Source organism: Temnothorax longispinosus, chromosome 7 (assembly GCF_030848805.1).
Source record: "Temnothorax longispinosus isolate EJ_2023e chromosome 7, Tlon_JGU_v1, whole genome shotgun sequence".
Classification (NCBI taxonomy): domain Eukaryota; kingdom Metazoa; phylum Arthropoda; class Insecta; order Hymenoptera; family Formicidae; genus Temnothorax; species Temnothorax longispinosus.
The window spans coordinates 21,198,898-21,264,580 of record NC_092364.1 but is presented as its reverse complement, the minus strand read 5'-3'; the positions used below and the strand labels follow the sequence as shown (position 1 = coordinate 21,264,580).

The 65,683-nt window shown below is 36.9% G+C and overlaps 6 protein-coding genes across 12 annotated transcripts; 3 read left to right on the top strand and 3 right to left on the bottom strand.

Annotated features, from left to right (window-relative positions):
* Positions 1–7,214: 7,214 nt before the first annotated feature.
* Positions 7,215–16,130, top strand: Spab (space blanket). Of its 2 annotated transcripts, none has more exons than XM_071782667.1 (6): positions 7,215–7,375; positions 9,070–9,261; positions 11,052–11,172; positions 11,332–11,481; positions 11,584–11,672; positions 11,899–16,130. In XM_071782667.1, the coding sequence occupies exons 2-6, from the start codon at positions 9,100–9,102 to the stop codon at positions 12,040–12,042; spliced, it is 666 nt and encodes a 221-aa protein (XP_071638768.1). In that variant the 5' UTR covers positions 7,215–7,375; positions 9,070–9,099; the 3' UTR covers positions 12,043–16,130. The 2 variants fall into 2 exon arrangements, with proteins under 2 accessions (XP_071638768.1, XP_071638767.1); XM_071782666.1 differs by having other exon boundaries at positions 11,043–11,172.
* A 2,482-nt stretch (positions 16,131–18,612) lies between these two features.
* LOC139815899 (uncharacterized) lies at positions 18,613–21,587 on the top strand. Its single transcript, XM_071783156.1, has 4 exons — positions 18,613–18,878; positions 18,992–20,129; positions 20,211–20,776; positions 20,853–21,587. Exons 1-4 carry the CDS (start codon positions 18,849–18,851, stop codon positions 21,441–21,443), a joined length of 2,325 nt encoding a protein of 774 aa, XP_071639257.1. The 5' UTR covers positions 18,613–18,848; the 3' UTR covers positions 21,444–21,587.
* Positions 21,588–21,703: 116 nt separating this feature from the next.
* LOC139815900 (peptidyl-prolyl cis-trans isomerase FKBP8) lies at positions 21,704–24,746 on the bottom strand. Its single transcript, XM_071783157.1, has 6 exons — positions 24,518–24,746; positions 23,713–24,054; positions 23,430–23,626; positions 22,994–23,295; positions 22,499–22,849; positions 21,704–22,070 (listed from the first exon to the last, which is right to left on the bottom strand). The coding sequence occupies exons 1-5, from the start codon at positions 24,539–24,541 to the stop codon at positions 22,542–22,544; spliced, it is 1,173 nt and encodes a 390-aa protein (XP_071639258.1). The 5' UTR covers positions 24,542–24,746; the 3' UTR covers positions 21,704–22,070; positions 22,499–22,541.
* A 1,310-nt stretch (positions 24,747–26,056) lies between these two features.
* Pep (Protein on ecdysone puffs) lies at positions 26,057–32,868 on the top strand. 2 transcript variants are annotated; one of them, XM_071784212.1, is made up of 10 exons: positions 26,057–26,203; positions 26,905–27,229; positions 27,316–27,459; positions 28,436–28,665; positions 29,286–29,589; positions 29,669–29,827; positions 29,912–30,152; positions 30,241–30,435; positions 30,560–30,744; positions 30,829–32,868. In XM_071784212.1, the coding sequence occupies exons 2-10, from the start codon at positions 26,918–26,920 to the stop codon at positions 31,345–31,347; spliced, it is 2,289 nt and encodes a 762-aa protein (XP_071640313.1). In that variant the 5' UTR covers positions 26,057–26,203; positions 26,905–26,917; the 3' UTR covers positions 31,348–32,868. The 2 variants fall into 2 exon arrangements, with proteins under 2 accessions (XP_071640313.1, XP_071640312.1); XM_071784211.1 differs by having other exon boundaries at positions 29,268–29,589.
* LOC139816610 (selenoprotein F) lies at positions 32,809–34,195 on the bottom strand. Of its 2 annotated transcripts, none has more exons than XM_071784222.1 (5): positions 34,048–34,195; positions 33,688–33,867; positions 33,377–33,495; positions 33,169–33,290; positions 32,809–33,067 (listed from the first exon to the last, which is right to left on the bottom strand). In XM_071784222.1, exons 2-5 carry the CDS (start codon positions 33,727–33,729, stop codon positions 32,886–32,888), a joined length of 465 nt encoding a protein of 154 aa, XP_071640323.1. In that variant the 5' UTR covers positions 33,730–33,867; positions 34,048–34,195; the 3' UTR covers positions 32,809–32,885. The 2 variants fall into 2 exon arrangements, with proteins under 2 accessions (XP_071640323.1, XP_071640324.1); XM_071784223.1 differs by having other exon boundaries at positions 33,377–33,476.
* Positions 34,196–35,418: 1,223 nt separating this feature from the next.
* On the bottom strand, positions 35,419–60,747 carry LOC139816603 (sphingomyelin phosphodiesterase). Of its 4 annotated transcripts, XM_071784215.1 has the most exons (12): positions 60,259–60,747; positions 46,172–46,278; positions 44,782–44,990; positions 42,628–42,924; positions 42,151–42,543; positions 41,586–41,758; positions 40,654–41,016; positions 40,376–40,568; positions 40,056–40,240; positions 39,606–39,791; positions 37,310–37,382; positions 35,419–36,757 (listed from the first exon to the last, which is right to left on the bottom strand). In XM_071784215.1, the coding sequence occupies exons 2-11, from the start codon at positions 46,248–46,250 to the stop codon at positions 37,349–37,351; spliced, it is 2,112 nt and encodes a 703-aa protein (XP_071640316.1). In that variant the 5' UTR covers positions 46,251–46,278; positions 60,259–60,747; the 3' UTR covers positions 35,419–36,757; positions 37,310–37,348. The 4 variants fall into 4 exon arrangements, with proteins under 4 accessions (XP_071640316.1, XP_071640315.1, XP_071640317.1 ...); XM_071784214.1 differs by lacking the exon at positions 37,310–37,382; XM_071784216.1 differs by lacking the exons at positions 35,419–36,757; positions 37,310–37,382 and adding an exon at positions 37,602–37,836.
* Between the last annotated feature and the right edge of the window lie 4,936 nt (positions 60,748–65,683).

Here is a 65,683-nt window from a genome sequence, read left to right as displayed (position 1 = left end):
TGTCGATCCGCAGACACACGCACCCCGCGCGACGACCTAATCGCCTAAACACTCTCAGGGTGGTGGATGTCGATCCGCAGACACACTCACCCCGCGCGACGCGACGACCTAATCGCCTAAACACTCTCAGGGTGGTGGATGTCGATCCGCAGACACACGCACCCCGCGCGACGCGACGACCTAATCGCCTAAACACTCTCAGGGTGGTGGATGTCGATCCGCAGACACACGCACCCCGCGCGACGCGACGACCTAATCGCCTAAACACTCTCAGGGTGGTGGATGTCGATCCGCAGACACACTCACCCCGCGCGACGCGACGACCTAATCGCCTAAACACTCTCAGGGTGGTGGATGTCGATCCGCAGACACACGCACCCCGCGCGACGCGACGACCTAATCGCCTAAACACTCTCAGGGTGGTGGATGTCGATCCGCAGACACACTCACCCCGCGCGACGCGACGACCTAATCGCCTAAACACTCTCAGGGTGGTGGATGTCGATCCGCAGACACACTCACCCCGCGCGACGCGACGACCTAATCGCCTAAACACTCTCAGGGTGGTGGATGTCGATCCGCAGACACACGCACCCCGCGCGACGCGACGACCTAATCGCCTAAACACTCTCAGGGTGGTGGATGTCGATCCGCAGACACACTCACCCCGCGCGACGCGACGACCTAATCGCCTAAACACTCTCAGGGTGGTGGATGTCGATCCGCAGACACACGCACCCCGCGCGACGCGACGACCTAATCGCCTAAACACTCTCAGGGTGGTGGATGTCGATCCGCAGACACACGCACCCCGCGCGACGCGACGACCTAATCGCCTAAACACTCTCAGGGTGGTGGATGTCGATCCGCAGACACACGCACCCCGCGCGACGCGACCTAATCGCCTAAACACTCTCAGGGTGGTGGATGTCGATCCGCAGACACACGCACCCCGCGCGACGACCTAACCGCCTAAACACTCTCAGGGTGGTGGATGTCGATCCGCAGACACACTCACCCCGCGCGACGCGACGACCTAATCGCCTAAACACTCTCAGGGTGGTGGATGTCGATCCGCAGACACACTCACCCCGCGCGACGCGACGACCTAATCGCCTAAACACTCTCAGGGTGGTGGATGTCGATCCGCAGACACACGCACCCCGCGCGACGCGACGACCTAATCGCCTAAACACTCTCAGGGTGGTGGATGTCGATCCGCAGACACACTCACCCCGCGCGACGCGACGACCTAATCGCCTAAACACTCTCAGGGTGGTGGATGTCGATCCGCAGACACACGCACCCCGCGCGACGCGACGACCTAATCGCCTAAACACTCTCAGGGTGGTGGATGTCGATCCGCAGACACACGCACCCCGCGCGACGACCTAACCGCCTAAACACTCTCAGGGTGGTGGATGTCGATCCGCAGACACACTCACCCCGCGCGACGCGACGACCTAATCGCCTAAACACTCTCAGGGTGGTGGATGTCGATCCGCAGACACACGCACCCCGCGCGACGCGACGACCTAATCGCCTAAACACTCTCAGGGTGGTGGATGTCGATCCGCAGACACACGCACCCCGCGCGACGCGACGACCTAATCGCCTAAACACTCTCAGGGTGGTGGATGTCGATCCGCAGACACACGCACCCCGCGCGACGACCCTACCGCCTAAACACTCTCAGGGTGGTGGATGTCGATCCGCAGACACACTCACCCCGCGCGGCGCGACGACCTAATCGCCTAAACACTCTCAGGGTGGTGGATGTCGATCCGCAGACACACTCACCCCGCGCGACGCGACGACCTAATCGCCTAAACACTCTCAGGGTGGTGGATGTCGATCCGCAGACACACGCACCCCGCGCGACGCGACGACCTAATCGCCTAAACACTCTCAGGGTGGTGGATGTCGATCCGCAGACACACTCACCCCGCGCGACGCGACGACCTAATCGCCTAAACACTCTCAGGGTGGTGGATGTCGATCCGCAGACACACGCACCCCGCGCGACGCGACGACCTAATCGCCTAAACACTCTCAGGGTGGTGGATGTCGATCCGCAGACACACGCACCCCGCGCGACGCGACGACCTAATCGCCTAAACACTCTCAGGGTGGTGGATGTCGATCCGCAGACACACTCACCCCGCGCGACGCGACGACCTAATCGCCTAAACACTCTCAGGGTGGTGGATGTCGATCCGCAGACACACGCACCCCGCGCGACGCGACGACCTAATCGCCTAAACACTCTCAGGGTGGTGGATGTCGATCCGCAGACACACGCACCCCGCGCGACGCGACGACCTAATCGCCTAAACACTCTCAGGGTGGTGGATGTCGATCCGCAGACACACTCACCCCGCGCGACGCGACGACCTAATCGCCTAAACACTCTCAGGGTGGTGGATGTCGATCCGCAGACACACGCACCCCGCGCGACGCGACCCTAATCGCCTAAACACTCTCAGGGTGGTGGATGTCGATCCGCAGACACACTCACCCCGCGCGACGCGACGACCTAATCGCCTAAACACTCTCAGGGTGGTGGATGTCGATCCGCAGACACACTCACCCCGCGCGACGCGACGACCTAATCGCCTAAACACTCTCAGGGTGGTGGATGTCGATCCGCAGACACACGCACCCCGCGCGACGCGACGACCTAATCGCCTAAACACTCTCAGGGTGGTGGATGTCGATCCGCAGACACACTCACCCCGCGCGACGCGACGACCTAATCGCCTAAACACTCTCAGGGTGGTGGATGTCGATCCGCAGACACACGCACCCCGCGCGACGCGACGACCTAATCGCCTAAACACTCTCAGGGTGGTGGATGTCGATCCGCAGACACACGCACCCCGCGCGACGCGACGACCTAACCGCCTAAACACTCTCAGGGTGGTGGATGTCGATCCGCAGACACACGCACCCCGCGCGACGCGACGACCTAATCGCCTAAACACTCTCAGGGTGGTGGATGTCGATCCGCAGACACACGCACCCCGCGCGACGCGACGACCTAATCGCCTAAACACTCTCAGGGTGGTGGATGTCGATCCGCAGACACACTCACCCCGCGCGACGCGACGACCTAATCGCCTAAACACTCTCAGGGTGGTGGATGTCGATCCGCAGACACACGCACCCCGCGCGACGCGACGACCTAATCGCCTAAACACTCTCAGGGTGGTGGATGTCGATCCGCAGACACACTCACCCCGCGCGACGCGACGACCTAATCGCCTAAACACTCTCAGGGTGGTGGATGTCGATCCGCAGACACACTCACCCCGCGCGACGCGACGACCTAATCGCCTAAACACTCTCAGGGTGGTGGATGTCGATCCGCAGACACACGCACCCCGCGCGACGCGACGACCTAATCGCCTAAACACTCTCAGGGTGGTGGATGTCGATCCGCAGACACACGCACCCCGCGCGACGACCTAACGCCTAAACACTCTCAGGGTGGTGGATGTCGATCCGCAGACACACTCACCCCGCGCGACGCGACGACCTAATCGCCTAAACACTCTCAGGGTGGTGGATGTCGATCCGCAGACACACGCACCCCGCGCGACGCGACGACCTAATCGCCTAAACACTCTCAGGGTGGTGGATGTCGATCCGCAGACACACGCACCCCGCGCGACGACGACCTAATCGCCTAAACACTCTCAGGGTGGTGGATGTCGATCCGCAGACACACGCACCCCCGCGCGACGACCTAACCGCCTAAACACTCTCAGGGTGGTGGATGTCGATCCGCAGACACACTCACCCCGCGCGACGCGACGACCTAATCGCCTAAACACTCTCAGGGTGGTGGATGTCGATCCGCAGACACACGCACCCCGCGCGACGCGACGACCTAATCGCCTAAACACTCTCAGGGTGGTGGATGTCGATCCGCAGACACACGCACCCCGCGCGACGACCTAATCGCCTAAACACTCTCAGGGTGGTGGATGTCGATCCGCAGACACACGCACCCCGCGCGACGACCTAACCGCCTAAACACTCTCAGGGTGGTGGATGTCGATCCGCAGACACACTCACCCCGCGCGACGCGACGACCTAATCGCCTAAACACTCTCAGGGTGGTGGATGTCGATCCGCAGACACACTCACCCCGCGCGACGCGACGACCTAATCGCCTAAACACTCTCAGGGTATACGAGGTGATACTCCCACTAAAAATAACGACAAATGTTCGCCAAATCGATCGAGAACTTTTAATATACTTATCATCATTACATATGAGCAACGTCATCGCGGTGATAACGTCGCTTGCTTCCGGTGCATCCTATCTTTCTGTCGCTCATTTGGCACGTGTTTGAACTGATGAAAGGTCGTGGCACCGATAAAAATCTTCAAATGTTATCGTATAAATCGCGAGACACCTGCCTACGGCACTAATTCTATAATGTTCGCATTCTACTGTCGGAGGTTACTTCAAAATTAAAATATCACTATATCACTATACGCCACCAGCGAGAGATTCTCTACAATTTCCTGAAAGAATAATTCTTACGCTCTACAAAACTTTGGTCGCGTATTATTATATGTATAAATAAGACTTTATATATAATATCTGTAGCTTTTTATTTCGAAAGATAAAATATATCTATCTTTAGGTTAATCTTGGAGCAACCCCTTGTCATCTCGTTACACTGATTATTAATTCTGTGCTTAATGTAATAAATGGGGAAATAATAGCAAAGTACGCAGCTTATGTGATGAGGGGGAACGAAATGTCGTGCTACCGATTAGGATCTTTGTGAATACGCACTCTTTATTACGTCAGCTACGCGTAAAGTACGGTTATTCTATTCAGGATGGAAGAAGCTTCTCGTAAGTACGGTTAACGTTATTATTTCATTACAACTGATGTTAATTCTCTTTGTAAACCTCGCGAGATAAGAAATTACGATTAAATTAAGAAATAATTAGAATCATGTAGGTCAATTGCAAAAAATAAACTGCGTTTTTTAATTCCATTTGAAACATCACTGGCACGCAGAATGCAAACCGTTAATTCATAAATATTTGAACAGAACATTGATAAAATTTAAAACAAGAAATAATAAATGGGTATTACAACATAGATAAAAAATTTTCAGACAGAAATTAAAATTAAATTGATAAATTATACTAAAAAATATTATTTAATACAAAATTTCCCTAGATATAATATAAAATTATTTGACGTCTTAAATTAATTGGATTAAACAAAAATTCTGTATGTGTGTAAATTATATACGAGCGGGGCTAATGTTATATTTCCGTTTAGAGGAAAGGGCGCGGTAGCTCAAAGGATCATTGAATGGCGTGTTGGCTGACCTCGGCGGAGAACAAATTTCACGTAAGTGATTGGGATCACCAAATGAGTGTCCATCACACAAAACTATCCCGGTTTATTCATGCGCGTGCTTCTACGATGCGAGACAATGTACATTTATATTCCGTCATAGTGGACACGAAATTTCTTAGAAGTCTGGGACCTGTTATCCACGGCACGCAAGGCCAAAGTAACGTTCGAAGTTACGCCGCGAAACGTCAAAGCGGAAAGAAGTGAGGCGATTTAATGGTACGTACGTACCGTAGGTACATACACATACACGCGGCGCGACCCGGTGCACTCGCGAGGACGCGTGTATGCACCTCGAGTACGCTCGCCTGCGTACTCTGGCATTTCGTCGCACAGGTGGTTGCATCGTAGACGGACGGTCAATGTATTTGCGACCTTCTGCGTCGCTGCAAAGATTTGCGCGCGTCTACCGACTCGTTCTCCTCCTCCGCGAAAATGTTCACTGAATGCCCTTTTCAGGAAAAAGGAAGAATAACGTCGCAATTAGAATTCAAGGTCAATTGTTAGTTACAAGAAAGATTAAAGTTGAAGGAGTAAAGGATATTGTACAATTTCAAATTATTGATCGTAATTTATAATTATCTGTAAAAGACGGCTCATAAGTTAGTAAGATCTATAAGAAAACTGGTAATAAAGTAATTGCAGTTTACATTAACGGTTTGAATAACCTTTTCTTAAATTCCTCAAAATGGAAGAAAAATATTATTTATCAGTATTTTCATTAAGGATTTTAAGCAATAAAAATTACTTCAGTGTTTTAAAACTAACCCAAGAGTCTATGAATAGTTTATATAAAGACATTTCAAAATTCAGATCTCTTGATAAAATCAAACTTGAAAGGATTAAACAAAAGCAAGTCTGTTGCGATTTCTGCTTCGTAATCGTCTAACATATGTGAAAGAGTACGCGGGGGTTCATGAGCGGGTATATGGAGCAGGAGCGACCGCCCGGCGGGCACATCAGGATACCTTGGATCAATACGGTCAAAAGAGAACGAAACTAGTGGCAATGTAAGGAGTGCGAGAAGGAGTGAGCTAAAATGAACAAGGTAAGCTCGGAGAACGTGTCCTGGCGCGCAAGGCGAAGAATATACTCGGTTGCTGTAAATACATCTTGAGATAAATAAAACAGCGGGCACTAAGAACCAGACAAATTCCGCGATACATAGATAATTCCCCCACAAAATTGAGCTCGCACGACTGGAGAACGAGATTATCTCGTTATCTCTGACCTTTTCGCAGAACGAGCATTGCTCTTTTCTCCGGATGTTACGGAATGTCGCAATTTCTGTAAGTATTTGCCAACACAAGCAGTATCTCAAAGGATCGTGATATTATAATTAGCGAAAGGGATGAATCTATATGTACATGCGAGTCTGAGAAAAATTACGTTTTGTCGCGAGATTTCAAAGTAATGTAAAACTGTGGATTTTTTTTTCTCTTTAGCATAAGCAACAAAAAGGACATTGCATTAGTTGCTAGATTTTCCATCAAATACCAACAAAAACTGGTTTTTAATGAAAAGTGAGTGCATATCGGTTCATTATACCACTGCAGCATTGTCGCACTCGATCACGTCATTGCCGACGCTGCATGCGGCGCGTTATCCGTCAATACGAGTAGCTTCGAGTGGTTAATTCATTCGAGTAGCTCCTTCGGCCAACTATATCTCGCTCGATATGAAGCAGAAGATCTGAATGAACAAAATGTCACCTAGGCCGCAAACGGGTGGTATGAAAAAAAATGAGAAGAAAACGGGCCGGCAGCGGGTGGCGCATGCGTCACCGTGTATATGCGCCCGTGTGACGGTAACCGGAACGACGTAGAAGTATAGATTGCCGAAGCGAGCACAGCACGGACTCAGTCCTCCAGCAAACTCCATCGAGGACTTGTTGAGCTTGTGTGAATCGAGGGGTAGCTAATCCTGCCCGGCCGAGGTGTGAAGGCGTTCCAGGCAAGCTGAGCCAGGGCGCAAGAACATTTTGTAAGTGAATCATGGCTTAAATTCGATAACACCACGGGTGCTTCAGATGTTCAGTATGATGCTGTCAGACATTGTGGGTGTTTGGGACGAGACACCAGAGTGTCCTGCATGTTATATTTTTCGAAGCTTGTTTTTGAGACATTCTCGATGTTTTTTTTTTAGATAAAGTAGTTCCCGTTAAAGTAATGAAATACAATCAAAATAGGATTAAACTAATTGATTTACAGCTTTAAAGTTAAAATAAAACTGTGTTTAAATATCATTTTTAATTAGTTTGGTACATTAACAAATAATTTGAGCTATAGAAATCGGAAATTAAATTTAGCTTATTTTAAAATTTATGTTAAATTTACAGATTTACTGATTTTACCTACAGTCCATTTATATATAAATGTCATGCATTAAATATTGTAAATAAATTTCACCGTAGATAAAAAGAGATAAGAGGAAAATTGATGAAACAAGAATTATTGATTATATACTCGAGATTAATGTTAGTATTGACCTAATGTAATTCATATTATTCATATCATACGCTGAGCTATTGTAAATTGCTTTTAGTCCTTGACTAGAATATGAATGTAACTCGTTATGTGTATTTCTATCTTTTCTAAACAACTTAATAATGAGCGCATTTAATCTTCTGTCACGATATAATGAATGAAGCAATTTTCTCTAAACGCCTACCATATCATGATTATCATTTTAAATATTAAAGTTAAACAAATACAGTCGATTGCTTCCAAATATAGTAAAGATATTCAATATCAATTGTTTAATTAATACGGTATAGATTATGCATCTGAGTCGCAATAAAGCTTACTAAAAGCGAAACTTAGTGAACTTTACTAATAGTGCGATGTATGAAGTAAATTAAAGAAATAACATTACGAAAGAAATAAATAAGTAATAATAACATCGCTGACTTGCATGCATGAAGAATGTTTTTATCGCTTTTGCATTATGAAACTGTATCAGCAATAGCGAAAAGATCGCTTCAAGAAAAGCATTACATCACCGGCATCTGATATGATAAGCATAAGCCAACGTGCAAAACGGGTTCGATGCTAACGGCAGCTAACTGCGTCTTATGGATCGCTGCTTGCAACAAAAACAGTCGAGATAAACAACACGGAAATAAAATATACTTGCGAGAGATACGACGCGCGATGGAAAGAAAATTAAGCGAAATTCATTCCAATCGAAACGGTAACAAATTCCTCCTCGTCCTGTTTTGCAATTTAAATATTCTGTTTTTATCCTTATCTCTGTGAGCTCGATCATAAATATAATCTATTTTCACGTATAGCCTTTTAGATTTTAATTTTAGCACATTACTGCCAGTCAAATTTTTAAAATGGTAAAGAATTCATATAATAAAAAAAAACGAAATTCATCTCTCTCTGCTGAATCTTGTAGTAAATTAAGAAAGAAAGTTCAAAACGTTCTGAAATGTTCGCGAACATCGATACAATAAATTTTCCGCGCTTAGAAGATATATTTTAATAAATTCCAGGTTTAAAAATTCATTCCCTCCCGATTATTTTGAGATAAGTAATGCATTTCTAAGTATTTGCGCAATAATACGTAATAAATTAATAATCACTTTTCAATAATGTGTGGTTACGACGAACCTCTCAGATAAATCGATTTTAACGCGATATGAACACCCTTTCTTCCTCGGATGATTACAGAGCGCCGAAGATTAGTACATCTCCAACGGCATGAAGGTGTGTGCGGTGATAACGTTAGTGCTTGTAGCAAACACGGCGTATATCGGTGTCGAGGCATGGGGTGGTCTCTTCAATCGCTTTAGCCCTGAAATGCTATCTAATCTCGGCTACGGCGGTCATGGAGGCTACATGAACCGTCCTGGGCTACTACAGGTACTAGAAATTACAACCTTTTCTTTGAAAATGTATAACACTTCTATTCTTTCGCAATCATTATACTTTATAAAGACGCCGCAAGGATGTGTAAAATACATCTCAATCTATCAAATGTCCTTCACACATTTTTTTAAGCGTTAAAAATAAACGTCAAAAGTTTATTCAGATATTTCTTGAAATCTTTTTTACCGACCTGAAAATCCAGGCATCAAAGAGAAAAGTCTAAAAAAATGTCTTATGTCCATTTCTACCAATAAGAACTTTATATATATATAATCTCGGTTTAAATTACTAAATTAAGCCAAGATTAAAGTTAATCTGCATTGGTAGAAATGGACATTAATCTTTATAATTCATGTGCTTTAAATATATCTTAGATATTAAAGATAAAAGTTCAGAAGTTTTTCCTTGAGCCTTCAGAATCAGAGATCCTTCAAACTCCATGAAAAACCAAACAAAAGTTTAAAAAATGTTCTACTCTCTTAGACGCTCTTCAAACATAATATATCTCACAGACTGATAAAAATCTAAACAACCTTCTAGTTTGCCTAGATGCCCTTCCGAGTTTTTTTAGACGCCACTTGAACTTTTTATTGTTTGATTTAATTAGCAACATCGTGCTGCAGTACAGGTCACGCACGATCGATACTTCATTTTCGAGTTGCGTGCACTTGCACTTGCATAACCGCGAGAAGAATTCTCCAGCGGCTACGTTTATTTTCGCTTTCCTTCGCTTTTCTCGTAAATTAACCGCAAGATTGCGACCCGGAGATTGAATAGAATCGCGCCCGCAGCGCGATATTCAAGTACGAAATTTACTGTTACTATTATAGAAACTTTTACTACGTTTCAACTGCAGCGGGGTTATAACTTCCGGATTACTCAAACCCGATAATATCCGCGCCATTTCAATTTGCAACTCTGTTTACTTGAGATTAAGTCAGATAATTCTTTTCGTCGCGTGTATAATTCCTTTTATTATTAAATGTAGAATTATACATAGTAAATATTTTCTTACTTATGTATTCCCTATATATTCGCAAATTGTGTTGCTTATATATTCATTTCTTTGAAGAAAAGTGAACTTGCAAAATATTTTGAACAAGATTATATAAATAAATCTAATCTTACGAGAGAACATCAGATGCATTATTCAACTCATACTTAATCTCTCTGCGAAGGAAAGCATCGCGCGATACATATTGATAACACTGATTCAGCAAAATTAGGAGTAAGACAGTTAGAAATAATCGCTGAAGTAAATTAAAATCAACGGGGAAAAAATAAATTATCATTCCTTACAGAGTACAAGACAACAATGTCAACAATTCTATGTACCGATATTTTATTAGCATTAATTTAAGAGAGAACAATAATTCTTTTTACCCAACTTTTACACTGAAAAAAAAAAAAACTTAGATCCAAGAAAATATTTTTTCACATAGTACCACAATGGCTTATTTACTTAATATAATCACATATTTATTTAGAATGAGATATCTTTACTTAAATTAAGTAAAAATATCTTGTGGCCACAAGATGCCACAAGATGCCACAAGACATTGACTTAAATTAAGTAAAAATATCTAATTTTAAATAAATATGTGATTATATTAAATAAATAAACCATTGGCTTCACTATGTGAAAAAATATTTTCTTGGATCTAAGTATTGTTTTTTTCAGTGTAGTTTTTCCTGACGAATTATTTCGCGATTTCAAAATTTATTACTAAATGTATATGATCCTAAATCAAGCATTTAGATTTTAAATAAAGCAGTCGTTTCAGGAAGGATACGGTGGCGCGTACGGAGAAGGAATCGAAACAACGGAAGAACCTTGCTACGAAAGGAAATGCGCGTACAATGACCACTGTTGCCCGGGTTCCATTTGCGTGAATATCGATGGAGGTAAATCAAAAGAGAAAACATCCCGCAATTAAAAGTTTCTTCTTATTAATTAATTAAAACTTCTTGATCAGCAAAAAATAAAAGATTATATAGTAAAAAAAAAAATCTATTTCTCGTCGTATTGTCGATAAGAAGATAATCGCGAGTGTAATATTCCAGTTGTTGGAACATGCATCTACGATTTCGGCATGAAACAAGGCGAGCTTTGCAGACGGGATGGCGATTGTGAAACTGGCTTAATGTGTACCGAGATGGCTGGACGCGAAACAAAATCGTGTCAACCACCAACCACTTCGAGCAAGTTGTACAGTGCGTTGACGAGCATACATATTTTGCTCTTTCAAAAAATAGAATGTACAGTTCTATAAGATTATAAAAAGATTCTATCGTGCAAATGTGATGTACTTACAGATGAGGAGTGCACTATGTCGAACGAGTGTGACATCAGCCGTGGACTATGCTGCCAATTACAAAGGCGACACCGGCAAACTCCTAGAAAGGTAACAATATTTATCTATTATTTGAATTGTAAAGCGTTATAATTAGGTTTAAAATTCTGAACAATATATTTCAAGAAAGGTATTCAAAATTCTTTTTTTTGTTTACGCAGAATTGTGTGATAAAAGAAATGATCCACAAAATAAATTTCTTTTAATACTTTGCCAGGTAGAAAAATTTAATAATTCGTTTAATAATTCTAATAATTATGGAAATATTTCGGAACAGGTTTGCTCGTACTTCAAAGACCCCCTGGTTTGCATCGGCCCGGTGGCGACGGATCAGATAAAGTCCGTGATCCAATACACTTCCGGCGAGAAACGGATCACCGGACAGGGCAACCGCCTGTACAAACGGATGCCGTTCGCCTAAACGCTCGCTCGTCATCACGACGGATGGGAAGTATACAGTATAAGATAAGTTACGAGAAAATCAAATCCTCCTTTAGTCGTTGTGAAGATACCTAGGTCTAAGTTTGTCGATTCGACATTATCTCGATCTTCTTCCTAGTCCTTAACTTTACTCCACGCCACGATACACCGGGAAGTATGGCGATAGCGTGCGACAAAAGTGGCAAAATTAAATGTTACTCGGGGAGATGTTACTTCGAAGATGATTCTTCTTCGAATATAGCGCGACTGAAAAACCTATAAACACATATCATAGTAAGCCGTCTTATAGGTCTCTAAGGATAAGGGACACGCTAGCGTAGTCGTGATAAGGGAGAGTGCGCTGATGTTTAAGAGCGCTGTTCGACAAAGATGTTTCTTAATGATATAGAGGTAAGGTATACGAGGAGCTTGAGAGAAGGTTTGTGTATCGGTCTACCGATTGAGCTTTTTTTTCGAATTAGAGAAAAATTAATAAAGCACTTAACTGTTCGCGATAAGTCATAGAAGGTTATAGAAATAAGATAAAGTAAATGAGAGGCGTGCACAAAGAAATGAAGTCTTTGTTATCGTCGCAGTGTCAACATTGACTATATTCTTATTTTATTAATCAACGATATTTTCGCTATGATATTTCGACAAAATCTATCTTTCGAGAATTTCTGAAGCAGTAAAACAATATAGATCACGACCGCTGATGCCGTTGCATCGCAACGAGATATCTTTCAACGATGCGAGAATTTCAATGTCGATACCGCGAATGATAATGATCAAATTGCATGAAAAGCTATGCTTTCGAGCTGCATTTTCATATATGTATATTCATGTGTAATATGAAGTCGAAATTTATATAAAAATTTCGAAATTGATATAGTAACGAAAATAATCTTACATAGGCTGCGTTCGCTTTGGGCGCTGTCGAGCTGAAAGTCAGTATATCTTTATTGCTCATTATATGTTGAAAAAAGATGGAGTGATGCTTTCAGCACGAAAGCACCCAAAGCGAACGCAGCCATAAAGAGAAAATGATATGCGAGAAGAGTTTCTGAGAGTTAAAACGTATATTGAAATAAAAACCCAAGATCAAAAACACAGTCAAATAATTCTAAAAGAGACATTCTTTAAATTTGAGATGTCTTTTGGACTTCTTTTGAAATTTTTAACTTCTATATCGTTTGAAAAATGTATTTCGCGATTTTGAATAATAAAACGAAGAAAATGCAGCTAAAAGGAACAGAGCTATCATTGTAAGCGGTGTAAGTTGTAAGTTGACTTATAGTCGGGGATCGAGAGATTCCAATAAGACGGGATGCCAGCAGAACGTGACGAGAGAAATCTTCTGCAATGGCGGATTTAAGGCTCAAATAAAATAAGCGAAATAACATTTTTACCAGAGCCAAATAATATTTACGAAAATATTTTCCATTTTATTACTGAAATATGAAGGATTCAAGCACAAACGGTCATAAATCAGAACGATTTATGACCGAACGATTTGGGAGAGCTGTCAGTGATAGAGGTTTCTAATGATGCTCCGAGAAACCGGTTATCCATAAGTCCGCCATTGCACGTCCCGTTGATTATTCAAACGCACAGATCGCAGATATATTTATCTTTCTTTATCCATTTTACGAACGGTCGTCCGGCGGACGTCGTAAGAAACGCGAAGTGTCAGTCAGACGGTTTTAATGGCGGAGAAGTATTTTCTACTGGTGGAAGAGAGAGCTGAAAAAGGCGCAAGTACCTTTATAATCCGGTCGATGTTTCGAGTTTACCCTTAGAAATCGTACTTAGACGTTTAACTCGACTCTACGTCGAATACATTTATCCCTACCCTTCTCTAAAAAGAACTTGGCACACTGTCGGTGTGTATATTGTACTCGTAATAACAATAAGTCACATTGTGGAGTTGAAAAACGACATATTTTAGAATGTAGAAGGATTATTATCCACTGTAAACGATACATATCAAAGAGAGAAAAGTTTTTCTCCGGCATCTTATATTCAGAGATATAGCGTTATATATAAATATACACATATACAATGACGATGGGAAAGAAGAGACACTTTAACTCTTAGTGGCAAATATAGATGTGCGTATATTGTTCGTTTAAAGGAAAATAAAATCCTAAAGCAAGTACCAAGGAGGGGAAGTTATTAAAGTAAACACAAGTTATTAAAAAAAAAAAAAATCGCGGAAATCGCTCTGTTAAACATTAATCTCGGGAATCACTCTCCGTCGAGTAGTAATATCGCGGAAATCGCTCTATTAATTGTACTAACGTTAATGAAATCGTAATAATAAATGTACGATACACATTGTCTGTGGCTATTAAGTGAAATATTAATCTGTGAAAAACATTCATTATAATATTAATCGTTATCTGTCGTCAGAGAAAGTATAATGTTTAAGTAATAATCGTTTGAGATCGATTGCATTGATGTTTCAAGCGTAATCGAGGGAGACGCAGTGTTAAAAAGTGTTTTTCGAAATCGCGTTCGCATGCAACAACATATCAACAACAGCAAATAAGAATGGCAAAAATGCTCTAATCTCAGTAGTAACCTGTCCTGTCCTTTGTCTTATTACTGAAAAAAAAAGCTCTTAGCGAGCCGCTACTTTCCACACCATTGGTGCTATAATCGTCAAGAGAGTCCCCTGAAGACGTATATTATCAATCCTCCACTATCTCTCGATTCTCCTCCACTATTTCCGAAACGTTAATCTACCTGTGTAAGAAAACTCAAAACATATCATACGAAATGCCTAATGCATTTAAGAGAATTCTATAAAATATGAGTGTTAATTACAAGATGTATTATCTTATCGAAATTATATTTTTATCTTTGATCCGTATGTGTACCTAAACTCTATATATTTACACAATATTCATATATTTTCTCGAGAGGCGTATATATATAATATATATATATACAATATATATATTATATACTTATAAAATAATATATATATACACACACACATACAGACACACATAATACATTTGACGCACATTCACATATCCGCCCTGCTCTATCATACGTATATAATGAACTTGCAATGAAGACTTTTTACTCATTTTAAGCGTAAATTTTTCTCGTCTTAAATTGCAGATGTAACATTATTTATCAATGCGGATTGATGGCTAATCGTAATAATTTACACGTCTTATTCAATCATCGCTACAACCTGGATGATTTCCCGAAAAATGTCAACATTCGATATATGAGATATCTTAGACCTTAAAAAATTTTCAATTATAAAACTCGTCTTTATCCAATCATGTACAGTGCCATCAGATTTGCATTGTATGAAATTAATTACAAATATTATAAATATGTTAAATTAAAATTTTATTATTCGATCCGCAAGCGTGCAGAAAGAAATTTTCTTACTAGATATTGAACACGTACTATTACAATTATTTATAGCATATGTTGTAAGACATATCTCCTCCCTTATATAGATATAAAACAATATTATATAATTCATTATAATTGTCTACGAATATTTTATATATTATAATCCGTATATATAATTTCATAGATGGCATGTATTATGTGTGTATGTATATATGCGCATACATATGTGTATATATACATATATATGTATACACATTTTCTCGACAGTTTCTATTTCTGCCTGAATATCTTCTTTCTCTTAACTAATCTAATTAGTCGGGCTAAGGAACTGGACTAAGGAAGTATTTTGTGAACTGCACACAAAAAAAAGATACATATCATAGCTTGTAAGAGTCTTTGCCTTGTAAGGAAGTTCAGACGCATGTTCACAAAGCACAGAATGCGAAGTGGCGGCGAATATATGCATATACATATAATATATACATTATACGAGCTGTCGCAGATTTTAAGGGAAATTCGGCCGTCTGGCCTTGAGTCGAAAGTACCTCTGCCGAAAGAGTTAATCCCCAGCGTAAAAACTTTATGTGTTTATGACGTATATGTAAATGTATCGTTCAAAATTACAATATTTAAAAAAAAAAGTTCTAATAGCTAAATGTGAAATACACGATGGTGCATATGAAATAAACCGAACATATATTTCTGTCACTCCTTCTGGCTATCGAGTATTTTCTCCTCAAAAATATGCGCTCGCGTTCTCACGTAAACGACTTTCCATGTTTATGACTGTCTTTCTTTATTCGTTCATTGATCAGATGCTTAATGAAGGAATTGCATAACGTTTCATAAATAAATATCATCAATTTTTATATAAATGATCTAAAGAATTGTAACTTCAACATGGTAAAATATTATGTAGTTATGTAAAAAATTGAAAAAAAATTACATAAATTAATATTTAATAATTATAATATTTAATAAAACATTTCATATATCGTAAATATTTTGTTAAATATCTTTCAAGCGTCTTAAAATAATGTAAAATATTTTATACGTACACATCATATTACATAAATGATATTGCAAAGCAGTCTTCGCCGGGGAAAACAATTAAGATTTTATTCATATTACTTCATAGATATAACATTTGAAAAAAAAAATATTTCATTGCCCTCAAACATCCTTCAATAAACTCTAAATAGGAATGATCACATAATAATCGATCATGTTCAAATATCGGTACGATCCTGCTTCGACATTGATACACCACCTTGCGGGTATTGAAACAAGCTCGGATCGGATCATTGTCAATAATGTCAATATTGTCATATACAATTGGAAGACGATTCCAGCGGGACGAGATTAGACTGTTACCGCATCTACTCAGGCTAATTCTTCAAGAATAAATAAACAAATGATAAATTCACTCACCCCGTAGCTCCTCCGACGTCGCCCGACGCCTCCCCGGCCTCCTTCCCCTCCTGGCCCTTACTCCGCTCCCTGTCTCCTTTCATGGCGTTCACACGAATCACACACGGCACTCGCGAGACAAGTGAATTACGATCGCGCGCGTATACTAACCGAACATGACAGGCGCGCGGCACTTTGCACGGCACTCCCGACACGCGACGCGTACCTTATTATTTCTCGTCGAGACGGAGTATTAACGCGGAGGAAAGTACAAGCGCGCGAAACTACGGCCTACGGCTCGCTCGGCGTGCTCGCGACGAGTCTCGAGTACGGAGTACAGAAAATTCGAAAGTCGCGCGGTTAACTTCACGCGACAGGAGCAACCATCGTCGCGGCGATGGCGCGTCTACGGCGGGTGGCAGCCTGTATGCAGTGGTGCCACTGCCATTTCGCGACGCTACCCGCTACGTTGGGGAAGGGTGGAAGGGGGTATGCGTTGGGTAGCGTTTCGAAATGGCCTGATCGTTTTAGCTGAATTTCTTGCACAGTTCATCCTTTCTCTTTTTCTCTCCAACGTGAAAAGAAAAAGAGGAAAGTGCAAGAAGTTCAGGCCTAAAACGGAACAGGCCTACTGCCTTTATTTATGTATTTTTGCGTATTCTTTCGATGCTTCGCGCAAAGAACAATTAAGTTACAAACGTACTCTCGCATTTTATGGCGATTATCGTATAATATCTTGTATAATAATGCGAGTAAATAAATATGCGCGTTGGAATCAAATAAACGTCCGTGAAATGGAAAATATTCGAAAGTACGGTCGTCGCTTTGTCAGCCGGCCGCTCGCACGACTTTCGATCGGAGTCTCACGAATATATATACGCGTCTCAAAGCGTGTCACCGTCACCGATATGCAAACGCTATATTTGCATCGAGTTATTGTCAAATATTGAAATATCGACGTCAATTAGGGCTGTTACTCACTAATTAAACGCGTCGCAACGCCGACCCTGCACGACGCCGCGGCGCCGATCCGTTTCGTGTCCGCGACGCCTGCCAATTGAGAAGTTCGAAAGTTAACGCCGCGCGCTGCGCCGCGCCGCGTCGATAACTTCGCGCACCTCGGTCGATAACTACGACGTGAATCAATTAGACCACTGCGAACTATTTTTTCCAAAAATAAAATATATAATAAAAAATTTTTAATAACTTCTTCAAATAGTTATGCGTTTTATCAGCTGTTTGAAATATATCAAATTATAATATATGAGTCTAGAATATCTGCGGAATGGAATGTCCGAATAAGATATATGAAGACGAAAGTTTAAATATATTGCATTTCAAATATATAAATCCTGCAAAATGCATATATTAACAATCTAGATTCAACGATATAGCATCTTTCTAATTAATTTCTGACTAATATCTTTATTTTCAATTTTTCATCAAGAAATCTCTGCTCTATTTTATACCCGATTTGCCGAAAACTGTAAGATATCTAAATAAGCCATAATAAATAAATATATGCTTCAATATTTAATAATCGCACAAATTCAGTGTTTGCGTATCGATGACGAAAGAAATGCGTATTTCACGAAATTTATTCGATCGGGATCTGTCGCGAAAAGCGATTATTTTTGAATATCATCAATCTCGTAGATTAACTTACTTATGCAAACCGTAGCTGAACAATTTAATTAGAATTATCTATTATTTTTTTTAAATCTTCTTTTTCGTCCCGAATAAAGTATAATAGTTCGATTATCCATATTTCCAATATGCATACGCGACATGTATATCTACAGTATATGAACATTTTTAGGCTTTTTGCACAACGCTTTTTAGGTTATGCGTCATGCGATTATCCGACGAATGTTTTGAAGAATTGGCGTAATTTCACGGAGATATTCGGCATAATCCTTCTACAACCGACTAACAAGCTAAATGTAGCACATCTCCTACTACATATAAAACAATCGCATTCTCGTCCAAATATCGGTTAAATCTTCACGGTCCGAAATGATGACGCTACGTTTGTTTGACAGCCAGGTGAGGTGCCTATTGAACTATAAAGTTACTTTTATGAGATATACCGTCGCAATTGTCGCGTTGGATGTCGTCTAACAGTTTTCGTATTGTATATTTCATCCACCTTTCCCCAGGATTACTCGACCCTGGATGCTGTCCCGAACGTGGGCACGGAGAATGGCGAGATGGACAGCTATGATTATCTGAGAGAATGCATCGGCAGCCTCGAGAGTAAGAACTCTGAGGTTGGTCTGGTGGTCGCTCCCACAAGTGCCACAGACATTGGTTTACAGGGAGACGACGGTTTGGACGATGTTAATTTGAATAGCATTGATTTCATGAAAATTGAAAGCCTCCTCCTGCAAAATGCCGAAGAGTCTGCAAAGAGCAAAGAGGAAAAGACGAAAGACCGATCAACCGATGTTAGTATTTCACATTCGAGTCAACATTTCAACACGATGAGTCTGAACTTTTCGAATTTTTCAAATTGCTCGAGCAAAGAATCGAATGATGTAACAATAACTGTTAATAGTAATGAATTCTGTACATCTGATAAAGATCAACGTTTAGAAAGAAAGAAAATAGGGAACTACAATTGTTCTGTCGAACCTTACGCAGGAAATAATATGGATTCAAATTCTAACATCAACAAAGACGACGGTTGTATAAATCAAAGTATCACATCCGAATTGAAACGTGAAATAAAAATCGGTAATCTGGAGTTGTCAGATGGAAACGAACAGAAGTGTGAGCAGAAGTGTGAGCAATGCCTAATGACATTCAGATATAAAAGACATTTGGATCGTCATTTGGAGGGTCATCAGAAAAATAATTGTCCTCACTGTAACGACAAATTCGCCAGACGAAAGCATTTAGAAGTTCACTTGTTTCGCGCGCACGGAGAAAGGGTGGTCAGGCATCCTCATTTATGCGACGTGTGCCCGAAAAGTTTTCCTAAACGCGCCCTTCTGAACCGTCATCGAGCGAAGCACAGCTATCAAGGCGGTAAGGTATGTCCGGAATGCGGAGATATGATAAGCGCGGATACAGACGAAAAGGAGCACGAGGAGAAATACTGTAAGAAGAGGCGATTCAAATGCCAGCAATGTTTGCAAACGTTCAGTATCGAGCAGACGTATCTGTACCACATTCAGAATCATGACAATTACAAGTGTCCACGCTGCGATATTACTTTCGCGTCGAAGAAGAAAGCGCACGAACACTACAAGGTGGTTCACAGCCCAAAATTAAGCGAGCAAGATTCGACAAATGGTAACGAATATTAAAATTGTATTAATGAACAAGATTTCTCTTTTATTTATTTATTTATCATCTAATAATATTATTTTACAGGTCCATATTTTTGTGCCGATTGTAGACACACGTTCGCAAAGAAAGACGACTATTTTCGACACTTGGAGTCTGCGTTACATCTTAATAAAGTCAACCGGGATGTACCTGTAAGGGCTATATTTTCCTGTGCGATCTGTTCGAAAAGATTGCTCACACAGAGAGCCCTGGATCAACACATCAGACGCATTCACAAGGGCGCAAAGCGATTCGCCTGTAATATATATGGGTGCACGTTTCAGTGTGCCAGAAGGACGGATCTAGATAGGCATAAACAACTGCATGTAGAAGAGCGGAATATCGTGTGCGAGCATTGCGGCAAGACGTTTACCAGCGTTAGCATTCTCAAGGATCATGTACTTTACATTCACAGTAAGGAGCGACAATTCATCTGCGAAGAATGTGGCAAAGCGTTTAAGAGAAACAGCTTACTGAAGAGACATAAATTGTCGCACGAGCAGCATCGGCCGTTTGCCTGTATGCAATGTAGCACCGCATTCAAACGCTCGCATCACCTCACTCGTCACATGGAAACCTGTCACAGAATTACACTGGAAAAAAAGAAAAAGGTAAAAAAGAATCCTTAATAAACTCTTACTTGTTATACTTTGTACACGATATGTATTCATTTACTGTTTCAAACAGGTGGTAAAGTTCATGAAAACAAAAGATGGTCATCTTGTGCCGGTACCAGAAAAACCAAACAGATCAGAAACTAATAAAATCAAAACCGGAAAAGGATGCGAATCAATTTCAAAGAATAAAGAAAGAGATTGCTCAGTCACAAATGAAAAGAAACAGGCAGTTGATTTGCAACTGGAAGTACAACCATTATTAAATCCTGAAGAAAATCCCGAATGCCCTAACTTGTCGTTGGAACTTACAAATTCATCTACCGTCGATTCTATCCCACAAGTTCTTTCATTAGTAGATGTTAATACGGGACAAGTGCTTACTGTAGAAATCACCAATAACTTGGAATTGTTACCTACTAATGAACTCGTTGATCAGTTTGAAGCAAATTGCAATGAAATATTGAATTTACCGGATTATCAGGATATAGAATTTCAAAGTAGTCTTTTGAACACTGATCAAATGTATTGTGACAATACAAGTTATTCGGAGATATCATTGGAAAATATTGAAGGCTCGTTTCCGCTTGTGAACAATAATAGTAAAATGGAAACGATAGAAAATTATTTAACTCATGAATTTCCAGCATTCCTTAATATTTGAAGATTTATATAGCGGAATATGTATGTATATTGTTTAACTTTCATCGCAGTTGCTTAAATTTAGAATCTCATCGTATTTTATTAAAATAAATATGAATCTATTTATTTTGTTAACAACGAATATGTTATTAAATTTTATAAAATATATTTTTTATAAGATGTAATTTAACATTTTATTTTAATTTTTAAATATGAATAAATATATGTTCTTTCAAAATAGAGAATTTTTATTACCTCATACAATAAGCAAACATTTCAATATTTTCAGAGTTATATCATATAAAATTTATTTCATTAAAATACAAACATCGCAAATTTTATTAAAAAATAAAAATAAACACTAAGTTAATCTATATTAAATACAAACTTCTTTTACATAAATAAAAAATGACAAATGCGAAATTATATAATGCGTACATTAGTCTAGATTTAATTTATATTTAACTGACAAATAAAAATAATAATTATTAAGCACTTGAGATTAGTTTTTAAATTCACGTGTTACTATTTTATTTATACAGATGTAGATTTTATATACAGCTGAACTTCCGGTCAGTTAAGCCAATTAAAAGTTAAGAATTCCCCTCTTGGATTATTTTCCTATTATATTTTTTATTCAACAATGTACCTGTAAAATGAAAATAACTCGTACTTATACATATATACGATATTTTTAATTTGTATATGTATTATTTAGATACGTGTCTTAAAGACTGCAGAAGAACTCAAGAATTTGATATAATGCGTTTATATTTAATTAACACAATGTGTACTTCTTTAATAGAATATATTAAACATAATTAAAATAAAGAAAACTGCACTTTGTAATTTTTAATAATATATTATAAAATCTAATATGTAAATATGTATATATGTTTGAACTATCATAAAACAGTTATTTCATATAACTATTTGCAAGATTTTGAATTTATGTTTACCATTTATTGGTTCAAATATACTTACATATAGAAATATTGTTAAAAATATATAATTTAATATTTGTATAATTATAAAAATTCACAATAATTAACACAAAAAATACAACTTATTTTGCACCTTCTTAGCTGGTTTGCCTTTTCTATTCCTTTTTTTTTCTTTTTCACGATGCAAATCTGTGTACAAGCATGCCAACGACAACAGCAGATGCTCCAAGCAGAGTCCATAGTATTCCTTTAGCAATTTTACTTTTATCTTCTACCTTTACATCCTTTGACGGCTTATCAGATTCTTTATTTATACCCAACATTTTAGCATATAGAGACTTTTCTTTCTCATTCTGTTTTGCCATTTTTTCTTTTAAACTCGCCAATTCTAACTTTACCGACCACAATTCTGGATTTATCTTTAATGCTTCAAGAAAAGTTAGATAAGCCTTTCCATAGTGTCCTTGGATTTTGAATATTTTTCCTGTAAATAATACACATATATGTAGAAAAATATGTACTTTTATCATATGAAGTATAAATCAAGGATATTATTTAAAAAAGTTGGTTTATTAAAAAAAAACAAGACAAAATAAAAGAAAAAACTTTAGGCAAGATTTTTTACTACCTTTTCTGTACAGAGCTTTCGTATTGTTTGGTTGATACTTTAGAACTTTGTTTACATTATCTAAAGCTGAGTGGTAGGCATCAGTTTCAATTAATGCAGCTGCTAAATTGTTATACACCTTTACACAATCATCTAACAGAGCTTGCAGTTCAGTATCGCTAACCGTCTCTGTTTCTTCATTTTTATTCCATCTTGTATCATCGTCTATGAGTAGATATTGTAACGCTCTCCGATAACATAGTATCGCGTGATTAACGTCTTTTCGCATAAAAAACCAGTTTCCACGTTCCCGTTTCTTGTTGCTGTAAAGAAATAAATTACAACATGATGCAAAGAAGTTAAAAAGATAAATCACGTAAAGCCTTATCTTTGAACAGCACTTGGCTGCAGAAAATAAGTGACCTTCACATATATGGCTCATAAACAAAACTATTACCCTATTTCTCTCCTTTGCGTAATGCTTAAAGTTTCTATCTCAGGCTCCTCTTTTATTTCCTTCAATTCAACCGTGTATGTAATAGTAGCGTTAGATGGTATAGATGCTGTTCCACGTGTGCCATACGCAAATCTAGGATCGACTACAACTACAGCAATTTCACCCAGTTCCATCAATACAATCGTTAGATCTAATCCCTGCACGTTGAATCTCATTATTATATGAACAAGATACTATAACAATTGCGACATAAGTGACAAAATTCTAATGACAGTTATAATACCTGTACCACTTCCATGTCTCCTGTTTGTATCTGCTTATCTACATGTTCTTCCACCACTTTACCACTGTCAAGTACACCCATAATCGTTACTGTACATATATCGCCTCTCTGTGGCTTTACATTTTGCTCGCCCTTCTTTACAACTCTCTTCTTCAGCTGACCGTTGCCAAGTATATCTAACCACTGTTCATCCTCCAAGGTCTCATCCATTGAAAGATCCTTGGAATTGTTACTGCAATTAGATTCCTGAATAGAAACGTCCTGTGCTTCTGTCTCTGGCGACTCTGGTGTCTCTAGCGATTCTGGCGTCTCTGGCCGCTTTGGCGTCACATTTTCATCCATCTTAGACAAAAATTTGCTTTGATTACTATTAATAAAATAATAAAATAAGGCTGCAATTATTTTTCCACAAGTGTAACGGATCTTCTCGTTTTCTCGCAAAAATAAAGCAATATCTATGTCAAGGTTCTATAACGCGTAATATAATTTTATTGGACATAATTCATCGTTTTTAACCACGAAAACCTCGCGCGACAAATTTCTATAAAGCCTCCTCGAGCTGTCTCGAAATTTTAAACGTAGAATATTTTTTCCCGATTTGCTTTAAACCAGGAATAAATGCCGTGGAAAAAACGCACCTTGCGCACCTTGAAGAGTGCTTAGCGCAGCGATAACGAGAATGAATAAGTACGAAAGATACTTGTTTGTCTCGCGATAAAACCGTTAGGGAAACCAGCTCGATCATGACTTTGATCGACAAAATAAGAACTTTATTATATTTTTCCGTTCTCTTTCTTTTTTTTACCTTGTCGGTGTGCAACGTGGTCATTATTTAGAACTGTAGAAGAGCCAAACTCAGGGAAGAAACAATTTCTCGTGCTAATGCTGTTGAAAGCTTGAAAGATGCCACGACAATGTGACAGACGACGCAGATCGCAGGATCGCAATGATCGCATGTGCGTGCCAGGCGTGCCCGCGTGGCTGCGTGCGCTCGAAAGCAAAATAATTTACCGAATCGATAGTCGAATCGTTTGAATTATCTCGTAGGTTCCCGAAGATTTCGTAAATAGAAAAATTGTTTACGTAAAGTCCTGTCCAAACAAGTTAAAAAAAAAAAAGAAACTCGTGGACAATGCGCGAAATCAGCTAGTCATGTCTCTGAAGGATATGATATATGAGTGCAGACGTGTCGTTTTTTTGTAATCGTTTTTATATCATTAAGAATACAAATGAATACATAATGACATAATATAGTGATGATATCGATATTTAATTCTTCAAAGTTTTATTCATGCGAGAGACCGAGAAAATCTATCGTGCTTGTAAAGAATTGTTTATAGCGTTATCTGGCTTATTGAGTGTAATTGAAATAGTAGATTTATCTAAGATAGAAATATGTCGTATAATACGTTTATTAAACGTCTAATGTCAATTTCTAATGTAGATTCCAATGCTCAGTTTAACTTAATTACTTATTATCCTTTTCTAATTCTTAAAATTAGAAAAAGATAACAAATCAACTAAATCGAGATTAAATAAGTTAATCTACATTGGTAGAAATGGACAATAAGGGCCAGTTTCACCAACGTCGATTGATCTTCGATTAAACTCACTCTTTATCTTTTTTTAATTGTCCTTTAGAAAGAGACGAAAAGTGAGTTTAATCAAAAGTTATTAGGTTACAATTAATCGGAGATATGGTGAAACTGGCCCTAATTTAGCTCGGTTTCTACGCGCATATATTTCAGATTTACGCGGATAATTGGAGAGTTCATACGCGCGATGTTCCAATGGGAACGCGTGTTCTCTAGGGATTCTTTTATCCCTAATAGAGAGTTCTTCTCATTGGTTATCGTATATCAGACATGGCATGTGTTGTACGTTGGATATGCAGCGTGAATTCTCCGTGTGCCAAACGGGCCTTAACTTTTATTTCTCAAATTATTTAAACAGATGTTTATTTCTACAAATGTAGATTAACTTTAATCTCGATTTAACTTAATTACTTGTTAATTTTTTTCTAATTCTTAAAAATTCTTAAATAAATTAAATCGAGATTAAAGTTATATATATAATCTGCATTGCGGTAGAAATGGACATCAATTGTTGGAGTTATCGAGAATATATACTTTATTCAGGGAGTTGATTGTGTATCTTGAAACAAAATAAAAGAATTACAAAAATGAACAGATTTGTTAGTTTTCGACAAATAAAATCGTAGATACTCTAGTAAATTTTTTCACTTTTGTAATTTTCACCTCGTATCAAAAGATACACAATCGACCAATCGACCCCACATGTGGCCAATAAGCATGTTTGAAAGAATTGCGAAGACGGCACGACGATCTTCCTCAACTCCATGGTTCGCGCCGCGGTGATCGACGAGGTCCGCCATTTGCAATCGTTCGCTGCGTTCATTTGCGTTTCGTTTCGTTTGCTCCGATCTTTCCCGTCGGCTTCTCTCCACATTACGCTTAGCGTCGTCGCTTTGGTAAGGAAATTGGATACTTCTCCGTAACGCACATGTGCTAGTATCTCGCTACATCCTACATCAGAGCTCGTTTGTCGACACGTCACCGAATTATATATCGCGGAAGTCCGGCTCGCGATTGCGAGTTTCGGTGATGGACAAGCGTTTGTCATCCGCCACGTCGCTTCGCGGAGCTTTCGATACAAAATAGTATAATAGTATTACGCGTGCTTCACCTGTTATTACGTTTTCCACATTACTTGCTCCACATTGCAAGATTTCTCTACTGCAATGCTGAATTTTTAATTAGACGAGCTTCGTTTAATCGTTCGTTTTTTCACACATACATACATAGGCACACATACACACACACACACACACACACATCCATACTCATACATACACGCTCCGGTGTGTGTATTATTTTATTATCATTGCTCTTGAGACCAAGATTTTAGACTCCTAACTTCTGTTAATGCAATTTTGTGTTATATATAAACAAGATGTGCTTGCAAAGTATATTTATTTAGAATTCAAGATATGTTGAGCTCTAATATCTCGTAGATTTTGTAAATAATTATTTGAAAAAGAAGGGAAAGAAAAGAGAAAGTATGAACACAAAGAATTTAAATTTTTCAAAAACCATTGCGGAATGTTCCACATAAATTAGCTTCCTAGTGAGGATGATATCCAAGATTAATTGTTTCCAAATGTTTGTCCAGCATTAGAAGCACAATGTCATTTAATCGAGGAGTGAAGAGGGATTCCTTCGGGAATCGAGGAAATTTCAATCGTGGTAATACCGGAGGCGGTGGTGGTAACAGAGTTGGCAATAACAGCGGCATGGGAAGTAACATGGGTGGCGGAATGAGCGGGAGCGGCGGCATGGGTGGAATGAATCCTTGGGAGAGTGGCATGATGCCTGGCAGAGGCATTCTGCCTACGCCCAACAACAATCTCTCCCTGGCATCGCCGCAGGCACAGCTAGCGATCGCCAGCAACCTCCTTACAAATCTACTTCGCAGTCAGCAAGAGTCGCAGCCGCAGGTACGAGGATCGCTTGACGATTCTCCGCTTGATAATTTTGTTTTCATGCCCCGGACTCGATTTTTAATCCCATCATTTTGATGCAGGTGCCGTCTCTAATGAGTCTGGGAAATAATTATTCTGGACCAGGACCGAATTATCCTAATCAACAGAACTATTCCTCCGGACGATTTAACGATCGTGTGGCACGGCATCCCATGAAGAACCAACGTCCTCAGCCATACAATAAGGTAAGCAATTTCGATAGAATACGCGATGCTTTTTTTTTTCTCAAAGGTAATCTTTAAGCCAAGGTAATCTTTAAGGCAATTCTTTTAACACTTGCTTACGATCTTCTTCTGTATCGTAAACAGGAGTTATAAAATGACAATCTGTAGTCCACGCTTCCTCGCATGGACACAAACTGTCTTTAATTATTCGGAACGTTACAAATTCCCCTTCTTGAGCCGATCGATTAAATAGGATATTATCGCTCACTCGATTAGACACGGCCAACGAAATCACTAAGATATAAATAATTCTTGTTGATGGATCAGCATTGCCTGAAACGGCTTCGAGATATCGTCCATAAAAATATTTCATTAAAAGAGCACTGTTGAAACACGTGTGTTGATTTCAGAATGTAAATCTCAATTTACTACTGGAAGTTCACTGAAGGTTTTTGCAGGACCGAATTTGAACATTGTCTCACATTACAATCTGCGTAACCAGAGTCTTCTGTCCGCTAATGTGATACACTAAAATCAACGTGGTTGCACTTTATTCAAAACTACTTACTACCACTTATATACACGAGTTGCATATTTCACTTGATTTAACTTCTTCTTCACGTTCATTAGCGTTCGCCGAGTTTTTTACTCAAATATTTTTAGTGGCAAAAATAATTATATCTACTTTTTATAATTATGATCGTATCTTATGATCGTTGCGATCGTGCCTGTATATACACGATGCGATTTTCAACTCGAAATCGGGATGCACTCTACAGTTTTCTCCCTTTCCTTCCATACTTGGTGTGGAAATGGAAGAAAGAGCTTCGGTATCTCACCGACTCCGTCCTGCTTCCATTTATCGACTGTAGAACTGTTCTCTCCCTCAAATCCCAAAGTGGTTTCTAGAACCAGTGTCTCGATTTGAGAAGAATCACAGTTACATCAGATACTTCTCATGATGCTTTTGGTCGTTTGACCTCTACTACTTAACTAGATGGGCAATCGAGCCCGAGATGGCCCCGCTGGGCGACGTGGCCCATCCGCACAACAATCTCGTGCACCCCAGTCTGGCAGTCAACGTATGAACGGAAACCAAATACAACATCGCAACGATAAATCTTCTAAACCAATTCCTGCCTCTAAACAAAATCAGACTGCCAAAAAGGAACAGCAGGATGTTAAGACCTCTGATAGCGAAAAAGCAGAACCGCCTGTTCCGAAAAGGTAAGCTCCCGATTACCTGTGATTGGTATAGTTTCTTCAAATTTCAGTAAGTCTCAGTCTCTCCGAACTATTTGCCTAAGTACATGTATACATATACATATATTTTATATATGTTTCTTAACATTAGCTATAATATATGTTTTGTTGTACCAGTCTCAGAAATTTCTATATATCTCTTATCTGTATCTCTTTCTTTTTATATGTTTATTCTATACTGTCAATGCGATTTAACTTATATTTCACAAATATTAGCCAGAGTGCTAAAATTTTGCTGTTACTTTTCGTAATTTCTTCTCCCTGTACATTCACCAAAACGCATTTTGACGTATAGTGTTCCAATCGGCGATAATGTATTATCCTACACTCAAATATATATAAGATGTATGAGTTACATCTTTCTATACACTTCTATATAAATATTGATACAATTTTTTGATTCACAAACGAAATTTTGTATGAATCGACATGAATACTATGACTTGCCAAGTTACATAGTTAAATTTATAATTGGAAGTTAAAATTTCATAGCAAGTTTAACATGCTCAACTGTTCAAATCGATTACGAAACTTTTCTTGGAACATGAATTTTATCCTAGATTAAGATTATTTGTGATGAACAGCAATGACGTAGACGAGTCCGAGGATAAGAAGCGCGATTGGAAGGATGAGAAAAACACGGAAGAAGCAAAAGTTGAGAAAACAGAAGATGAAAAAATGGAAGATAGCGAGAAAAAGGTAGAGAAGTCCGCAGCGGAAGATTCTCCATCGAAGGAGGCGAAAGATGAGTCTGAGAAAACCGATAAAGAAAACACAAAAGTGACTGGCAAGAAATCGGAAGTTAGACACGCTGAAAGTCGTTACGCCGAAGTTCCGATGAACCATATGTTTTGTCACATCTGCAATAAGCATATGTGGGATGGATTTGTAAGCATTTCATCATGGATTAAATTAATAAATCTACATACTCGCCGAGCAGTATCTAACTTTTTATATTTTTTCACAGTCCTTTGAAAATCACCTACGTGGACGTGCGCATCAGCTGATGATGGAAAAGTTGGACGAGTCGTACAAATTGAAGGTCGATCTGATGAGACACGAGCTGCGAGTTGCCGAGGAGCAGCGTGAACTTAGCTTGAACAACTCGAAACGACGCGGGAAAAAAGTAAGAATCATGTCTCCTAGAAAAGAGTTGGACGCACATACATAGTAATAGTATTTGTATCTATTTATGATCTTTTGATTGCAGGTGTCTGTAGATTTCAACGTGAGAGAATATTGTACGATGTGCGATCTGAACTTTTACGGAACCTTGTCTACACATAGAAAGAGCGAAAAGCATCAACAATTGAAAACCTTTTTGCATCCCCGCTGCTTCCCTTGTCTAAAAGAATTCCCGTCTCGCATAGAATACGACGAGCACTGTTTAACACCCGCTCATATGAAGAATGCCGTTCAGTGCGAGGAACAACGGAAAAATAAAAAGAAAGGTAATGAAGAATGAAAGAAAATGTTTGTTTTCGAAATAATTTCGATAAATTTGAAGAGATTTTTAAATTCATTAATTGTTTTTTGTAGACAAACTGGCAAAGGGAGAAGCTGAGGTTCGCACCGCGGAAGACGAGGAGAAAGATGTTTGTCATGACGCGAAAAACGAAAAAGAGGAGGATTCAGAAGAACAAGAATACATCACGGATATTATAGAAAATATAACTGAGAAGAAATTCAAAATACCGTCTTACAAATATTGCCGTCAAAATCAGATCTTTATTGGTATGGATTATTTAAGACAAGTTAGAAGTTTTATTTATCTAAAATTAATTTATATGAAAAAAACACATTTGCGCGTTCTTTTTGTACATATATGCTATCTTTATAAGAAATTATATTTATTTAGGTAAATCTATGGTCAAAGAGGTCCAAGGGTTTTACTGCGAGCGTTGCCGAAGGTTTATGCTCTTAGCTGAAGATATGAATGCTCATTTACGCAGCATTACGCACTACCGGAACTTTGTAGCGGAGATAAAATCGTTAACATCAAGTGCGCCAGCTGCAGAATCGAAAGAAACTGAACAAGCTGAGGTAAGCGATTAAAAAAATCGCTTGTAAAGAAAGCTTATTTTCAAAATCTTGGCATCTACCAAAATTCTTGTATTGCGTTTATAGAATGAGAAAAATGTCGAAGGTAAAGACGAATCCGATGTACATTGGAAACGTCGTAAGATCAGTCATGATGAAAATGAAGATAATGATAAGCCGAAAGAGCAAGAGAATAGTGCTGATAATGCAAATGTGGCACCGAAGAGATCGGATGGAGAGGAGAAGTATGATCCATTGGAAGCCGATGCCGCCGAATCAGAGGAGGAGGAAAATCGCGAGGCGGAAGAAAATGCGAAGGAAAATGACAAGGAAACTACCGCTGACACACAAGGAAACGCCACTAACACAAAAGATGCAAAAACACCAGTCGACGAAATGTGGACGGATATAGACAATGACAACGATACTGAGATGGGTAATCTGGTCGACGAGGCGGAAGAAAAAGAACATGTGGAACCGGAAAAGCCTTTGCCGAAGATAGAACGAAATCCCTCGAGTCCTCGAAGCCCTCAAGTGAAGCAGTCTAGAGGTCGCGGATTCGTGCGCGGTCGCGGTGGTCCGCGTGCCAGGAGGTCACGGCGATAAGGTAACACCGCGATTTACGAAAATATGAAAGTAAACGCGAGAAAAGTACGCCGATCTAAGGGAAATTCAATTGCGTGTTTCATATTCAGATACATTTTAATGATAACGGATAGAACACATTTTTATCATTGAAGCGTGTAATATTAATGTTATTTATTAATATTGCACACTATATTAGCGTTTAACATTACATGTGAACATATATGATAGTAAGTTCTTAATTAAAAGTTCTTAACTATGAACGACCTATTTCATTAGCACCATGTATCAGAAGAAGGTATGTATGCACGAGGGATTTAGATTTTTTGTATAAATGATGATGGTCTTTTAGTTACAAGCATGATAATTTTTCTCTGATACTTTGCAATTGCTGACGTTATACAGTATGGTTCTGAAATAGTTGGTCAAAATCAGGGATTGGATTGGGCTCGTCATAAAGATGAAAAAAGTTCCCATAAACGTTGGTTCAAAAACGCATCCGAGATTGCATTATCAACAACAGCTGCGAAATTATAAGAAATACGCCAAGAATCTTTGAGCGTGTTAGACAGTTAATGGTTAGACGGATGGAAGCGTGTGTTTTAGTTAACGGTGGACATTTCCAACAACTTCTGTAAATAAAAATAATCCCTGATTTTGACCGACGATTTCAGGACCACTCTGTATATGTAAACGATGAAAATTATTCGATATTGCACGTAATTGCGAATATAATTAGAGGAAATTAATCATGCATATTGTATACGATATCAAGAAGCAGGATGTTTTAAATGTGAACAAGGTGAACAGATGTCTCCGTCGAAATCTAAGCACGCATCTAATATGATGATATACGCAATCGAAATACATAATGTCAAATTTATATTCATTTATATTATATTAATAGATAGCTGTGGTTTGTTCTCCATAAGAATATTCTTATATCATGTATTGATATTAACGATAAAAGGCTACAAGAGAGTTTGCGACCTCATTATGTTCCTAAACCAAGATAAACGAGTTCTCTTTATTTCTTAACATTCGAATTCTTCTTTTATAAGATCACTGGGTTCATAAACGTTACATTTTTCAATGTAATATTTATACATTGAAAGGAATGCTGAAAGTGGTGGTGTTATAGCTTTACAATTTTGTATTTTGCTTTAATCGTATGTATGAGTGTCTCGATCATTTTCATAATAAAAAAAATGTTTCTATATATAAAGACAGATCACGATTGATCTGTGCACTCTCATTGTATAAGGATAGGACATTTTAACGAAAGAAGGATTTTTTTTGTATCTATTTTAAAAATATGCTCTAAAGGAATGGGAAAAAATTAAAACACTATTATATATCGTGGTTTACAATACTGTTCTGTTACAAAGGATGTGGAAGCGGTAATTGGAATGTTAGACGATATGAACACATATGACAGTAGAAGATAAGACGTAATCACATACATGTACTGTATATGTAATATTCATATTAAATGGAATAGTTTATTAAGAATTCAATAGAAACGATCATGTATTAATGCAATATATTTCCTAATTTTATTAATCCTTAGAAAGATGAGTCGACAGAAATTCGTCTACAGAGTCTGTATCCCACTTGTGTATGTCGAGTACATCTTCAACCTTATTTTCCGCGTCGTACAACTTGATGATCGGATCTAAACCTCTTACATACTTTATGCTGAGGTTCTTATATTTTTTCGGTCGGTCGCTTTTGATGAAGGCTAAAAAGAAGCGTATTAATCATGAACTTGTGCCAAATTTTTGTGTTGCAACATTGCACCAATCAGTTCTCGAGTTTTATATCAAAAGTATTTGATCGTACCTTGTATTTGCGGATATTGCCCGAATTTGCACGTGCACACTTCGAGGACAGCCTTAGGATAGCGTTTCGATCCAGACAAATCGTAATCGTTGTCCTTTAGGCAACATTCCTTACATGTAGCACTGGAAATTAGAACACAGAGATTTATACATATGATACACTCGGGAGACTCCTAATAAAGTATTTGATAGGGTGGATTTTTACGTACTAAATCTTTTCTAGATCAGACTTGGCAAAATGTTCACAAGTCGAGCAGAGCACGTTGGCTTTATTGAATCCTAGCATCTTGCAATCGTCCGCTGAAAACTCTGCAACGGAAATGTCCATCTGTGAAATTAATCGTTGACGTTATGACGACAGATATTACAGTGATTCATTCTTTAGATGTATGTTGCGTAATTGCGTTGCTTTTAAATGCGTTAAGAAAAACGCAAGATATTTTGAAGAAAAGGAATTTGGGTATATGACAGTATATGATCAGTTTATTATGTGCAAAGTAATATTTTCTGTCTTACTTACCGCAACAATGAACAGGAGTAAAACCGTATGTAAATGATTCATTCTGTCGCCTCGTGTACCTAACTTTTTTAACAGCAATAGCTTTTTTAGCAATGAGCACCAATATTTTATACAATTTTTGTCCTCTAGGGGAGAGAGATCTGGAGAGATCCTTATTAAATGTTTCTCGCTTTTAACTACCTATTTGGAAGATGAAACACGTTTTAACAACTTCACAGTCAGTTTAATGTTCGCAAACCGTAAAATTTAATTTTTTTTCCTTAATGGCGAGTTAATATTATCCAAATCCTACGATAATAATACCGAAAGAGAGTGTGAGATCTCAGACTTTCACAGAACTTAACATTGTAAGAATCTTACAAAAATTTATTGCTATCTTCATTCAGAAAGATGTGATTTTTTCTTTTTGCATTTTTAAGCGAGCACTAGGATAACGTGAATGTTCGTCGTTTGTTGGAAATATTCGCTTGTAGGTATTGTACGTGTGTTTTTAATGTATCCAGGTAAATATAACCTGAAAGATCGTTGTGGACACCGATTCGGAGCAATTCGGAGTTTGCAGCGAAGCGCTTACACGATACGCCAACAGAGAACGCTGTAATATGTGTCGACACTACCGACGCGAAAAAGAATTAGAAAATATTTATAAAAGATGATTTTTGCAAGAAGTTTTTCAAGTTGCGTTCCGTTCAGTCGCGTACTCAGGACGAAACTAGACGATGTATCCAGTAACCGAGTAACGTATCAGATTTTTTTCGTTTATCTCTTTTATCATTATTATATAGTATTTTCTCGTTTCCATTCAAAAAAAGGTTTATAAAATACATAAGATTTTCGTTAAGAAATTATAAATATGAGCCAGATGAGGTAGTCGCATTTAGAGTAACGTCGTAAATACGATGAAAAAGATTAAAAAAGCTTACGAAAAGATCATTATTGTTTCGGATGGAACACATCTGAATTTTAGTATCAGATTTTTTCGTTTATCTCTTATTATTATATAGTATTTTCTCGTTTCCATTCAAAATTAATTTAAAATGTATATTTATAAAATACATAATATTTTCATTAAGAAATTATAAATATGAGTCAGATGAGGTAGTTATGTATTCGATGTAGAAAGAATTCAGTTCAATTAAAGATTATAATTTCGAAAAAATTATCGAGGAGGTGAAATGGAATAAAAGGCTGGGGTATATCAAAATATATTTAATACATAACAACAACGTCAGCGAAAACACAACCATTTGTGAATAAATAAAACTTTTCCTTTTATACATACAATAAAATTCGTCGTGTAATTTCTCTGCAATCCAGGATATTATCATTTATGTTTTTGTTTCATTTTGCAGAACGTCTATTAAGATGAAAATCATTTTTCTTTATTAACACTCTCTGTTTATATCTCCGTCGATGAATTGTGATTGCTCGAGTTTAAAAATGACTTAATCCAGCATCTTTTTGTTAGTCTATTTTCTCTATTTCGATAACGCACGATATTACACTATACTAACGATGAACGAAATGGTCGACGCACATTATCTGGACTAGGTCACAGATCAATCAAAATATTAGGAACACTGAGAGCATTCGCGCGTTTTGATTTGTAAATGTTCATGTTCATGTTCATTCTGAATGTTTCCGAATCGTGGATATTACAAGGTCCGCGCAATCATACCCCACGTTTAGCGATCGAATGCGGCCGCGATCCGTAAATTAATTTCTTTCGTATCGTATGAGTATCATACACAGTGTTATCTGTATAAACATGAAGTATACAGCGGTAAACGTGAGATTTGATTACTAAAAGCGTCGTCAATCGAATTCCAGTCGCGACTCATGTCCATTTTTCTACGAATGTAGATTAATTTTAATCTCGATTTAATTTACTTTTTATTTTTTTTTCTAGTTTCAAAAATTAGAAAAAGATAAAATGTTAAAGATTAAAAGTTTAATCTGCATTATGATAGAAATGCACATTAGTCGACGATCACATAACTCGTTAAGCAATACATATATAACATCTTACTAAAGTGAATAGAATTATTAATTTTTTTGTTGTATGATAAGAAGGATTAGAAACAACGAATCATGTAATTCGTAATCAACAATTTTGCTATAAGCGAAAATTAATAATTGCGCCGAACTAACTCGCCGGTTATGCTAATCGGTGTTTGTCCGAAGTCAATTTGACTGATGCGTGTAAATGGGATGATACCATGTGCGTTTGATAAACTAATTAGCCATTTGTCAACTATAACGAGTACCGAGAGAGAAAACTGATCTGCGCAATCATAAGATTTGCATATATTTACATACATATGTTACACAAAGCTCATTAGAGGATTCAGAACAGCTTGAAGACGGTGCAATTTTATTGAACCCAGATTTGTCGACGAAATCGATAATTATCTTCATTCCTGAATAGATAAAACGCGATGATTCACGTAAAATACTTTCTCGCGCATTTTGCACATTACAAATTGAAATTGTGTCGATGTATTTTAATATTTAATTTTATATTTGATTGAATCGTGTTTTTTCCAAATGAGAAAAAATTTCCGACCTTCATTACACTTAATATCTAAATATCATAAGTATCATGAAATATTATTTCCTTGGTTTGCATTTTCTTAAATCTTTTTTGCGCACCTATTTTATTAAAAGATAATAGCCAATAGGTCAATTTTTCAATTCGTTTCGTAAAATTAATCAATTCTTTTCATAAAAATGTAAAAATTTATCTTATAATATTGTTATTTGAATATACTATTTTAATTTGTTTGTTTTCTTCTGGAGTTTCTTTCGAGATTGAAGGATTAATGTGTTAGATCCTGCAAAATGATTGCGAATCGAACGCGGTATTCAATTTCGACGGATATAATTGTCAACGGCGTCGAAACTCGCGTTTTGAACGCGACGAGGACATCCTGAATATTTTTAATAATTTAACATCACAAGTTGAGTCATACATTTGCACTTGGCGTCCGTTTCCTTGTTCTAACCCAGTCCTAAGACGTACTTTGGTAAATTGTACGCGAACCTGGGGATGGCCATAACCACGGACATTCTGTAAAAGAAGTTTCGATGTCATTTATACATTTGTCACTTTATAGCTGCCAAATTTGATAAACATAAGGAATAGATCATTTCTCGCGCATTAATAAGAAACCTCGAATTATCTTTTTCGAACGAGTAAAAATTAATGACACAGCTCTTATTGCATGCAATAAAATTATCCTTGGATTTAAGTTTTCTAGAATGCAAAAATCAAACTTTAAAATTTTTTAATTTTATATTCTTATGCGGGATGAAGGTGTCTGTTATAAATGTCGATAAAATGCCAACAGAAATCTAATTCAGTCATATTTCTGCTGACCTTATCGACAAAATTTTTGGCAGACACTTTCAAAATCTGTTCTCGATAAATATCTGGCTATTCGGAGTAATTACTGAAATTAGTAAAATTCATTTACACGCAGAAGTAATTTGTTAAGTTATTTAATTCAATATTAAATACAGCATAATTTTTCATAGCTTAAACAATTACTGCCTCGGAAATTATGCGGCTGGTATTACTTATGAGTATGATTTATAATTTATATACACTTGTACTACTTACTATAATGCGCAGTGTAGAAGATAGAAATGTCATCGGTTGTTACTCTCCGCCACCAAACAAGCTTACTGTATTTCTAGATATGTACAAATTAAGTAATTGACGTTTTTGACGGGACAAAGCTAGCTTAAATGCGCCGCAGTGCGCTTATCAGATTAAGTGCTCCTAAGAAAAGCATTTTTGCATGTTGTGAAACTTGTTCATTAATATTACGCGCGATTCTGAGCGATGCTGAAATTAATTCAAATGGTTAAAAGGTATATATCTACATCTAGATCGGGTAATCCCAACACCGTTTCTATATATGTTTGTTTTATTGGCAAAATTGTCATGTTAAGGAAAAATATATTTATAACGTTTCAGTCAACAAGGCACGCGATTAAAATTACATAATATCTCATATACTATATATAATTCGTAACAGAAATTTTCTTGTTTCTTTTTATTTTTATATAGTCGACACTCGAAGGAGCTTGCATAAAAATGCAGTTATTTTGAATTACGACGCGACATGTTTCGCGAAGAAAGCTCTGAAACATATGAAAAGATATTGAATATTTTCCTTTATCGTCATGCTTCTCAGTTGAAGAAATTAATGTTTTCAATCTTTCATGCAAATGTTACACGATGATTCATATGTCTAATCAATTATCAAAAACTCTTTCAAGTGCAATACATGTACACTTATTTCACATACATGCATTTTAGGTAAAGCAATATTAGCAATCTCGGTGCTACTAAATGCAGTTGGTCGACATTTATTTGTTAGGCTCTTTAAGTTCTTTGAGCGAAACTTAAACCTATTTGCTAAATACATTATTGAGCGAATGTCTCTTTGTCATGTTAAAATCTATCGTCTCTTACTACAGATTTTTACGTGTTACATTAATTAATAAGCGGAAAAGAAGTCTTTTTTAACAAATTACACTAAAATAATATTGAAAAACGTAGCTAATGTAGATAAAAAAATTCAATCAGGTTTGCTATGTGTATAAAAAAATTGATTATATCTATAATAACAAGGAACATGTCAACTGTCTGAAACTTAATTCTTCGAATCTCTTTGATCCTTTGATTCTCTATAAAGTGAATTATACGCAAAAATCTAAGAGACATGTATTTTTTAAACATGTTTATTTTGAGTTTTACAAGATGAAATAAAATCCCCTAAAGTTAATACTTATATTTTATTATAATCAATTATCATCGAAATAGTAAGATACATGAAAAAATGTGTTACAAAATTTTTATGGTTTTTTACGTACTTTATAACTATGTATTTAGTTTTTTCAAAAATCTAATATTTTTTAAAGTGTTCCCATTTTTATTATTATTTTGCTGAAATTATATTTCTTCTACATATAAAAATTAAAAATTATTATTCATTTATTATTATTTTATTAATATTAATCCATATTTTACAAAATTGAATGTTTGAGAAATAAATAAAAAGTTAAAAAATTGAAAAACATTAGATTTTTGGAAAATATACAGTTGTAAAGTACATAAAAAGCTATAAAAATTTTATCTAAAACATTTTTTTTTATATATCTCACGATAATTGCATATATTTTACCTTTTTCCTCAAAATGGGCATGTATAAAAAATACGTGTCTGTTAGATTTATGCTTAACATTTATTTCAAGGAGAATCAAATCGATTCCAGACAGTGACATGTTCCTTGTAAGTGACACGGATATTGATACGCTTGATTGATATCAATTAATCAGTCTAGCAATTTATTATCATAATATTATTAATATGTAAATATTGTTAATATTTCTTCGCATTTCGTTAACATAACGCCGCACAATTGCAACCAAGCTAGGTTATTTGTATCAGTATTTACAACATACGACTGTTAAACGACTTCTTATTATTAATCTTTTATTAATCTATTACTAATTTTATTGTGAAATTTCAATGTCATTAGATTCAGTTAGATAAAGACCTTCACCTTACCATAAATCATTGCACAGTTTCTTCAACTTCTTAGTTATTGTTTTACAAGTCCGTTTAAAGCTATCGCAAAGTTGCACAAGTTTTACTAGTGTGAAAAATGCATGTGAAACAGAAAAAGCAGACTTTCAGCATATCGTTAAAAACCTACTACACAGTTTGAGATAAGTTCTTCTTTTATAAGTAAGAGAAAGATCAGATTTTTGAAAATTAAGAAAGAGTCAAGTGCGGATCAGTTTGCGAATTATTCGCGACATATTCATTCGGATAGTTGATTAAACCGACTTCGTTAGTCATAACGTTGCCGGAATACATTTCAAGCCAGAAATCCTTTACGTACGATAGTGCGAGCCCCTTGTAGATCCATGCACGCCAGCCTGTTCTCGTTTCATCGTCGATTCTCGCTTCCAAACTCTGGCATAATGCCTTTCGGTCGTGGCTTCTTCCGCTGCGCAGATCGCAGAGCAATCTCTTGCGACACTCGTCATTACATGCCGGTCGCACTGGAGAGTTTTTGTAATAATGTCTGCAAAGAACAAAGGCAAATATATGTTACTTTTCTCAAGAAGGATATTGAACCTCGAACCTTAGGTTTCCTTTCTAAAGTGCCCTGAAGCATCTTCGTTCATACATATTTTTATTCAGTAAAATCCGATCGATTTAAGTATTGGGCCATATATTATTATGTTACAATAAATTTTTATGTTAATATATATTACAAGAGATTTCCGATTATTTTCTTTTAAGAAATTACGGTATTATAGTCATCGTATAATGCGAGCAGGATTACTTGTAATAGAGATCAAAGAGGGCTGGCTCGTTAGTCATCTTGTCGATCAGCGAGTCCCAGTCCCTCGGCAAGAGTGACGCCATTTGGTAGGCTTGCCGCGCGCTGTACAACTTATGCCAGATCGGGTAATCATAAAGATTCGCTTCCTTGAGATTCATGACCCAGTTCTCGTGATCGACGACCATCTGGAATCCGCGCGTCAGTTAGAAAATGATAAATAACGCTTAAAGACACGAGCGTACAGAGTGTTGCTGGATCGCTAGATATATCTTGCTAATTATGCTCATGAGGAAGTATATTAATAGCGTTATTATACTTACTCTTGTAGTCTTGGCGTGATCTCCATCAATGTAATATATCCTGTAGCCGGGATTGAGATCATAATATGGCGAGACCGAAGGACCAACATAGGCGATGCTAACCGCTCTACCAAGGTCTGATGTATCATAGAATAACTGGAACTCGTCGTAATGCGTGTGCCCGAAGAATTGTGCCGTGATAGTTGATTCATAGCTAGGTAAAGACGGAAGGAGAACATTTGTCATTCAAATACCATGGAGCTCGATAGCGATTTATAAACGATCAAGTATATACGAACCGGTTGATTATGTGATAGTAATTTCTCGACCACACCTTGAGACAATCTGAATGTCCCGGAGGTATATGCCCGATTATGTGCACCTTCTCACCGTTTATCTCCGCGCCCTGCAGCTCGTAAACGAGCCACTGCAGTTCGCTGACCGGATCCGTGCTGTTGATCAGTAGCCACCAATTTTTGTTATTACAATAATTCATGTTAACAGACAGAATCCTGAAACCCGGTCGAACCAAGACCGAATAAAAAGCGCCACGACGTACAGTATGGGATACACCGGCCGGTAGCCAAAGTCGCCACTGTTTATCGAGTTCGTCGTACAACCACGAGATACTATTCTCTTCAGGCACGAAAGGAGGTGGGAAGCTAAAAAGAACGGAAATAGATACTGAGTCCCAGTAGAATCATTTCAGAAAGGATCTAAACATATGTAAAATACGTCTAAAATTCGTGATCCTCTCCTTTTCACCGAAATACATTTTATCTACATTTTATATTAAAAAAAGGATTTATTTCTGTTATTAATATAGAGATAATATGAGATAACAGAAGTCTTTATACATCGCGTTAATCCATTATCGAATGCTTTCTACTTCTTGGAGTCCTTTCAAGCAAACACTTTAAAATCTTTTAAAGTAATTTTAAATTAAAAGACTAATTAGTTTTAAAATACTAATTTAATTGCCAAGTAGGAAATATTTAACGACAGCTCAGTTATTTTCCCCATTCCTTTCTCTCGCGTCCTATTTTATGTGCGTCAACTTTCTTCTTTTAAACTAAAATCTGCTCCATATGATAGAATCTCTTAAGAGAAAACACTCTGCTATGTCTGTGAGTGAGATCTGGATATATATATCACAAATTAATCGTAACCTGAGGTGATATTTTCTAGAAAAGTGAAAGTACGCGAGTTTGTATTCATGTGGCGGATGTACCTATTGACCGGTGCGCTCTCGTGATTTCCCAAGGCCGGAAAGATCGGTATTCCTGGAAACATCTCCACCATCTGCGCGACCGTGTCACGCAAGACTTTTAAATTTTCTTCTCTCGTTTGATTCCACACATCATGTGGCGGAAGGTCTCCAGTCCACAAAATATAATCGATGTCCTGAAAAATTTTTTCAACGCTAAAGAGAAATTTTCTCCTAATTTTCTCCTAATTATCCCGTTCTCCTAATATAGAACGAATAAAAAATCAAACAATTAAAGAATCGAAAAATCTGTAAAGCAATATGTCCGGAGATGATTAAAACTAAAAAACTTCTCTTACGCGCAGGAAATAATTATATTATTGATGAATTAACTTGAAAATTAACGAAGTTAAGAGACTATGTCATAATCAGTAAATCAACTATTTCCCTATTGTTTATCGGTCATATTTGCTAAAAATGTTTTTCGAGCGGCACGAGATTTGCTCCGGAATGAGCGTCTCCCCCTCCCTCCTCATCATCGTCTTCTAAGTGTCGCGCGACGACGGGTTTAATCGTTCGTGCTGCTCACTGAATGTGTGTCGGCGATGTGCTTGAGCATATGGTCGATCGTTCTCTTGGGCGTGTCGCATTTTCTGTAGTCGCCCCATCTTCCAGCCGCGGCCGACGCGGTCAACGGAGCGCCATTCGTCAGCCGACAGCAGAGCGGCTCGTTGCACTCGGCGTTCGCACCCTCCTGATAATACGGATCGTAGTGCGTGTCAGATATATGCAGGACCTTGAACGTTGGCGCGCCTTCCTGCGGCGGGATCGGTGGCTTGATCGGCGGTTTCTTGACCGGTGGGAAGGCCACCTCCCATTCGTGCAGCGGATTGAACTCGTCTTCGCACGCATCGCCGATTACGAAGCTGCAGATCTGCGCTGGACCCATGTTCACCTGTTTCAGCACATAAATCACCTCCCCCTACGACGTAGATTTGTTAGTTTTAAATACTTCGTTAATTAATAAAAATATTTTGCCAATTGAATATATATATTCAGGCTTTACCCCAAACAGCATGGTGACTCCGTGACAAACTCGGGGGCTTTGTATGTTGAGCGACACGCAGAATTGATAAATGCTAGCCATGATCTCCTCGTCGCTCTTGCCGGTCTTTATGTAATGCTGCAGCAAACTAGCGCCGACTTTGCAAGCGGTGCAAGAAACTTTAGACATGACGGATGTCTCAACTTCCATCATCACCTGCCTCAGGTCTAGCAGCTTGAGAGCTTTGTCCACGAATCCAGATAGATGCCCGTTCGGCTGGACCGTTTCCATGTCCCACAGCATCCGCGAGTAATTTAACTGCAATCACATGTACGGAATACGAACTGAAAATTTAATCAGCAGGCATCCACCCTGTCGCATCGTTTTATAACGTGAGAGACGGATCAAAGTGAATTGGAACAGTCGCTTCCCGCGACGCCTTCGATCGCGTGACTTTCTTTCTGCGATCTCGAGATAATCGAGCATGCATCTCTTCCGAGATCGAAGGGAGCTCTGCGCGCTCTGCGGATGTGCCCACCGGCGTTTTCTTTTACGCAAGCGGTGACGAATAGTATCGATGATCGCGCACGACTTTCGCGGACGAAAGTCATTGACGCTGTATTACGCACTGTTTGCGTGTAAAACACACGAATAGGAAGGATAGAAGATACATACTTGCCATCGCCACGGTGTTTGTCCGTGATCGCCTTGGTGAAAGTATTTTGGCACTGAAAGTGAGAGTCGCGGCGACATCGTCGCGTCTCCCGTCGGATGTCAGGCGAGGAGAGAGATAAGAAAAAGGAAAAAAGAGACTAAAGAGAAGGCGAGACCAAACGCAATCGCAAGAACGCAAACGATAATCTCCGATTTTGCAGGGTGAACTGTGAGATTTTTGTATTTGTAGCAATATTTTTTTTTTTAATGAATTAGTCCATCCAATGTAGCCCATTCACTGTTTCAATCACTAATCTAAAAATTTCACGATGAAATCCTTGATGCGTTGAATTACATGATACATCCTCGACACGTTATAAATACTTTTCTACGTTAATTTCATGTATCAAGGAGAAATGCGCACGTGATCGATTAAGACGGACGCAAGAGTGAAAATATATCGATCAAACCAATTTCCCCTTTCCTTGTTATAAAAGCGGAGCGATCGTGAGAACGAACGTATAGAGATCCTTCTTTTTATAGTCTTATTTTCGTTTCACGATTGCGTTATGTCTCATCGATGTCGCATCAATTTTTCCGATTTTATTCGTGCATTTCATAATAATTTCATGAAACAATACATTTCATAAATTTTTATGTGAAATTACAACAAGCTCGAATCGACGATACGACGACACACACAGATGCTACTTTTCCTATAATATTCTAATATAATCGAGTGCGTTTATAACGGTCTGATTATTCCCGGCGTTAAATTACTGTCACGCGAAATAAAAATAGATTGAACGGTGTAAGTCGCATCGTTGATACCAATCATTAAAGCTTATGCAATGTTTGTAGCGGAGAAACAATGTGTACGGGGTGTTTAACTGCTGTCATCACTTTTTCTTGATTCTTTAAAATTTTTATGACAAAAAGAATTACAATGGAATAATATATTGATATAATGATATAAAAAAAAATTAACATATGTTATATTAGTATATTTATCTTATAAAAAAGAAACCAGGATTTTTTATATGATAAATCAATATATGGATTAGCAAAATTTTAAAATAAATCTTTATAATTTATAAATAATTTATAAAGTTGAAATAAATTTAGAAAGTTTATAAATCCATAATATTTATAAATTTTATTTTATATAAAAATTATAAAAATATTATAAGTTTATGAGCAAAGAAGATAAGTTACAAATGATTGCAACAATATCGTTAGAATTTCTTTCTTTCAAAAGTTTACGATAGAATGTCTGCGATGTTGTAACGCGAAGCCAATGAGATATTATTAACATAAATTCTTAGCGAATTTTCACCTGAAAAAAGTAAACAATTCTCGTAGCGCTTACCGTTTGCCGGAGAAAGTTTCCGATAGATTGATAACGAAGGTAGGATCTTGCGCAATCGACAGTGACAACGCAAATTTCCGGTTGAACTACACAGATGCAATCTTGTTCGCGACTCGGCTGTGTGCAAACGCGAATGAAAGAAATTCTCTTACCCGTTCCAATTGTTCCGCGCTCGTGCCGTTAACGACGAAGGTCTCCGCCGTAGGCGGTAATTCCCGGAATCTGTCGTTGAACGGTAGCAGAGCGACGTCCATTCTTTCGGCGGCCCTGGCCTTCGCCGCGATCCATTCGTCGGCGAGTGCTGTCCAGTTGGTCGACGCTATCTCCGCTTCCCGTTTCGTCCTGTACCAAATGGGATTTCCTGCGAAAGCCAGCAGAAAGAAACGTTTCTTTAATTAAAACGTGAACGACCGCTTGCGTTCGCAGTCAGACAGTCGGCGACCGGTCCTTCATTTTCAGCGGATCATTTGTACGGATTGCGTAACTTGACACTCGCAAAGTTAATTTTACAATTTCACAAAGAGTATGATCGTTGCGCAAAAACCGGCCGGAAATGTAACTACCTGTTAGCAGCTGAAACGAGCTTTGTTATACGAATAATTACAAGTTTGCTTGGATGCGACCGGAAATTGAATTCTCTTTCTTAGATAATACATGATTAATATAAGCTACAGCTATAAACTCTGTACTTATATATTGGAGAAATCTCCGAAAGCTTAATACAGTGAGTTCTGCGGCATAGACTGGCATAGAGAATAAAAATTTGGCAAATTATAAATTATGGATTTCAAGACTGAAGTGAAATTGGTGTAATGATTGATGATATAAAAAAGACGAGAGCCTTTTCTCCGTCATTCGAGCAACATTATAAACTTTCTAGCGGGCGTACATAAAAATAAATGGGCAATCACGTGGTGCGATTCATCGGACCGTTTCATGCGGAAGGAAATGTTCATTTTTCACGCTGCGATTAATCGCGATCGATCATTTGCGATCTTGCAGAATTGTTTGGATAAAGTGTGTCGATCTTTCCCATAAAGCACGAAAGGCACGACGCATCTTGCTTCGAAAACGTGCAATTTCTCCGTTACGCTCGGAATAGTCTGTAACCCGTTGTTCAAGGGAAGTCACATAATTTCCCGTAGATATAATCGATCGAATTGCATGCAAATCCTAAATACTTTCTCGGTAAAAAGAGGTTACGAGGTTGCGCTCGATGAACCGCGCTCTATTTTTCGACTTAAATCGCCAATCGTCGTATCATCCGTCATAAAATTTGCACCGCCGTAAAGTTCGGTCCATCTCATTCTAATCTTCTATATTACATAAGCGGTAATGTTAACATATTTTTTACTGTTATTATTGTCTGCTTTTGTTACGTAAGTTGTTTGACGTTTCTTATTTCGGTATTCAATGTGCATGAATAAGTTTCAATTTAATGCTTTCATGAGACAATTCTATTGTTAAAAAGATTTCATACATAAAGAAAGATAGCCAGACATACTTTTTATTCAATAAAACTTTTTTTGACGTGCCACGTACCAACAACAATCCATGTCGAACTGGTCAGGAAAACGCACAATAGAAAGATGCGACTTGATATTCTGCCTTGATTTGGCATGCTATTTTGTATTCTTTGGTATTGTTACCTGCAATCATAAAAAAGTATAAAATATAGAAATGCAATAAAAAATCAATATATTTAAATATCACATTTTAATTATTTAAGAAAATATAATTACATGCATATACGAACCAAATAGAATTAATAAAAATAAGATAATGAAATATGAAAAAAATCTATTTTTATACATTTATCAACAACATAGTAAGTACAAATTTAAGATTTAAACGCATATATAATTTTAAAATTAATAATTCGTAAATGTCACATAAAATGTATAAAAATATGATATACTGTTCTTTATCATCGCGATAATATAATTAATTTGAGAACATTTAATATTAATAAGAGTAGAAAAATTACGGGTTATAAAAATGTCGCGGAATCTCTGCTTTAATTGGTATCGGTATCAGTGTGCATCCAAATACTCAGGGAAAATAGACTCAATCATAAATTTCCAGGCAATTTTGCAGGAAAACCACACCTGTATAGTTATACTTATACGTTATGCGTCCACCGTTAGGCTACCCATTCGTTGAAAACTACAATTAATCGTCCGGCGAGGGTATATTCGCGAAAGATGCGCGCAATTACTGGGAAAAGAATTTGCATTTGGCAGAGCGTAACTTGCACTTTCCTCGGCGGTAAACGAGGCGTCGAAAATCACGTCGTTGCGCGACGCGATCGAGGAAATCTCGCGATGAAAACCCACGCGACGTTTTCACGGTCGTAGGTGCCGTCTTTAATTTCTTTTGTCGCGCTACGACGAGCAACGTGCGAGAAACACGTATATGAAGAAACAAATTATAATAATTTATTTTCGGCGCCGCACGTATCCGAGATCTATACCGTACTCTGTTGCACCATACGAAATTTTTCGGTGTGCCTCGGCGGGGCCTTGTCACGCCCGTTACTGTTACTTGTAAGTGGGTCAGCGATGCGGTACGACCGCGTCCTTCGAATGTGTGGAAAATAATAATGATTCCCGTTTGGATTGACAGAACGCGTATAGCATCGTCGCGTCGCACCGAAGTTAACGGAACCCGTTCGATTCTCCCGTAAGAATTCGTTTACAGTATTAGCGGATTCTATGTTGGTAACGGAAGTTTCTTCTGGAGATGATTGAGATATTTCGATCAGCAAAAATCCAAGTCCGTTTGATTGACCGCAAGATTTTTCATTTCACCGCTGTTACATTGATAAATGCGTGTTGTTATCATTAGAGGGAGAAAGAGAGAGATGAATATAAATATTTAACTAATTACATCTATTTTTATATTCATTTCTGTTCTATCCATTGTGATGCCCATTAAATAGAGACGGCAAGAAAAGATAACGGCAATAAAACTAATTTAATTTTAAACTTTTCCCACGAAGCCTCGATTGATAAATAGGGCCCAGGCCGTTTGATAAATGACGCGTAATTCGCCGAGAGCTTCGTCGAGCAATTTATTGTGGCGGGGTCACGCGATTTTGTGAATCACTGTTTTCATTATTCGGAACTACGATCCATTGGAAGTAGCTGAAGCGGAAATGAGTTGGAGTCGACATAGGGACGTTTATAATGAATTACGCGGGATGAGTTATATGTCGTATGTATAGACGTTGCACGTGCATGTCAAGGCTATAAAACGTGTCATTTGAGTGCGAGATACATCTTGCGGCTGGCTCAATGCCCACAGCATCTGTACTTCTCTCTATGCAATGTTTTATTATAAAGTTATTTCTCATAAAATATTTTTCCCATAAAAAAGGATGTGTTAATTTAATGACCTCAAAAATTACAGTTTTACAATCATGATTAAGGACTTTTAGAAATCTGATTATAAAGTATTGTGAAAAAGACACTCATAAAAATAACATATATTATTTTATTGTCTAAAAATAACTATATTATGTCATTATTAGCGTTCGTGTAAATAAATACTATCATATATCTTCTTTACATAATATTGTAGTAATAATTCCTAGAAAATTTTCAATTGCGTTACTTTCACGGTGAAAAAGTCAGAAATGTGGAGCCAAGATTGTCTTACTGCTTTATAATTTCAAGCTGTGTAGTTTACTTTACAGTTTCAATTAAGTTTCACGGAGCCCGCGGTAATCTCCTATTCCAATCCGCTGGATTGGCGGTTGGTTGTAGTGGGTCAGTGAGATCAGTTTCGGCGAAAGTTGCATACGCAACCGCGGAAGGCGAACGGTGCGCGCTGCATTTCCAAATATCCCTGTTTTCTGTTTTATTTATTTTGTTTATCTACCTATTTTTTTTGTTTATCATTAACCTTTCCATCTGTGTGATAAAATAGCTATGAAAGTAAAGATAAAAAATATCCAGAATAGCAGTCGCTTAGGTAGTTCAATATTTTTGAATGAATAAACCTTGACTTTCAAGTTTTTTCAAGCAGATATTATAAGACTACGTCCTTTTGATTTCGCCGACTTAACACTCTTCAAATTAAATATTATAACTGCGAATTTTATTGCAAATTTATTAAAAGGATATATCATGATAGAGAAATATAAACATCTGATCTTTGATTATCATTCAAAAAGGCTATGCAAAATTAAGAATTTTTCTCCCTTCGAGGATCTTCTTCTGAGACGAAGGGTACCTCGCGAGTATCGTTTGTGAAATTTTCGTCGACGCTGAAATTACAAGTCGGCGCAGTTAATCGAGGTGCGAGCATAGGCTAGCCAAGTGGAATACGCGGCTGACCGTTATTTGACCCACCGTGGGGCTCAACGAAAGAAGACTCACTTAAGCTCGTCGCGCACAAACTTACGTAAGTGTGTGGGTATAGCGTACAAGCTAGACTGATAAAACATCCAGTAAAAATTATATAAAATAATATAATGTTATACCGATCTTACTTAACTACACGTTTGCATTCTATGTGTCTACGTGGTGTATATCGTATTACAGTCTTCACTTATCGTACCATCGTATCACATGGCACACATCAGTCCGATGCATCGCGATATCAGACGCAAGCTTTCGATTCAATACCGGTGTCTTTTGGTACTCGGGTTTCATAAATATAAGGAAGCAGGATCGTGTCGCAGCACATCATCAATTTAAACCCTGTCCCATTGCCACATAAGCGAGATTCCATCGCTCTAATCGCGCACGCGATGACGAAGAAATCTCTCGTCGACGATCCGTCGAGGTTTAATCGTCTTCAAAGCCGTAGCTGTGTTACATCGTTCTTATTTATATATTGATGCGAGATATATACCCCCGAATACGACCCAGATAGAAAGGCCCAGATAGAAAGACCCAGTAGAATATTTTTTGACCGCCTTTCTCTGAAAATATTCAAAATACCGTACGAGCTTGTATTCAAACGAGAAGAAAAATAAATATTATTATGGCATAAATAATCAACCGTGTAAATTTTGAAATTTTTAAAAAGGCGAGTGGATCTTTAAGAATCAAGCCATACTCGGATCGGGCATTTTACATACATAACGTATACAACAGGCTTTTACGCCTTCCTTATGTAAAATTATTTTTAAAAAATATATAAATGTATGAATATATATATATTAAAGTTTGACGAAATATACAAAAAACTTTTTGAACAATTTGGAAGATTAATCGTATATTGTGTTTAACGTATGCAATTGATGTTAACAATGCGAATCGTGGGAAGATTTCATCTTAAAACTGAAAAGGAATTTCTCTTTCTTGAGAAACTATTCAAACTTCTAAGCGAGCTTCGGCTTCCTCTGTCTGCTTCCGGCGATTCGAGTGCATTATACTTTCTGAAGATAGACATGCGCGATTAGCGATTAGCGCGTTGATACGCACACGCTTCCGGCATCTTTTCCCGCATGTTAATGATCGCGGATATGCGACCTTCCCCTTTGCTCAATATTACGACAAACGAAAGTCACTGTCACCGCGCGAACGCGCTGGACACACAGTCTCATGATTTCCCCTCGTGAGCGACGCAAACTGGTGCTTGATCGGAGTTTCGGGAAGGAAGGCACATTGCCGTGGCATAAATGGCCACGCACGGATAATTTACAGCGCGTGAAACCACGCCGTTGTGCCACATATGCCGTTGAGAAGGCTCTCCTCCTCGATCGGAGGATGAAAGTTGGTGCAGGGAAATACCGAAGGAATTTGCCGGAGAGCAACGTATCCGGATCCGGAGCTGACGACTGTGATATGCTTTTGAGGATTCAGCAGCGTTTTTAACAGATTGATAGATATATAGATAGAATTATGAGATTGGATCGGTTTAATGGTTTAATTCTAGGATGTATGGCCTTGTAACAGAGACGAATTTTCGCAAAGCAGAGAATAAAAGAGAAACAATTTTGAAAAATCTAACTTGTTAGACGTAAAATAAAAGAAACTAATTGCGATCAAGCGATTGATATTTTTGCTGTCTAGCAGAAGAGAAATGAATGAAGGAAAACGGATATTGTAGAATTTCAAAAAACCTTTTCATGCACGCACGCAGTAGATGTAACATTATTAAATTTTATTTAAAAAACTCGAACTTCGCATGAAATATACTTTCAAAAAATCTAGAACGGCTCATTCATATTATTCGTCTCTTTCATTTTCCAAATCAAAATATCCGCTGTAGTCCGCTTTCGTCATTAATCGTATATAATCGATAAATTATGCGCATAAAATCGCGCACCATTTACTTTTTAACAGAGTTACGATTTCCGGCGATCGCCAATATTTGTCCCTAGGAAATGAAGATATTCCGGGTAGTGACACGAATGTGATCTACTTTCGTCATCAGCTGATTGACGACGATTGCGCGGTTGTGATTTTCCATTTACAAAGTTCCAGTTTCTTCGGCCGATTCAATGGGCGCACTGGTTTCCTTCTTCCCAGCGATCGTTCGCTTTTTCACTTTCCGAATCATTGTGATGCGATGACGTTATTAGGGATCCACTTTCGTCATTGATGGTTAAGCTCGTTGCCGGTGCATAATTTCTGTCTTTATAGAGCCGTAATTCGCCGGAGGAAGTTCAGGAAGCGTTGCGGCCGGCTTTCATCATTGTCAAGGTCGCCTTCTTTTTTTAGTTTTGTGAGACACTTCGGTGATGAGCAATTCACTTTCGTCACTGATAATGCGAATCATCAGATAATTTTTAAGTAAATTTTGAATCTTTTGTTTAAATTGTATTTTCGCGTATTTTTATTTTCTTCGGTGCTAAATATTTATGTGAGAGATATATAATATGGAAAAATAATATGAAAAAATTGATACTTTGATAATGGCAGTCTCTGCTATACCTTAAAAAATAATATTGTTCTTTAACTCATTTCTATATCAATCAGTATCATTTTTATGTTCAAAACTGTTATTTTGTATAATTGTCTGTTATACAAACAACAACGTAGTTACTTTGAACATATTTTATCAAATGTTACCCAAGTGTGTTAATTTATCAATGCCATTTAACCGAGGAGTGATAGCAATAATTGTCGAGTAGAAAATTCCTTTAAGTCGTTACATGAATAAGAACTTTTATCCAACAAGATATACGTTATGTGGAAAAAACCACGATTATCTAAAATTGTTTTTAGTTTTAAATGAAAAGACAATTTTACACTTAATTTTCATCATTTTTAATTCATCGTAATAATTTATAAAATCCTTTTACAGTGTGCGATGCGAAACTTCTCAAAAGGCGAATCAACGAAACGCTATCTTTCTTGTAAACAGAAAATTAAAAAATTAATGATAAAATTACGACACTTCTGCCGGCATTAATATATCATCCGAGAGAAGTGATGTTGCCGGTGTTTAACTTTCGTCAACGTGTTTACTTCCGCGCTCGATGTAAAGAATACAGGTAGAAGAATCTCTATCTCTTCGCACGCAAACGGGAAAGATACAGAATGTTGTTTCCTGTTTGGGAAGATACACACGCGATTTAATGAAATGTATCGCGCGAAGAATCCAACATAAAACGGATACATCTGATTTATTTATACAGAAGAAAAATAATCTATATTTTATGTAGAATCGATCGTGCATGCATATCCGAGAATCGTGAACGTAGATATAATTAAACATTCTTTAATTAAAAAATATCGTCTGATCAATATATTTTCGGTTTTCGAAACTACTTCTCATTTTAAATTGCGAATCGATCGGATAAAATTTTCTCTTGCTTAAATTCTTTTCGTTTTAAAATGTGCGAGAGCGTCGCGATGCACTAAAAAATCTCCACGGGAGAAATTTCTATGCAGAACTCGAAGAAAAGAGGTGAAACCACCGGCGCTTCGAAGAAAGAATGGCAGGGAAGATCGCGAATAGAGACATTGAGAGTCTATCGGGACGCGAGAAACTATGCTTCCGGCTAGAAAACGCGTGTAGAGACATTTAATAACATATTGCATTCGCATTGGCTCGATCATTGCTGTCGACTGCTGTCGTGGTGATTTGCACGCGCTTCTCGCTAAATTTTAATTAACAACGGATAATGTCACGTTTCTCGAGCGACTCGACGGGAAAATATCTGACAGGTACTTTTTTTTCCCTGTAGATTATGATTTATTACAATTTATTACGATGATAGCAAGGTGTTTATATACAAGTTAGCTCAAAATTTAGTCGAAGACATAAGTTTGATATTTCTTTGTCAAAACCTGATCAAACGATTTATTTGTATATCTTTAAAAAGCTCGTGAATTTCCGAATTTTTATTGATACTTTTATAGTAATAAATGAAAGTTTTATATTTGGACAGCTAGGATGTTCGTTTTTACATAATTGAAACTTATTTTTTATCATAAGTATGTAAATGCTTCGTTTGTCTGATAACAAGTCGTAGTTTTATGGCTTGGCGATTCTTGCAGAAAATGTGCAATTGCACGATATTCATTCTTGCGTTATTAATTTTTGCAATTCACGCGAACCTGAATTGATAAGACCTTGGTACAACATCGTATTGGAGAATGCTGAGAAACATAAAACAATGTTACGACTTCGGAGAGAAGCTATAATACCAAGAAGTGAATGCAGTGCATACTAGTCGGACAGACAAAGGCGCGCCAGAGCGAAATTATGCATTTCTCCTCCTTCTCGCCGAACTTTCCCTTAATTTTAAAAACATCCGCGCAACATCGTTCATGGTAATCGTTGAATCATCGTGAACTCACAGCTTCCCGCACGATGAAAACCCCTCATACAGTATTTTCTGCAGCGTAACTCGGATGTTCGAATAATTTTCTCAGAGCACATCCGGCTTTCTAACATTTTTATATAATTTAAATACCATAAATTCTTTCAATAGCAATAAAATTATTAATTTAACTACAGTGGCATTTTGTGCATAAGTTAAAAAAGATTTTATTTCTATAAGAGTAATTTTAAGAGATTAAATGCTGTATTAACATTTTATTGAAACGTCATTACAGTTCAGTTAACATTTGCATCATTTTCTGTTCAATTCAAGGCATTCAATCGTTAATGAGATCACTTCCTCGATGAATACAGTAAATGAGCACCTGTGCAGCTAACAATGTTTCTCACCGTTGACCTTAGTCGATGGAATTTTTTCGATTTCTTTTTTAACACACAGCTTTGTTCATTTGAATATGTCATTGTACTAGTCGCAATACGACGTTTTCCTCACTTTTCGCTGAATATCGAAGTTTATACAATAACAGATAATTTATTATCGTTAACAATTATTGACATTTAATTCTCAATTGACAAAGACAGCGTTTGAAGATATATATTCTACAAACTTGCAAATTGTAAATATGTGTTAAGCAAAACTTACAGAATAATACATAACACAGAACGCTATTATGTAAAAGAAGCACATAGAAATATATATGAAGCCATATTGCGGTTAAGCTGAGATTTATTACTATAACTGGCAGAAAAAAAGATAATTACAACCCATGAGAGGCGAATGGTCGAACAGTGAAAATAAACCAGCACATTGCTGGGATCGTAAAACCCTTTTTTCTTAAATTAAACATTAAAGCAACATTAATCTTTACTTTCTACATATTTACGTCCCATTTATCCGCCATACATACGGTCGTAGATAAAATTATATGAGCTATAAAAATTAGTGGATACTTAACAAGCGCGGCGGAAAAAATTTGATATACCTATGTATGCGGATAATTAAAATGCTGCATCTTCCAAGTGGCAAAAAGTGCCGGCGGTAAAAGCGAGTATCGAAACAGCGTCACCCGACCTTTCACTTTTCTTTCATATTCCTCTTGTAAAGCGTACGAAACCATTCACAAAGGTAATTCGCAGAAAGTGGAATTTTCTGCGGTCTTGAACTAGATTATCTCTTCATCGATTTTTGCACATGCTGTATTTAACATTGTTATCATTATCAATGCTCATTAGCAGCACATCTTATCGATGTAAAAATTCTCGTAATTATGATGTTAATTCTGTTGTTATCGTTTCTCTTGAATATGCAGTAGATTTCTAAAATTATCTTTAGACGTTTAAAAATGCAAGTTGCAAGACCGATAACTTTGAATATTGTTCCCTAAGAGAAATACAGCAGAGATAAAATAACAAAATAAAAATAAATAAAAGATTGCAAAATTATATTAATGTTTTATTGAATTAAATATGAGACGTTGGTTTGCCAATAAATAACTAACAATAATAATTTTAAAATAAAACGGATAAAATTAGCATTATATATCGTCATCATAGTTAGATGTCAAGAAATTAAAAAAAAGAAATTACAAAGAATCATAGAAATAAAAAATAGAATTATGTCTTGAAAATTGAAACACTTAGGAAAACCACTTAACAGCTATCTTGGTCTATCGTTTGTTGCTGAGTAATTTTAACGTATTTCCTAAGTGTTTCAATTTTCAAAATATTCTAATTTTTATTTCTGTACTTTGTGGTTTCTTTTTTTTTTTAATTTCTTGACATCCAACTATAATGACAATGTGCAATGCTAATTTCATCCGTTATATTTTGAGAGTATTACCGTTAAACGGATTATTTTATTGGTCACATAACAGTTAGGTCGAGTAAAAAATTATTAATGTTTTATTGATTAAATATATAATTTAATAATTATTATCGATTGGTGACCGACGCATAACTTTTTTCAGTGACACACTAGTGATTACTGGTTATTGGTGCTATCGAAATTTTTTAAAACACTTGTGAGAAAATAAATATTTAATATAAAATCTAAACATAAATAGCTAAATAATAACGAAAAATATAAAGTGCATAATTCAACACACTACCCATGAGAATATATCTTTATTTATTTTCATATTATTTTTTATCATTATATATGCTTATAAAAATTCTACTGTGGCTTACGTGGTAAGGCATAAAACTCACTGGCAGACGTGTTAATTGCGAAAGACAGTGGCATTTTCAAAACAGGAAATAATTTGCGACAATAACGTTATGCATCCTAAAAAAGAATATGTTCATAAGAAGCATTTTTTACGCGGTCTTAAATATTTTAAAGAGCGTTCGGAGAGAACTTCTCACAGATTTTCACAATTACGTAACGCTAATGTCGACGACCATCTCCGCGCACAATAGACGTTTCACGTCTGTGTATGTGCGTGTATTCACAGAATAATAAACTGGACGCGTCAGCGACTATGCTATAATAACAGATTGCACTCGACTGACTCGACCTCGAGATTCATGGGATTGACCAACGCGTGTTTAACTTTTTAATGACTGTTTCATTCATATCTAAACGTTTTTAATTTCGAAAGTTTAAATATAATATCTCGTTTCGCGATTTAATGTCTGCAGATGACAGCCGAATGAGAGAGAAGAAGAATTTTGCGTTTGATATCACTTAATTGATTAAAATAAATATTCCTCGAATTTATTTGCTTAAAATTGTCTCAACGATATAAATCGATATTGTTTTACAGCAAGTTAGATGGTTTTTTTTTCGGCGGCTATGTGACATAAAGAAACTTATATATGAATATTCATTTGTATTGAATCTGCATTTATCACATGAATGAGCAAATTTCAAGTAGATTTGTCAGTATTTTTGTACGATATGTATTCTTTCGATTAGCACCAGTGAAAGCGTAATGATTTATAGGAGGAGGCTGCGTAATCCGGAAATATATGTAAACATATGTCTCTTTCGCGAACTTGACAAATGAAAAGAAACATGAGATTAAGATCTCCCTGAAGAGTATCCACTTCTTTAGCATCTGCGACCTGAATGTAAAATCACGTTGAGCGAAGCGTTGTTATTTCCTGCCTCATGCTCGACTATTATCGAGTGTCTGACAAGACTCACTTATTTTCATCACATCTTCATCTGACAGACCCTCAATCAGATGTATATTTCACTTTGGAAAGTAAGATCTAAGAAAAGCTCGACCCATAAATACCACGATTCAGTGATAAAAGTTGTTCTTATCGTCCATGATAAACATATCACTTAATTTATAAATATACAAGTTGATCTGTTTTATTAATTATATTAAAAAACAACATTTTTGCCGATAGTTCGATGAAGTAAGAAAAGTTGGGATTCGACACGTTAGCGATGCAGCAAGCTACACCGAGCAGCTGCCAAGGCTCGCGTTATCCCTCGTGAATTCACGACTATCTCGCGCGCGACATTGCGCGCGCGATGAGGGCGGGTGACCTAAAAATTGGTATAAACCGACGATAAGTCTGGGACCTCTTTTTCGTTGTATGACATCGAGCAAACTCGATTCGACGTTTCGTTCATGACCATATTCCGTGGCCAATAGCCAATCGTCTCTCATGTCCGCGGGTAACCTACTTAAACTCCTCGCTCTCTCTCAACGTGACGTCACTAAGTGCCATCGCCATCGGTAACTTAAAAGCGAGACCCTCAGAATTGCTTTATATATATACCCAGAAATTATTAAGCAAGTACACACATACACACATCTCGTGTGATACTTAAAATTCAGTCGAGTCATTTGAATGGTAAATTTACTTCGTTGTTGGAGTATGATACTTTGTTAATATTATATCTAATTTATTTTATTTTTGCCGAATTATTTAAGAATTCTATCACGCGAATAAAAATTGTCTAAATCTCGAAAGGATCAACCCCGATGTATGAAATTGATTTTTATTTGTGTCTGAGAGTACCGTGTCTTTATCTATAACTGCGGCTAGCATCATATTTCGATCATATATTCATATTAATAATTTATAATCATTACTTGTTAATGAGCTATTGTTATAAAGTTGTTCATTAGTAGCTGATCACATAAAAACTCTTACGAGAATGTCGCGAGCATCGCGAGTGAGTAAAAACTCATAACGTATATAATCTGTCGCATATATAACGTATACTGTAGATCGCGTTACATCGGAAGAGATAAAATAAACAATTTTATCAATTGCTTCATGAACTGCAATGTCAACGATTTCTCCAAAGTGATGTCGCGATTGTAGAAAAAAAAATTATTTCGCAAATGTGTGACTCTTGCGTCAATGATCTTCATAGCGTATGCGATAGACATAAATAATGATCTCATTCGTTATGTCGTAATTGGATAGTGTCGATAAAGATTTCTGTAAATAGAGCGCTATCGTTAATTTTGTTTCTATAACATAATTCCTTTATGTTATATTATCTCTTTTCTCTTTCTCCAATGTCTAATTATAAAACATCTAAAAATCTAATATATTTAATATACTCATTTCATTCTAAAAAAGTATAATATAATGCAGCTGCAAATTATCAACAGAGTTGTTTACCTTTGCTAATCGTACAGTAAAATAATGAAATTTGTTATAGATTTTTATCTATAAATGTTACAGCCGTTTCTTTTGTATGCAAACCTCGCATATGCGATATAATGGCCATGATAGAGCTTCCTGATTCCTGAATTTCTCTATTTAAAATTCCAGACTACACGTGGCAGATGTAATAATATGCAGTATTTACGTATACATACGATAAAGATACAATTGTATTAGATATTTCCTCATGTCTCCAAGACTCCAATTTCAATATTGCATTTTCCTACCATAGATAAATTATTACGAAACGTTAAAAGACGCTGTAATCCAAATGTGAAATAAATTACTTTACTATACGTACGGTAAAAAGAAGTACTTTATCTTTTTGGTCGAATTAAATGACAATTTGATTTTTATTAACGAGATCGGCAAAATTTCCGCAACGAAATTATGGCAGAGGCAATTTATTATTTCCCACTTGTTTGCGATAAAAATCGTTTTTTTTTTCTGTCTTTCTGCTTTTTACGTGCCTGTCTGAATAGGAAGCTTGTTCGTGAGCGTGCATGGAAGAATTGCCGAATGATTCTCGTAACTAACACGTGTCGATGTTATCCGCATATTCACACGCATCCTTTTTGAGAACATTCCGCATGTGTCGCGGATGCAGTCAATGCTAATCTAGTGCAATATAGATAAGGTCACGTACGTATATGAACGTGACAATTGACGCTCGTAATTACGTAAAGATCGTGACATACATGATGCTATCTGTATCTTTTTATTTTTAGTTATATAAAATTATCATTATTTATCTGCAATCCACGGAAACTTAAATATATTACGACTTGGAATTTTATTCAATAGATAGATAAGAAATTAATCTGCTTTAACTCCGACTCGGAATTTTATCCAAAAAAATTTACTTACTCCCATTTTCATTTGGAATGTTACTTGCTATAGATAAACCTGTATGCTTCGATTTGTACTCCGTATTTGATCTATTATGCTAAGGTCAACGTTCAAATAGCAATTAGGAATTTTATCAACTACATAGATAAAATAGATAAAATCAATCTATTTTAATTTTTCTTTTATTTGACAAGGTTATCTGTATGAGGCAATTAGAAGCTAACAAAGAAGCGATCAGGTGATCATATGTTATCGTTGTATATCTTACGATATGATGAAAATAGAGATAATTATAGAAATAATGGTGTGCTTTATGTTTTAACACAGAAAATAATTAAACGACACCTGTCTTTTGTTAGTATATCTTTATCATTTTTAGTTGTCTTTGGCTACGGTCAACGTGACGCTACAAATGCTTCGAAGCATTCCTCTTCTCTTTTCTTTCAATAAAGAAAGAAGGAGAAGAAGAACGCTCCAAAGCATTTGTAGTGTCACGTTGACCGTAGCCTTTATCATCGTTTGATAGCATTGTATAAAAGAAGATGAATATGGATCCACCTGTTTATATAATCTTACTATAAATATTAATCGTCCGATGTCTAACATAATGGCGTATTAAACATCAGATCAAAACATTAACTGTTTAAATAAGCCAGGCACTATTTCTTTTATATTATTCATGTGGAATTTTTCCCTAATGATTTATATTATAATTTTTTCTTCATCATGCATAAGACAAAACGCAAATAAATAGTGTGCAACGGGAGTAATATTGAATTAAGATATTCGTATGACAGATAGGTTGTTAAACAAGAAGTGCTTATCAAGTCACAGTTCCAAGACACAGAACAGCGCGTACACATACACTATTTTTTCTTTAATTAATTTTAGAGAGGTTATTTAACTAAAAAAGAAAGGCACAAAGCGTTCTCTTCATTCTTTTGTCTAAATTGTTGAATTACATTCGTATATTTCGTACTGTAATTAGGTTTTCATTGTTAGTACTATTTGAACTATAAATAAACATCGCTGCTCCAACACAATATCTTCCTCACAACCAGTCTATAATTAAATTATGTTTAAAGCAATTTATCAAGCATGTGGATGCAACGTGATTCTGATTAACCGTGGATTAATCTGGCGCAAATGTCAATCATCGTCCGTCTGGAGTTTGATGAACGATAATTTCAACAAAGAAAGCAATATTTTAATACAGATTTATACCTTATAATGTTAAATTAAAAATAAATTAAAATCTCCAAAAAAATTTTAAACAACAATAGGACAATACAGGATATTTATCCATAAGACCTGTGCTGATACGATGTTGACATTCTGTACCAAATGACAAGAGTTGCATACTTGCATTATCATAAAGATAAGATACTTACGAAGTACTTTCGAAGATATTTTCGAAATGCGGAGTGAGTGTTGATTGTGAGATATAAAATGTCACCTACAGGGTATGTCTAGATAATTAACCATAAAGGAAGGAAAAGAGAAGAAAAGGGAGATAGGAAGGGAACAGGACGTTGAACTTAACAGAATCTACCGAGGCGCACACCGGCTGATAGTTGGTTCGTCGAATCAATCTCGCGACATCGTTCGACTCCGCCTGGACCGTTTCTCTCGTCGCGTTTTCTGGATCATAAAAAAAAAGAAAATAAAAAAAGGGGAAACGAGACGAAAGTCACTCACGCGTACGCACACGCGTGCAATTTCTGTCACTTGTGTCGCGCGCTACCACATACCACAGCCGTGCCTTTCGCGCCGAGCGTACGGTGTGAACTGATTGTTGCTGTGTACGCTCGCTCGCTCGCTCGCTCGTACGAGATTCCCACCAGCTGTCCGACACGAGTTCAACAATTGGTTGGCGCGTACCGGGCAATCAGCCGACGCGGCACGAGTTTAAAGAGAAAATCCCTGTACGCTTTCTTAAGGGAGTATTCTACTTTGTTGGGCTAAAAAAATCAATTTCTTTATATATATATTTTAAAAGCCTGGAGTTTTAAGCATAGGTACACTCGTAAAATTTTAAATATAAATGCGAATATTTGGTAATTATTTACAATAGGGCCTTTTCCAAATTTTGATATTTTTTTGCGGATATGTCTTTGTAAAAACCTTTGAAAACCTTTAAACCTTTAAATCTTTAAAACACAAGCATCGCGTTGTAAAGAGCGATGCTTTCAGCGTTGTGAGCGTGAATCGGACCGCAGCCTTAGCATGTACTTAAGTTGTAAAGCGAGGTCTACGCTGGTCTACGCTGCCTACCGGCAGAGGTGGGTGCGGGAGAGGGGCCGAAGGTCCCCCCTTGCACCCCCCCCCGCGCGCGCGGTGTGTGTGTGTATGCATATATCTTGGAAACTATTTGAGAGCTGGGTCTCCGACCCTTTTATATATGTATATATGAAATGATTCGGGAAAACTCCCCCAACAACATATTTAAAAATAAACCAAATCGGAGAGGGGGCCCCTTTTATGCATAAATACCAAAGAAAATTAAACGTTTGTGTGGAAAATTGAACAATACTAAAAAAAAGAATAGATTAAAAAATAGGTAAGGTACATATTTTTCAGGCTCCCCCGATTGATTATATCACTGTCAGAATCATAACAAAGATTTTTACCAAGAAAGCCGCAAGAAAATATCAAAATTCGGAAAAGGCCCTATTGTAAATAATTACCGAATATTTAGGCCGTACATTAAAAACCGTGTCTATATACAGGCCGAAAACTAAAATGGCAGATAAAAAACGTAGCGAGCCCCTGTGGCAGTCTTCATCTTGGCTTAAAGTAAGTATAGCTGTCCTTTTTTCTCTCCCTATGTGTGCAAATATATACAAAATGTTGTGTGTCCCTTTAAATGTAGAAACTAAAATTTTGAAGATTTTCCGAAGTTATTAAAGAAATCACAAATATAATGAAGAAATATAATTAAGAATCTCTTGAGAAGAGTGAAGAAAAACCGCGAAGTCTGTAAATCCGATGATAATTGATTTATCATTAATAATTTCTATATAAAAACATATATTCTCATTATTCATATCTTCCGAAATTTCGAAGTTATGGTTCTCGCAGAGTTTGATTAAATCATACTCATTAATTCCCATAATCCATCATTATTACCGAATATATTACTAGTGATATTGTATATGCATCGTATTTATGCAATTTAAGAAATTTATAAATGCCTTAATTTTTTATTTTATGTTAATTTATATCGTAAATATTATACATTAACTTTTTATTTTGAAGAGTATCTAAAGTACACTATAATTTAGATTTTTTTAAATCAAGAGTTTTTCTTTGAAGTATACTTTACAATCAAGATTGTCTTAATGTCCCCTGTTTCTATGCAACCCGATCATGCTTCGTGTATTGACAATCATGCGGCAGATGTGTATAACTAGAGGGATTTTATTATGATTATAAAACAAATAATTCGTTATTAAGTGTGGCGCAATAATCTATTAAGGTTTTTTAAGGTCGTCTAATAAATTTCTGAATATATAAAAAAGAAGATATGATATATCTTTTATCTTTTAATACAAGATAACAAAAGAATACTGTCTATAGATAATTCAGATATCCATTTTATCATTAAATCGAACGAAGATCTAACTGCTTCGATCGCCATGGAAGGGCGTTCCAAAATGATCTACAGTTGGTTCATGAAAAAGGTTGCAAATTTTGATTGTATTATAATTTATATGATATACTTGATTATAATTACCAATATGCTCATAAAAATTAATTTAAAAGCTCAATTTGTTTCGATTTCTATATTTTTATGCATAATATTATATAATATTATACATAAAATATATTAGAAATGCTTGTCTTGTCTTAAATACAAGATTTTTTTAAAAGGAGCCATGTATCTTAATGTGGATATTAATTAAATGTAATTTAATGTTAAAATTTAATTTATAAATAATAGTTCTCATTTTTATACTTTTTCTTGTTTTTGTTCTTGAGAAAATTTCCGCAAACAGCTGGTAATAGGATGAAATCGCGTATTATGACATTTGGATGGGTGTGACTCATCATATGGAATGTGATTAAAAATAGCATCCAAATGTCGGTTAATGACGAAGCAATTATTTTGATTAAAAAAAACTTTTACTCTTTCCTAATGTAATTATTTACCAGGATAAAAATTAATTATATTTCGCAAAAAAATAGCAAATGCAAGTACAGGAAACGAGTAGCCATGAGATGCAAGTGCATCTTCGTTAAAAGGAGAAAAATTACGGGTTTCGCTTATTAAGTGCATACAGGTCAATCGTTTAATGGCTGTCATAAAGTCTCGTATATAAAGTCGTGAGCTCTACTATAGATTTTACATCTTGCAAATATATAATTGGTACTTCAATCACCTTATGCCATATCACGCGATTTTACGCTAAAACGATTGTTGATTGACGTCTGATGATATATACTTCGAAGTTTAACGCGACGGTTCTCAACGGAGTTCCTCCGTCTGAGCAATAATTATTTCATTCCTCGTTTTTATTCGGCACCAACTATATTATGCAAACAATAACAAGAGAGCTTTCACTGAGATACTTATCTCAGTTGCATGATTAGAGACTTAATAACGCGTGTGGTGAAACGCTTTTTGTTGATAACAAAATAATTAGATTCGTTGAAAGTACGGAGGATTTAACGTTACGTGAACACATAACGTAAATAGCGGAAATACTTTTTATTCAGGATGATTTTACTTTGATGATGCATAAATGCGTAATGCGATGATGTACCATCTTCGACCAACTGCGCATCACTGCCTTACTTAATTCAAAGTTTTCTAACGCGATCACATACAATGATGAACAGGCACGTTGTCAGAGATTTATAAGCATGCAAACAAATTATACGCTAGATTATGACGCGAGCTTCGTCAAAATCATGCTATTTTATTTCTATAAAACGCTCCATCAGAACAGGACGCACCTTGCAAACTTCTCTCATGTCAAAGTGCAATTTATTCATCAAAGGCAATTGCTACTAAGATTCCATTCTGTGTAAGATTTCATATTTCCACACAATTAAAAAGATTATCATTAATATACTAGTTTATAACAATTAAATAAATATTATATAGGTATCATAAATTTTTCAGAACACATTATATTACGTACTAAAAGATTTGATGCAGTAAAAGATAAAATAATCCGAATCTTTAGATAATAAAATCTTGCAAATTAAAAATTGATAAAAGTAAATAGTAATTATAGAGAACAAATACATATCGTGTAAAATAATAAAATATCGTGTAATAAAATACATATAAAATAAGATACTATTATTTGTGCATAAGAGCATATATTTCGTACAAAATGTGTAGTCTACCTTTATTTAAATTTATATCACATTTCTTAACAAAGAAATTGCAATATTAGTTACAAATTAAAGATTTAATTAAAGAAAAATGTTAATAAATAAATATATATAACGCTATATAAATCATAATAGTTTATATAGCGTTATATGTGTATATTCATTTAATTTACATTTACGATCATATAAAGATTAATGCGTGATGACACATGTGAATTTTATTACGGCCTCCAAAAAGCCGGTCGCAAGGATAGCAAGATTGATAAGATTAGCATCTGTTAAGAATTCGGGAAGATTTGATCGCTGACCGGCCAACGATTTCTAGATAAAGCTTACGCGTGAAGTAATAGATTGAAATGTCTATTGCGCTATTAAGTACTAATGCTATTAGTAGACAATAGTAGAACTCGCTCAGCAGCACGTTATTCACATTTTAATTGTACTTATTTTCAATAAGTACAATTACAAGATTCTCAGCAAAGAAGAATTTATTGTAATTGGTATTTAAATCAAGTTAATCGTAATTTTACAATTTTCACGAAAACTTCTGTGAACGAATAAAGTTATTTAGTAAAACCTAATGATCATTCTTATTCGTAACTTTAGATGTTAATATCTCAACTTTAGATGTTAATATCTCATAAATAAAAGGTTTACACAGACATATCTCTAGAGGAGTTTTTTTTACTTATTCTGACGTCCTAAATCCATATTTTGAAGTTAAAACATTTAATTCTGAAACCCCCTATAGATGTGATAGAGCAATTCATTCACAAATTTTAGCCTAGGAGCTATCATTGAATACCGCGGACGATCGTTTCATCTTTTTATAAATACTCAAAACTGCCTCACGATATCATTACGAGACTAATTTAATCTTTTGTGTCATAGGTGTGTCAGCCACTGATTTGTATCTCTTCTTCATTGTACAAAAGCATATTTATTATAATTAGATGCATTTGTAAGCAAGGTTTAATGCATTTTTAACGGGATGAATTTCATACAAATATCCATGACATCCGCGAAGACAAAATATTAGAATGCATGATTAATGAGTAAAAAATAATTTTTGTATTTGTTCCAGCATACAGCCAATGACGATGCTATCTATTTTCATAATAGCAAGAAGAAGACAATGTCACTTCTGCATGAATAATTTTCTGTACGATTTACTTTAACATTGAGAATCATGCGATGATGATCTTATCATTGCATTTTTATTTAACACATTTATAAATACTTAACATATTTAACATCAATTACAACAATGATATTTAATACCCAATGATATTTAATGTTCTTACATATAAAAAATTGAAGTAAAATTAATTAATTAATAGATATAAATAAATATCGTTTTATAATTTGTTAATTAGCAAATTAATTTGTTAAAGATCTTTACTGCAATAGTTGCGATTAACTGATAGAAATTTGTACGACAGAATTATATATTTTAAAATTGAAGGAGGA

Excerpts from the sequence above, each read along its gene's own strand:
- Pep (XM_071784211.1), top strand. The coding sequence starts at position 26,918 with ATGTCATTTAATCGAGGAGTGAAGAGGGATTCCTTCGGGAATCGAGGA. Across the intron at positions 27,460-28,435 it reads GTCCTCAGCCATACAATAAG|ATGGGCAATCGAGCCCGAGA; the intron begins GTAAGCAATTTC and ends CTACTTAACTAG. Across the intron at positions 30,153-30,240 it reads ACGGAAAAATAAAAAGAAAG|ACAAACTGGCAAAGGGAGAA; the intron begins GTAATGAAGAAT and ends TGTTTTTTGTAG.
- LOC139816610 (XM_071784222.1), bottom strand. The coding sequence starts at position 33,729 with ATGAATCATTTACATACGGTTTTACTCCTGTTCATTGTTGCG. Across the intron at positions 33,291-33,376 it reads TCTGATCTAGAAAAGATTTA|TGCTACATGTAAGGAATGTT; the intron begins GTACGTAAAAAT and ends TCTAATTTCCAG. Across the intron at positions 33,068-33,168 it reads GCAATATCCGCAAATACAAG|CCTTCATCAAAAGCGACCGA; the intron begins GTACGATCAAAT and ends GCTTCTTTTTAG.
- LOC139815900 (XM_071783157.1), bottom strand. The coding sequence starts at position 24,541 with ATGACCACGTTGCACACCGACAAG. Across the intron at positions 23,296-23,429 it reads ACGCAAAGGAGAGAAATAGG|CAACAAGAAACGGGAACGTG; the intron begins GTAATAGTTTTG and ends ATTTCTTTACAG. Across the intron at positions 22,850-22,993 it reads GAAAGCTCTGTACAGAAAAG|GAAAAATATTCAAAATCCAA; the intron begins GTAGTAAAAAAT and ends TATTATTTACAG.
- LOC139815899 (XM_071783156.1), top strand. The coding sequence starts at position 18,849 with ATGATGACGCTACGTTTGTTTGACAGCCAG. Across the intron at positions 18,879-18,991 it reads TACGTTTGTTTGACAGCCAG|GATTACTCGACCCTGGATGC; the intron begins GTGAGGTGCCTA and ends ACCTTTCCCCAG. Across the intron at positions 20,777-20,852 it reads CACTGGAAAAAAAGAAAAAG|GTGGTAAAGTTCATGAAAAC; the intron begins GTAAAAAAGAAT and ends TGTTTCAAACAG.
- Spab (XM_071782666.1), top strand. The coding sequence starts at position 9,100 with ATGAAGGTGTGTGCGGTGATAACGTTAGTGCTTGTAGCAAACACGGCG. Across the intron at positions 11,173-11,331 it reads TTGCGTGAATATCGATGGAG|TTGTTGGAACATGCATCTAC; the intron begins GTAAATCAAAAG and ends GTAATATTCCAG. Across the intron at positions 11,673-11,898 it reads ACCGGCAAACTCCTAGAAAG|GTTTGCTCGTACTTCAAAGA; the intron begins GTAACAATATTT and ends ATTTCGGAACAG.
- LOC139816603 (XM_071784213.1), bottom strand. The coding sequence starts at position 46,250 with ATGCCAAATCAAGGCAGAATATCAAGTCGCATCTTTCTATTGTGCGTT. Across the intron at positions 42,925-44,781 it reads GCGCGGAACAATTGGAACGG|TTAAATTACTCGCGGATGCT; the intron begins GTAAGAGAATTT and ends ATGTGATTGCAG. Across the intron at positions 41,017-41,585 it reads GAGAGCGCACCGGTCAATAG|CTTCCCACCTCCTTTCGTGC; the intron begins GTACATCCGCCA and ends CGTTCTTTTTAG.